Raw genomic sequence first — 72,089 nt, 5'->3', positions numbered from 1 at the left:
GTTCCCTTTGTCATCGGTATGTTACTTGCCCGAGATTCGATCATCGGTATCCAATACCTAGTTCAATCTCGTTACCGGCAAGTCTCTTTACTCGTTACGTAATGCATCATCCCATAACCAACTTATTGGTCACATTGCTTGCAAGGCTTATTGTGATGTGCATTACCGAGAGGGCCCAGAGATACCTCTCCGACAATCGGAGTGACAAAACCTAATCTCGAAATACGCCAACTCAACATGTACCTTTGGAGACACCTGTAGTACTCCTTTATAATCACCCAGTTACGTTGTGACGTTTGGTAGCACCCAAAGTGTTCCTCCGGTAAACGGGAGTTGCATAATCTCATAGTTACAGGAACATGTATAAGTCATGAAGAAAGCAATAGCAATATACTAAACGATCAAGTGCTAGGCTAACGGAATGGGTCATGTCAATCACATCATTCTCCCAATGATGTGATCCCATTAATCAAATGACAACACATGCCTATGGTTAGGAAACATAACCATCTTTGATTAATGAGCTAGTCAAGTAGAGGCATACTAGTGACGTTATCTTTGTCTATGTATTCACACATGTATCATGTTTCCGGTTAATACAATTCTAGCATGAATAATAAACATTTATCATGATATGAGGAAATAAATAATAACTTTATTATTGCCTCTAGGGCATATTTCCTTCAGTCTCCCACTTGCACTAGAGTCAGTAATCTAGATTACATAGTAATGATTCTAACACCCATGGAGTCTTGGTGCTGATCATGTTTTGCTCGTGAGATAGGCTTAGTCAATGGGTCTGCAACATTCAGATCCGTATGTATCTTGCAAATTTCTATGTATCCCACTTGGACTTGGTCCCGGATGGAATTGAAGCGTCTCTTGATGTGCTTGGTCCTCTTGTGAAATCTGGATTCCTTTGCCAAGGCAATTGCACCAGTATTGTCACAGAAGATCTTCATTGGTCCCGATGCACTAGGTATGACACCTAGATCGGAAATGAACTCCTTCATCCAGAATTCTTCATTTCCTGCTTCCGAAGCAGCTATGTACTCCGCTTCACATGTAGATCCCACCACGACGCTTTGTTTAGAACTGCACCAACTTACAACTCCACTGTTTAATAAAAATACGTATCCGGTTTGCGATTTAGAATCGTCCGGATCAGTGTCAAAGCTTGCATCAACTTAACCATTTACGACTAGCTCTTTGTCACCTCCATATACGAGAAACATATCCTTAGTCATTTTCAGGTATTTCAGGATGTTCTTGACCGCTGTCCAGTGATCCACTCCTGGATTACTTTGGTACCTTCCTGCCAAGCCTATTGCTAAGCATACGTCAGGTCTGATACACAGCATTGCATACATGATAGAGCCTATGGCTGAAGCATAGGGAACATCTTTCATTTTCTCTCTATCTTCTGTTGTGGTCGGGCATTGAGTTTGACTCAACTTCACACCTTGAAGCACGGGCAAGAACCCTTTCTTTTCCTGATCCATTTTGAACTTTTTCAAAATTTTATCAAGGTGTGCTTTGTGAAAGTCCTATTAAGTGTCTCGATCTATCTCTATAAATCTTGATGCCCAATATGTAAGCAGCTTCACCGAGGTCTTTCATTGAAAAACTTTTATTCAAGTATCCCTTTATGCTATCCAGAAATTCTATATCATTTCCAATTAATAATATGTCATCTACATATAATATTAGAAATGCTATAGAGCTCCCACTCACTTTCTTGTAAATACAGGCTTCTCCAAAAGTCTGTATAAAACTATATGCTTTGATCACACTATCAAAGCATTCATTCCAACTCCGAGATGCTTGCACCAGTCCATAAATGGATCGCTGGAGCTTGCACACTTTGTTAGCACCTTTTGGATCAACAAAACCTTCTTGCTGCATCATATACAACTCTTCTTCTAGAAATCCATTCAAGAATGCAGTTTTGACGTCCATTTGCCAAATTTCATAATCATAAAATGTAGCAATAGCTAACATGATTCGGACAGACTTAAGCATCGCTACGGGTGAGAAAGTCTCATCATAGTCAACCCCTTGAACTTGTCGAAAACCTTTCGCAACAAGTCGAGCTTTATAGACAGTTACATTACCATCAACGCCAGTCTTCTTCTTAAAGATCCATTTATTCTCAATGGCTTGCCGATCATCGGGCAAGTCAACCAAAGTCCATACTTTGTTCTCATACATGGATCCCATCTCAGATTTCATGGCCTCTAGCCATTTTGCGGAATCTGGGCTCATCATCGCTTCCTCATAGTTCGTAGGTTCATCATGGTCAAGTAACATGACTTCCAGAATAGGATTATCATACCACTCTAGTGCGGATCTTACTCTGGTAGACCTACGAGGTTCAGTAGAAACTTGATCTGAAGTTTCATGATCAATATCATTAGCTTCCTCACTAATTGGTGTAGTTGTCACAGGAACCGGTTCTTGTGATGAACTACTTTCCAATAAGGGAGCAGGTACAGTTACCTCATCAAGTTCTACTTTCCTCCCACTCACTTCTTTCGAGAGAAACTCCTTCTCTAGAAAGGATCTGATTTTAGCAACAAAAATCTTGCCCTCAGATCTGTGATAGAAGGTGTACCCAATAGTCTCTTTTGGGTATCCTATGAAGACACATTTCTCCGATTTGGGTTCGAGCTTATCTGGTTGAAGTTTCTTCACATAAGCATCGCAGCCCCAAACTTTAAGAAACGACAACTTTGGTTTCTTGCCAAACCACAGTTCATAAGGCGTCGTATCAACGGATTTTGATGGTGCCCTATTAACGTGAATGCCGCCGTCTCTAAAGCATAACCCCAAAACGATAGCGGTAAATCAGTAAGAGATATCATAGATCGCACCATATCTAGTAAAGTACGATTACGACGTTCGGACACACCATTTCGTTGTGGTGTTCCGGGTGGCGTGAGTTGCGAAACTATTCCGCATTGTTTCAAGTGTAGACCAAACTCGTAACTCAAATATTCTCCTCCACGATCAGATTGTAGAAATTTAATTTTCTTGTTACGATGATTTTCCACTTCACTCTGAAATTCTTTGAACTTTTCAAATGTTTCAGACTTGTGTTTCATTAAGTAGATATACCCATATCTGCTCAAATCATCTGTGAAGGTGAGAAAATAACGATACCCGTCGCGAGCCTCAACATTCATTGGACCACAAACATCAGTATGTATGATTTCCAACAAATCAGTTGCTCGCTCCATAGTTCCAGAGAACGGTGTTTCAGTCATCTTGCCCATGAGGCACGGTTCGCAAGTACCAAGTGATTCATAATCAAGTGATTCCAAAAGCCCATCAGTATGGAGTTTCTTCATGCGCTTTACACCGATATGCCCTAAACGGCAGTGCCACAAATAAGTTGCACTATCATTATCAACTCTGCATCTTTTGGTTACAACACTATGAATATGTGTATCACTACTATCGAGATTCAATAAAAATAGACCACTCTTCAAGGGTGCATGACCATAAAAGATATTACTCGTATAAATAGAACAACCATTATTCTCTGATTTAAATGAATAACTGTCTCGCATCAAACAAGATCCAGATATAATGTTCATGCTCAACGCTGGCACCAAATAACAATTTTTAGGTCTAAAACTAATCCCGATGGTAGATGTAGAGGTAGCGTGCCGACCGCGATCACATCGACTTTGGAACCATTTCCCACGCGCATCGTCACCTCGTCCTTAGCCAATCTTCGCTTAATCTGTAGTCCCTGTTTAGAGTTGCAAATATTAGCAACAGAACCAGTATCAAATACCCAGGTACTACTGCGAGCATTAGTAAGGTACACATCAATAACATGTATATCACATATACCTTTGTTCACTTTGCCATCCTTCTTATCCGCCAAATACTTGGGGCAGTTCCGCTTCCAGTGTCCAGTCTGCTTGCAGTAGAAGCACTCAGTTTCAGGCTTAGGTCCAGACTTGGGTTTCTTCTCTTGAGCAGCAACTTGTTTGCTGTTCTTCTTGAAGTTCCCCTTCTTCTTCCCTTTGCCCTTTTTCTTGAAACTGGTGGTCTTGTTAACCATCAACACTTGATGCTCCTTCTTGATTTCTACCTCCGCGGCTTTTAGCATTGCGAAGAGCTCGGGAATAGTCTTGTCCATCCCTTGCATATTATAGTTCATCACGAAGCTCTTGTAGCTTGGTGGCAGTGATTGAAGAATTCTGTCAATGACACTATCATCAGGAAGATTAACTCCCAGTTGAATCAAGTGATTATTATACCCAGACATTTTGAGTATGTGTTCACTGACAGAACTATTCTCCTCCATCTTGCAGCTATAGAACTTATTGGAGACTTCATATCTCTCAATCCGGGCATTTGCTTGAAATATTAACTTCAACTCCTGGAACATCTCATATGCTCCATGACGTTCAAAACGTCGTTGAAGACCCGGTTCTAAGCCGTAAAGCATGGCACACTGAACTATCGAGTAGTCATCAGCTTTGCTCTGCCAGACGTTCTTAACATCGTCAGTTGCATCAGCAGCAGGCCTGGCGCCCAGCGGTGCTTCTAGGACGTAATTCTTCTGTGCAGCAATGAGGATAATCCTCAGGTTACGGACCCAGTCCGTGTAATTGCTACCATCATCTTTCAACTTTGCTTTCTCAAGGAACGCATTAAAATTCAACGGAACAACAGCACGAGCCATCTATCTACAACAAACATAGACAAGCAAAATACTATCAGGTACTAAGTTCATGATAAATTTAAGTTCAATTAATCATATTACTTAAGAACTCCCACTTAGACAGACATCTCTCTAGTCATCTAAGTGATCACGTGATCCAAATCAACTAAACCATGTCCGATCATCACGTGAGATGGAGTAGTTTCAATGGTGAACATCACTATGTTGATCATATCTACTATATGATTCACGTTCGACCTTTCGGTCTCCGTGTTCCGAGGCCATATCTGTATATGCTAGGCTCGTCAAGTTTAACCCGAGTATTCCGCGTGTGCAACTGTTTTGCACCCGTTGTATTTGAACGTAGAGCCTATCACACCCGATCATCACGTGGTGTCTCAGCACGAAGAACTTTCGCAACGGTGCATACTCAGGGAGAACACTTCTTGATAATTAGTGAGAGATCATCTTAAAATGCTACCGTCAATCAAAGCAAGATAAGATGCATAAAGGATAAACATCACATGCAATCAATATAAGTGATATGATATGGCCATCATCATCTTGTGCTTGTGATCTCCATCTTCGAAGCACCGTCGTGATCACCATCGTCACCGGCGCGACACCTTGATCTCCATCGTAGCATCGTTGTCGTTACGCCATCTATTGCTTCTACGACTATCGCTACCGCTTAGTGATAAAGTAAAGCAATTATAGGGCGTTTGCATTTCATACAATAAAGCGACAACCATATGGCTCCTGCCAGTTGCCGATAACTTCGGTTACAAAACATGATCATCTCATACAATAAAATATAGCATCACGTCTTGACCATATCACATCACAACATGCCCTGCAAAAACAAGTTAGACGTCCTCTACTTTGTTGTTGCAAATTTTACGTGGCTGCTACGGGCTTAGCAAGAACCGTTCTTACCTACGCATCAAAACCACAACGATAGTTCGTCAAGTTAGTGCTATTTTAACCTTCGCAAGGACCGGGCGTAGCCACACTTGATTCAGCTAAAGTGAGAGAGACAGACACCCGCCAGCCACCTTTCAGCACGAGTGCTCGTAACGGTGAAACCAGTCTCGCGTAAGCGTACGCGTAATGTCGGTCCGGGCCGCTTCATCTCACAATACCGCCAAACCAAAGTATGACATGCTGGTAAGCAGTATGACTTGTATCGCCCACAACTCGCTTGTGTTCTACTCGTGCATATGACATCTACGCATAAAACCAGGCTCAGATGCCACTGTTGGGGAACGTAGTAATTTCAAAAAATTTCCTACGCACACGCAAGATCATGGTGATGGCATAGCAACGAGAGGGGAGAGTATTGTCCACGTACCCTCATAGACCGTAAGCGGAAGCGTTATGACAATGCGGTTGATGTAGTCGTACGTCTTCACGATCCGACCGATCCAAGTACCAAACGTACGGCACCTCCGAGTTCAGCACATGTTCAACTCGGTGACGATCCCCGGGCTCCGATCCAGCAAAGCGTTGGGGATGAGTTCTGTCAGCACGACGGCGTGGTGACGATGATGATGTTCTACCGGTGCAGGGCTTCGCCTAAACTCCGCGACGATATGACCGAGGTGGAATATGGTGGAGGGGGGCACCGCACACGGCTAAGGAACGATCCATAGATCAACTTGTGTGTTCTAGGGTGCCCCCCCGCCCCCGTATATAAAGGAGCAAGGGGGGAGGCCGGCCGGCCCTAGAGGGCGCGCCAGGAGGAGGAGTCCTCCTCCTAGTAGGAGTAGGACTCCCCCTTTCCTACTCCTACTAGGAGGGGGAAAGGAAGGGGGAGAGGGAGAAGGAAAGGGGGCGCCCCCCCTCCTAGTCCAATTCGGACCAGAGGGGGAGGGGGCGCGCGACCCACCCTGGCCGCCCCTCTCTCTCTCCACTAAGGCCCATGAGGCCCATTACTTCTCCCGGGGGGGTTCCGATAACCCTCCGGCACTCCGGTTTTCTCCGAAATCACCTGGAACACTTCCGGTGTCCGAATATAGCCGTCCAATATATCGATCTTTATGTCTCGACCATTTCGAGACTCCTCTTCATGTCCGTGATCACATCCGGGACTCCGAACAAACTTCGGTACATCAAAACTTACAAACTCATAATAAAACTGTCATCGTAACGTTAAGCGTGCGGACCCTACGGGTTCAAGAACTATGTAGACATGACCTAGAACTATTCTCGGTCAATAACCAATAGCGGAACCTGGATGCCCATATTGGTTCCTACATATTCTATGAAGATCTTTATCGATCAAACCGCATAACAACATACGTTGTTCCCTTTGTCATCGGTATGTTACTTGCCCGAGATTCGATCGTCGGTATCCAATACCTAGTTCAATCTCGTTACCGGCAAGTCTCTTTACTCGTTACGTAATGCATCATCCCGTAACCAACTTATTGGTCACATTGCTTGCAAGGCTTATAGTGATGTGTATTACCGAGAGGGCCCAGAGATACCTCTCCGACAATCGGAGTGACAAAACCTAATCTCGAAATACGCCAACTCAACATGTACCTTTGGAGACACCTGTAGTACTCCTTTATAATCACCCAGTTACGTTGTGACATTTGGTAGCACCCAAAGTGTTCCTCCGGTAAATGGGAGTTGCATAATCTCATAGTTACAGGAACATGTATAAGTCATGAAGAAAGCAATAGCAATATACTAAACGATCAAGTGCTAGGCTAACGGAATGGGTCATGTCAATCACATCATTCTCCCAATGATGTGATCCCATTAATCAAATGACAACACATGCCTATTGTTAGGAAACATAACCATCTTTGATTAATGAGCTAGTCAATTAGAGGCATACTAGTGACGTTATGTTTGTCTATGTATTCACACATGTATCATGTTTCCGGTTAATACAATTCTAGCATGAATAATAAACATTTATCATGATACGAGGAAATAAATAATAACTTTATTATTGCCTCTAGGGCATATTTCCTTCACAATCTTATCATAGGGGAGCCATTGTTGAGCACGATCTCTAAGCGGAAAAGGAAATAGCTTCAATTTAACGACATCATTATCGACATCCTTTTTCTTTTGCATATCACATAAATCAACGAAGCTATTCAGATGAGTAGCGGCATCTTCACTAGGAAGGCCCGCGAATTGATCTTTCATAACAAGATTCAACAAAGCAGTATTGATCTCACAAGATTCAGTATTGGCAAGAGGAGCAATCAGAGTGCTAAGGAATTCATTATTGTTGGTATTGGTGAAGTCACACAATTTAGTAGTATCTTGAGCCATCGTGACAAACAAGCAATCCAACACACGAGAAAACAAAAGGCAAGCGAGAAAAAGGCAAACGGAGAAAGAGAAGGAGAAGGAGATTGGGAAAGAGAGGGCGAATAAAACGGCAAGGGTGAAGTGGGGGAGAGGAAAACGAGAGGCAAATGGCAACTAATGTAATGCGAGAGATAGGGATTGTGATGGGTACTTGGTATGTTGACTTTTTGCGTAGACTCCCCGGCAACGGTGCCAGAAATTCTTCTTGCTACCTCTTGAGCTTGCGTTGGATTTCCCCGAAGAGGAAAGGATGATGCAGCAGGGTAGCGTAAGTATTTCCCTCAGTTTTTGAGAACCAAGGTATCAATCCAGTAGGAGGCCATGCGCAAGTCCCTCGTACCTACACAAAAACAATAGCTCAACGCAACCAACGCGAATAGGGGTTGTCAATCCCTTCACGGTCACTTACGAGAGCGAGATCTGATAGAGATGATAGATAATATTTTTGGTATTTTTGATATAGAGATGCAAAGTAAAAAGTAAAAGGCAAAGTAAAAAAGCAAAGCAAGATTAAAGTGATGGAGGTTGATATGATGAGAATAGACCCAGGGGCCATAGGTTTCACTAGTGGCTTCTCTCAAGAGCATAAGTATTCTACGGTGGGTGAACAAATTACTGTTGAGCAATTGACAGAATTGAGCATAGTTATGAGAATATCTAGGTATGATCATGTATATAGGCATCACGTCCGAGACAAGTAGACCGACTCCTGCTTGCATCTATTACTATTACTCCACTCATCGACCGCTATCCAGCATGCATCTAGAGTATTAAGTTAAAAACAGAGTAATACCTTAAGCAAGATGACATGATGTAGAGAGATAAATTCTTGCAATATGAAAATAAACCCCATCTTGTTATCCTCGATGGCAACGATACAATACGTGCCTTGCTGCCCCTTCTGTCACTGGGAAAGGACACCGCAAGATCGAACCCAAAGCTAAGCACTTCTCCCATGGCAAGAAAAACCAATCTAGTAGGCCAAACCAAACTGATAATACAAAGAGACTTGCAAAGATAACCAATCATACATACAAGAATTCAGAGAAGATTCAAATATTATTCATAGATAGACTTGATCATAAACCCACAATTCATCGGTCTCAACAAACACACCGCAAAAAGAAGATTGCATCGAATAGATCTCCATGAGAGAGGGGGAGAACATTGTATTGAGATCCAAAAAGAGAGAAGAAGCCATCTAGCTACTAACTATGGACCCGAAGGTCTGAGGTAAACTACTCACACTTCATCGGAGGGGCTATGATGATGTAGAAGCCCTCCGTGATGACGGCCCTCTGCGGCGGAGCTCCAAAACAGGCCCCAAGATGGGATCTCGTGGATACAGAAAGTTGCGGCGGTGGAATTAGGTTTTTGGCTCCGTATCTGATTGTTTGGGGGTACGTAGGTATATATAGGAGGAAGAAGTACGTCGATGGAGCTTTGTGGGCCCCACAAGGGTGGGGGCGCGCCTGGGGGGGGGGGTAGGGTGCGCCCCCCTACCTCATGCCCACCTCGAAGCTTCCTTGGCGTAGGGTCCAAGTCTCCTGGGTCATATTCGGTGAGAAAATCACGTTCCTGAAGGTTTCATTCCGTTTGGACTCCATTTGATATTCTGTTTCTTCGAAACACTGAAATAGGCAAAAAACAGCAATTCTGGGCTGGGCCTCCGGTTAATAGGTTAGTCCCAAAAATAATATAAAAGTGGAAAATAAAGCCCAATATAGTCCAAAACAGTAGATAATATAGCATGGAGCAATAAAAAATTATAGATATGTTGGAGATGTATCAAAGCCGACGACTGGAAAACTTTCAGATTATATTAAAACGGCCGCACATGAGGAATTCAAGCTTTCGAGCAAAACATAAAAATAGATCAATTATAAAATTGTCTTTTACAATTCCCATACATCTCACTCGAACATTATGTCCTTCGAGCACTGACCCTCTATCAAGCGGGCAGCCTCTAGGACGTCTTCAAAATAATGCTTCGGTTCAGGATGGTCCTTGCCCTTGGGTGGACTCTTAGCCGTGATGTCGATGGCCTTCAACTTTCCCCAGAATGTCTTGACTCAGGCAAAGGCCATCCGTGCACCTTCAATGCACGCCGATCGCTTAACAACATCGATTCGCGGCACCGCATCAACAAGTCTTTGTACCAGACCGAAGTAGCTATCCGGAATAGGCTCAGTTGGCCACAACCGGATTACGACATCCTTCATGGCATCACCAGATATCCTATGAAGTTCGGCCCATTGGGACATCTATTCATTAAGCAACAGAGAGCGTTTTGATGCGCCAAACTGCGACCAAAAAAGCTTCTCCGTTGCATACCCATCTTGCGCTTGGTAATACTGCGCCGCATCGAAAGAACTCTTTGGCAAGTCCAAGAACTCGTCCGGAGAACTCCACACTTGGTTAAGCTGAGCATAATTCGGGTCACCGAACTTAGTTTGCAGCAGAAATGGCTTTCCAGCCGCAATCTCCCTAGCCTGCCGAACCTCCTCACGGACCGCTCTGGATTCCGATCGTGCATCCCTCGCCTCTTGTAAGGCCTTGTCCAGTTTAGTCGTTTTGGCTTCATTCTCCTTCTCTAGAAATTCACAGCGGCCAGTAGCATTTTTCAGTTCAAGCGCCATCGTGGATATTCTCTCCTCGTCTTGGCGCCGTGTAGCTTGTTCGGCTTTTAACTCAGCCGATGCCTTTTCGGCAGCCGCATCACTACGCCGGGCCTTCTCCTTGGCCCGGGCCAGCTTCGCTCGGAGAACTTCCACAGCGGCAGCACCATCTACAGTCATGCATGTCAACATATAAATTTTAGCATCATGCTTATACCAAGAAACAAATATGTATAGGGATTGCCCCGAATACATACCTTGTGACTCGTCAAGACGCGTATTGATTAACGCAAGGTCATCCCTTGCTACATCAAGCTTCCGCTGCAGCTAGGCAATGTCCATAGTCCGGGAAGTAGCTAAGGGGGAAACAGCCTGTGTTTAAATTCATCAGATCAGTCCTTGAGTGATTCTTTTCGATCCTCCGTTCGCTTCCCATTGGAAGCCAACCTGAGTCTCAGGGGCTACTACCTATACATAGGTGCATCTTGGCAAATAAAACATAGTTGAAAAAATTACATCACAAATCTCGAAGCCTTTTAGCAGGCTCATGAAGGCTTCATTTAATCCGCTTTTCGCGGACAAAATCTTCTCAACCACCGTACCCATGAAGGTACGTTGTTCCCCCGAGACAAATGCTTTTTGCAACATGTCCTGCAATATACCCGGAGCCCCCTGGTCTCCAGAAGCCGCTCTAGGAGCGCCACCATCCTCTAAAGGAATCTGTTCACCCATCTCTAGAATCACTGTCGGCTGCGATCCAGATAGTCCGGGGCCCTTGTTATCATCAGCCCCGGATTCCCGGACGGTCGGAGATCCACCTTCGGGCCCTACCTCTTATGTCCCATGTATAACTTGTTGATTAAGAGGGACCATCCGCGATGACACTTCAGAGTCGTCCGCCTTATTCGGCGAGGAGGTCGGGGGCGGTGTTTCACTCTCCATCATCTCTGGGAGGAGACCTCCTGAAGAGGAGGACTGCCCGGAAAAACTCGGTGCCGACCTGTAAAAATGCACAGACACGTTACATATATTTTCGGTAACGACAAAGGAGCGGGACGCTATCAAAGTACTCTGGATTCACTTACGGTTTGGCCAAGGGCTTGTCCCCTTGTTGGAGCTGTTCAATGGCATCGCTTCCCAAACCCAAGCCGCTCAACGGTGGCATCTTGCCCCTCTTAGGAGACCGCCCCTCCCAATCTTCGGAGGCGACCCTTTTCCTCCTCCTAGGAGAAGGGATACTGGATCCTTTTCCGCCTCTGTCCTCAGGCGAGGAAAGGTCAATTTCTCCGGACTCAGTGTCACGCCCAATATGCGACCCTATCCAAAAGGAACTCGAAGGTCCCACCAAGGATAGACCCGCATATTGGAACGCGTTTGCAAGGTGGATATCATTACATCAACATTACATAATAGATGGGGATACATACATAAGGCATACAATGCCACACGAATACAACATCACAATACATCAGAGCAACATCCGACTACGGATGAATCATAAGCAGAAACTCAAACAATATCCACCCTGCTAGCCCAGGCTGCCGACCTGGAACCTATCCCCTGATCGAAGAAGCAGAAGAAGAACTCAACGCAAGCAAGCATCGCTCTCGCATCATGATCATCGCATAACCTGTACCTGCAACTGTTGTTGTAGTAATCTGTGAGCCACGAGGACTCAGCAATCCCATTACCATAGGTATCAAGACTAGCAAAGCTTAAAGGGAAAGGAAGGGGTAAAGTGGTGAGGCTGCAGCAGCGACTAAGCAAGTATGGTGGCTAACATACGCAAATGAGAGCGAGAAGAGAAACAAGCGGAACGGTCGTGAAGCTAGCAATGATCAAGAGGTGATCCTGAACACCTACTTACGTCAAACATAACCCAGAAACCGTGTTCACTTCACGGACTCCGCCGAGAAGAGACCATCACGGCTACACACACGGTTGATGCGTTTTAATTCGGATCTGGTGTCAAGTTATCTACAACCGGACATTAACAAATTCCCATCTGCCAATAACCGCAGGCACGACTTTCGAAAGATTATACCCTACAGGGGTGTCCCAACTTAGCCCATGACAAGCTCTCGCGATCAACGAAGGAATAGACCTTCTCCCAGGAAGACCCGATCAGACTCGGAATCCCGGTTTACAAGACATTTCGACAATGGTAAAACAAGACCAGCAAGACCGCCCGATGCGCCGACAATCCCGGTAGGAGCTGCACATATCTCGTTCTCAGGGCAACACCGGATGAACACTACGTACAACTAAAACCAACCCTCAAGTTGCCCCGAGGTGGCGCTGCAAGTGGCTCTGGTTCGGACCAACACTTAGACAAGCACTGGCCCGGGGGGGGGCTATAATAAAGATGACCCTCGAGAGAGCGACTCCCAAGGGAAAAGTAGGTGGTGGTGAGGCAAATGGTAAAAGTCAATGTTGGGCCTTGCTGGAGGAGTTTTATTCAAAGCGAACTGTCAAGGGGGTCCCATAAATCACCCAACCGCGTAAGGAACGCAAAATCCGGGAACATAACACCGGTACGATGGAAACTAGGGCGGCAAGAGTGGAACAAAACACCAGGCAAAAGGCCAAGCCTTCCACCCTTTACCAAATATATAGATGCATTAATAATATAAGAGATATTGTGATATCCCAACCAAAATCCTGTCCACCATGGAGAAATCTTCAACTTCACCTACAACTAGCAACGCTATAAGAGGGGCTGAGCGAAGCGGTAACATAGCCAAACAATGGTTTGCATAGGAAAGGTGTCAAAGGTTAGGGGTTCATGGCAATATGGGATGGCTTGATGAACAATTGATAGGTATCGCAGCATAGCAATAGAACGAAGCAACTAGCATAGCAATGATAGTAGTGAGATCTAGGGTAGCGGTCATCTTGCCTGAAATCCCGCAAGGAAGAAGAACGAGTCCATGAAGAATAAGAAGCCACAAAGACGAACCACACGTAGACGAACGAGTCCTCACGATCGCAACGAAACAGGAACTAACAAGAAGAAGCACACAACATGGTAAACACACCACACATGAACAAGGCATGATGCACAACAAGCATGATGCATGACAATTCTAGATGAGGCTACTCATGGCAAGAGATGATGCAAACAAGAGCAACACATCAAGGCAAGTTTAAATGAGGCCGGAAACAACATATAACAATTCCGGTAAGTCCTCATATGCAAATTTCGAAATTGGTCCAGATCTGAATAAATGTTATGTTCAAGTAGTTAAACATCAAGTTAAGATGCACAAAGATGATCTACACGAGATTCTAGTCAAGTTACATATAAAGTTCATTAGATTCGGAGCTACGGCCTAGAAGATATGAGCAAAACAAGTTAAACATGGCATTGATGCAAAATGCACCCAAACATCAAGCAAACACCTCAAAGCATGAATGCAACATGGTAATATGAAACTAAATGCAAAAACAAGCAAGTTTCATATAGAGCACACTCAAAACGGAGCAACGGTGCAACACATGCACTATACAAGTCATAGCAACAATCTGTCCAAAACAGCAAGTAGGCATATTGCAAGCATCAAAATAACAAGCTACGGGACCTCAACATAATAACAAAAGGCATGGGCATGATGTACAGGTAAAGCATAACAAAACATGAACACTGAGCTATCTCCAGAAATCAATAGAACATGCTCAAACAGACACGGTAAGATTGCAAATAATAACAGTTTCAGACTTTAGCAGAAATAACATCAGGTTGCAATGTTCAGAGCTATCAAACAACATGTTACAGGAACTTAACATGGCAAACAAAGGCATGGCATGAATCTACTAAATGCATAGAACAAAAGTCCCTTACTGACCATAAGCCAAAAAGGATCAGAAGATATGATGGCATCCATGTAAACATGGCAAGTTATATTACAGATTCAAACATGGCAGGAACAGAATTATGAAGGCATGTAGATGAGCTTGTGCAACTCACTACAGAGCAATACATGGCATGGCAAGGCAACCAACAGTAAGAAGACATATTTGAGAAGCTAGGCATGGCAATAGCATGGTCATAGGGTGCATGGATCACTAACAAAACACATGGGAACAAGTGAACTTAATGTTAACAGGCTGACAGCAACATTACGAAGCAACTTTAGAGCAAGATATGAACAAGCTACAGCAAGCTATACATGCAACCAGGGACATGAATGAATAGAGCATGACATGTAGATCAAAACATGTTTATAGGACATCTCCATATTATGCATAGAATGATTAGTAGAAGCAGGTTTACATAGCATCACGGAATAACAGATTCAGCCTAGCAAAACAGCAACATCAAGTACTCTACTTAACAAGCTCGATTCACTCACCACAAGTCATTGCATGACAAGATAAGCATAGCATCATCAAGAAGACATGTTTATGAAACAAACCAAGTCAAGAACAAGTCCATAGCATGCAAGGATCAACTATAGCAACCTTGGCTAAATTGAATAACAAGTAAACAATCTGCCAGGAAACATTTTGAAGCAAAAGTAGAGCACTCAAATGACATGCTAGACTACCCCATAATTGCAAACAAGGGCATGAATGGATATACAATAACCATATGTTCAAAACATCCTTACTGAAGTATCTCAAAATATGCATGGATATCTCTGTAGCAACAAATTTACATGGCATGAAAATAACAGCAGACAGGGACTGAAATCAGCAACAGCAAGATGCCTAGTTTGCATGCTTGTGCTAGTCACCACATTGATCACAAAAATACATGGATAGCACCTCTGGAAAGATGGCATGGCATAGATCAAAACACATATAGACATCAACCTCATAGGATGCACACATCAATCATGGCAAAAATGACAAAAGAGCAAGTTATAACAGTTTCAGCAGATTAACATCACTTAGCACTCTTCCAACAGCATTTAGGGCATCAAGATGAGCTCAAATGAAAATGATGCAATGAGATGAAATGATGTACTCGACGAGGCGAACAATTTGACATATTACACGCATGAAACGAAGCTACGGATGCAGAGATATAGCAGGTCAAACATGGCATGAAAATGTTGAAATCTGGGACTTAGTGGATAAACAACCTTTGAGATCCAGATCTGGCGCGGGACCCGAGGGCAGCCGGAGACGAGGCGGCGGCTCGCCGGAGCTGGAGGCCGCGGTGGCGCCGGAGATGGCCGGGTGGCGGCGAGGAGGTACCCGGAGGGGAGGGGATCGGCGCCGGTCGCCGGAGATGCGCGCGGCGGCGGCGCTCCGCGGCGGCGCGGGAGGCCGTGAGGCCGGGCGAGGGGCGGCGCGACGGTGCCGGACGGGCGGCGGGGCGGAGGTGCCGGGCGCGCGGCGACGGGGCTCGGGCGCCGGAGGGCGGCGCCGGCAGGCGGAGCTTGGGAGGCGCTCCGGCGGGCGGGCAGGCGAGGCGGCGGCGCGGGGCGGAGCTTCGGGCGCGGCAGGCGCGAGCGCCGGCGGGGCGGAGCTTCGGGCGGCGGCGGGCGCGGCGGGCCCCGATGGGCTCGGGCGGGCCCCGCTCGGGCCTGGGCGGGCAGGCGGCGCGGGGCGGCGGCGGCTGCCACGTGGCGGCGCGGGAGTGGGCGTGGGCGGCGGCGCGGACATGTCCGTCGGCGGGCGGACGTGTCCGTCGGCTGGAGGAGGAAGAAGCTAGGGTTTGGACTGCGGGAATTCGGGGGAGGCCACATATTCATAGGTAGAGGGAGCTAGGAGAGTCCAAATGAGGTGCGGTTTTTGCCCACACGATCGTGATCGAACGACCAAGAGCATGGAGGGGAGTTAGATGGGTTTTGGGCTACTTTGGGAGGGGTGTTGGGCTGCAACTCAAAGAGGGCTTTGTGGTTACCCGGTTAACCGTTGGAGTACCAAACGACCTCCAAATGGCACAGAACTTGACAGGCGGTCTACCGGTGCTATACCAAGGCCGCTTGGCAAACCTCGGGCCATTCCAAGAAAGTTTAACACCCGCACACGAAAAGAGGGAAGAGGGAGACGCCGGGTGACATAGGAGCGCCGGATTGCAAAACGGACAACGGGGAAAATGCTCAGATGCATGAGATGAACTTGTATGCAAAATGAGATGCACATGATGACATGATAAAATGCAACAACCAAGCAAATGACATGGCAACAACGACGAATAACTGGCGGACACCTGGCGCATCGGATTCGGGGCGTTACAACACTCCTCCACTAACAAGAGATCTCGTCCCGAGATCTTAGGACCGAGACGGGAGGGAAAAAGGAATGAGATGAAACAAGAACTGAAGAGAAGAAGCAAAGAATTGAGAGCACTCGAGAAGGAAAAGGGGAACGACGAGAATGGCGAGAATCGAAAGCTCATGAAATCAGATAGACTATGAAAGCACTCGTTCTAACCGGAGTGGTTAGAATGAGAAAAGAAACGAATAAGACTGAATAGGATTTAGTCAGCACTCTGACTGAAACATCAAAAGAATAGAACAAGAACTAGAGAGGATGGAATGATACTTGATGAACTCTTCAAGAATGAATTAAATCATGAAGAACCACCATGAAGAACTCCGTAGACAAAGGATGATGAGATAAAATGAAGGATGAAAGAATAGATGAGCGTTACGATGATTTAGATGGAGGTTCCGACGAGAAGGCCGAGGAAATTGAACTCCGGAAAGAAAAGATGAAAACACTTGGAACTAGAATTTATTCCTCAAGAACAAACTCCGAAGGAAGGGATTAATCACTCTGATGAAATAAGAATTAGATTTATTGTATGCTTATCCTTCATCAAATTAAATCGATGACAAGCAATGGATTTTGCATATTACTTATTCTTCTTGAAAAAAAGAATTGAGAGATGACATATCGCAAACTTGCGAAGGTCTTCATGAACCACCGGTAGGATTGAAAAGAACGAATGGATTAAAATGATAATGAAGGAAAAGAATCTTGAACGAACCACCGTAAGAATTAGAAAATGACTGACGAAAGGGACTGAATCACCGGGAAGAATTAGAAGACCAAATATGCTAGAGGGGATTTAGATGCAAAGGAACGGGAAGAACTCGAACGGATTGAAGAGCACTTGAACGAAACACCGGGATAAATAGAGAACGATAACTGGAATGATAGCCTCCGGTTAAAGTAATGGAAAAACAACTCCTGACATACTCCGGATGGGTGAAAAGGATAACTGACAAATGGAATAATTCGAGACTGATAACATGCAGCTAGAACCGCGAATCTTCAAGAGAACGGGCAAGATTTAGAGGGAAAACTCTTCTTCGATCTTCAAATGACGACGGGAAACACCATCAAAATTACTGCAATACTCCGGGAGAATGAAAACCGAAAAGGTTGAGCTAACAATGAAAAGAATATGAATGAGATCTTGGAGAAGGATGTGACTGATGGAATCCATTCTTAAGTCACGCTTGAAAAGAATTGAGAATAACTCCGGGGAATCAGAAGAGTCAGGTAAGATCCTGGAAAAAGACCTGTGGGTTAGAGCCCACTAAAGAGATAACACCATTGGAAAGGATTGTTGAACAGATAGATGAAGCACCGGAACAATTGAAATATTTGAAAGAGGTGACAACCTCGAATTAATAGGAACACAGACGAATCTCTTGAGATATCTTGAACACTCCGGAAGGATAAACTGGCGAGAGACGAACGAGCAGGGAAAACACTTCGAGGAAAAAAGATATGATCTACCGAAAACTTGAATTGAGTCCACCGGAAGAGATGAAGAATGTCCACCAAGATGAGAATTCGCCGGTTGAAATAATTGTTGGAAGACTGAAGAACCTCCGTACGAATGGGGTAGATGGTCAAGAGAGAGTCAGACTCCGGGAATAAGAGGGTAGGAGGGCGGGAAAACAAAGGCAACTTGGAAGGGGAAATCGATGAATAACTTCAAGAGGAAACACCGGTTGAAATCCTTGGGAAGAGAGAGCAAAAACTTCACACGAGTAGGATGGATACTCGATTACGGACTCCGGTTCCAAGGAGAAAAAGGGTGGGCGCGTGGGAAAAGAAAACAAATGAGGATTGAACTCAAGGATGAAGAGGCTCGAGTCGACTTGACGAGAAGTGCACCGGATGAAAAGAGCTGAGGAACAACAATCGAAAACCAACTGCGTGATCTTAAAGAAAAATTTGAAAGGGAAGAGAAGTAATTTCAAACACCTACGTCAAGATTTCTCACCAGAGCGACGAAGGGGCTGAGGAGTAAAAAGAATTCTTACTCTCCGATATAACTAGACTCCGAAAATAGTTTTCTTCTAGACTCAACAACGGCCAAACTACACGATCAATCAAGGGGGGCTCCTAGGGTCGGTCGAGGCTCTGATACCAACTTGTCACGCTCAATATGCGACCCTATCCAAAAGGAACTCGAAGGTCCCACCATGGATAGACTCGCATATTGGAACGCTTTTGCAAGGTGGATATCATTACATCAACATTACATAATAGATGGGGATACATACATAAGGCATACGATGCCACACGAATACAACATCACAATACATCAGAGCAACATCCGACTACGGATGAATCATAAGCAGAAACTCAAACAATATCCACCCTGCTAGCCCAGGCTGCCGACCTGGAACCTATCCCCTGATCGAAGAAGCAGAAGAAGAACTCAACGCAAGCAAGCATCGCTCTCGCGTCATGATCATCGCATAACCTGTACCTGCAACTGTTGTTGTAGTAATCTGTGAGCCACGAGGACTCAGCAATCCCATTACCATGGGTATCAAGACTAGCAAAGCTTAAAGGGAAAGGAAGGGGTAAAGTGGTGAGGCTGCAGCAGCGACTAAGCAAGTATGGTGGCTAACATACGCAAATGAGAGCGAGAAGAGAAACAAGCGGAACGGTCGTCAACTAGCAATGATCAAGAGGTGATCCTGAACACCTACTTACGTCAAACATAACCCAGAAACCGTGTTCACTTCCCGGACTCCGCCGAGAAGAGACCATCACGGCTACACACACGGTTGATGCGTTTTAATTCGGATCTGGTGTCAAGTTATCTACAACCGGACATTAACAAATTCCCATCTGCTAATAACCGCAGACACGGCTTTCGAAAGATTATACCCTGCAGGGGTGTCCCAACTTAGCCCATGACAAGCTCTCGCGATCAACGAAGGAATAGACCTTCTCCCAGGAAGACCCGATCAGACTCGGAATCCCGGTTTACAAGACATTTCGACAATGGTAAAACAAGACCAGCAAGACCGCCCGATGCGCCGACAATCCCGATAGGAGCTGCACATATCTCGTTCTCAGGGCAACACCGGATGAACACTACGTACAACTAAACCAACCTCAAGTTGCCCGAGGTGGCGCTGCAAGTGGCTCTGGTTCGGACCAACACTTAGACAAGCACTGGCCCGGGGGGCTATAATAAAGATGACCCTCGAGAGAGCGACTCCCAAGGAAAAAGTAGGTGGTGGTGAGGCAAATGGTAAAAGTCAATGTTGGGCCTTGCTGGAGGAGTTTTATTCAAAGCGAACTATCAATGGGGTCCCATAAATCACCCGACCGCGTAAGGAACGCAAAATCCGGGAACATAACACCGGTATGACGAAAACTAGGGCGGCAAGAGTGGAACAAAACACCAGGCAAAAGGCTGAGCCTTCCACCCTTTACCAAATATATAGATGCATTAATAATATAAGAGATATTGTGATATCCCAACCAAAATCCTGTCCACCATGTTGAAATCTTCAACTTCACCTGCAACTAGCAACGCTATAAGAGGGGCTGAGCGAAGCGGTAACATAGCCAAACAACGGTTTGCATAGGAAAGGTGTCAAAGGTTAGGGGTTCATGGCAATATGGGATGGCTTGATGAACAATTGATAGGTATCGCAGCATAGCAATAGAACGAAGCAACTAGCATAGCAATGATAGTAGTGAGATTCAGGGTAGCGGTCATCTTGCCTGAAATCCCGCAAGGAAGAAGAACGAGTCCATGAAGAAGAAGAACAGATGAAGCCGAACCAACCGTAGACGAACGAATCCTCACGATCGCAACGAAACAGGAACTAATCAAGAAGAAGCACACAACATGGTAAACACACCACACATGAACAAGGCATGATGCACAACAAGCATGATGCATGACAATTCTAGATGAGGCTACTCATGGCAAGAGATGATGCAAACAAGAGCAACACATCAAGGCAAGTTTAAATGAGGCCGGGAACAACATATAACAATTCCGATAAGTCCTCATATGCAAATTCCGAAATTGGTCCAGATCTGAATAAACGTTATGTTCAAGTTGTTAAACAGCAAGTTAAGATGCACCAAGATGATCTACACGAGATTCTAGTCAAGTTACATATAAAGTTCAATAGATTCGGAACTACGGTCTAGAAGATATGAGCAAAACAAGTTAAACATGGCATTGATGCAAAAAGCACCCAAACATCAAGCAAACACACCAAAACAAGGATGCAACATGATAATATGAAGCTACATGCAAAAACAAGCAAGTTTCATATAGAGCACACTCAAAACGGAGCAACGGTGCAACACACACACTATACAAGTCATAGCAACAATCTGTCCAAACAGCAAGTAGGCATATTGCAAGCATCAAAACAACAAGCTACAGGACCTCAACATAATAACAAAAGGTATGGGCATGATGTACAGGTAAAGCATAACAAAACATGAACACTAAGCTATCTCCAGAAATCACTAGATCATGCTCAAAAAGACATGGTAAGATTGCAAATAATAACAGTTTCAGACTTTAGCAGAAATAACATCAGGTTGCAATGTTCAGAGCTATCAAACAACATGTTACAGGACCTTAACATGGCAAAAAAAGGCATGGCATGAATCTACTAAATGCATAGAACAAAAGTCTCTTACTGACCATAAGCCAAAAAGGATCAGAAGATATGATGGCATCCATGTAAACATGGCAAGTTATATTACAGATTCAAACATGGCAGGAACAGAATTATGAAGGCATGTAGATGAGCTTATGCAACTCACTACAGAGCAATATATGGTATGGCAAGGCAACCAACAGTAAGAAGACATATTTGAGAAGCTAGGCATGGCAATAGCAAGGTCATAGGGTGCATGGATCACTAACAAAACACATGGGAACAAGTGAACTTAATGTTAACAGGCTGACAGCAACATTATGAAGCAACTTTAGAGCAAGATATGAACAAGCTACAGCAAGCTATAAATGCAACCAGGGGCATTTATGGATAGAGCATGACATGTAGATCAAAACATGTTTATAGGACATCTCCATATTATGCATAGAATGATTAGTAGAAGCAGGTTTACATAGCATCACGGAATAACAGATTCAGCCTAGCAAAACAGCAACATCAAGTACTCTACTTAACAAGCTCGGTTCACTCACCACAAGTCATTGCATGACAAGATAAGCATAGCATCATCAAGAAGACATGTTTATGAAACAAACCAAGTCAAGAACAAGTCCATAGCATGCAAGGATCAACTATAGCAACCTTGGCTAAATTGAATAACAAGTAAACAATCTGCCAGGAAACATTTTGAAGCAAAAGTAGAGCACTCAAATGACATGCTAGACTACCCCATAATTGCAAAGAAGGGCATGAATGGATAGACAATAACCATATGTTCAAAACATCCTTACTGAAGTATCTCAAAATATGCATGGATATCTCTGTAGCAACAAATTTACATGGCATGAAAATAACAGCACACAGAGACTGAAATCAGCAACAGCAAGATGCCTAGTTTGCATGCTTGTGCTAGTCACCACATTGATCACAAAAATACATGGATAGCGCCTCTGGAAAGATGGCATGGCATAAATCAAAACACATGTAGACATCAACCTCATAGGATGCACACATCAATCATGGCAAAAATGACAAAAGAGCAAGTTATAACAGTTTCAGCAGATTAACATCACTTAGCACTCTTCCAACAGCATTTAGGGCATCAAGATGAGCTCAAATGAAAATGATGCAATGAGATGAAATGATGTACTCGACGAGACGAACAATTTGAGATATTACACGCACGAAACGGAGCTACGGATGCAGAGATATAGCAGGTCAAACATGGCATGAAAATGTTGAAATCTGGGACTTAGTGGATAAACAACCTCCGAGATCCAGATCTGGCGCGGGACCCGAGGGCAGCCGGAGACGAGGCGGCGGCTCGCCGGAGCTGGAGGCCGCGGAGGTGCCGGAGATGGCCGGGCGGCGGCGAGGAGGTGCCCGGAGGGGAGGGGATCGGCGCCGGTCGCCGGAGATGCGCGCGCGGCGGCGGCGCTCCGCGGCGGCGCGGGAGGCCGTGAGGCCGGGCGAGGGCGGCGCGACGGTGCCGGACGGGCGGCGGGGCGGAGGAGCCGGGGCGCGCGGCGACGGGGCTCGGGCCGCCGGAGGGCGCCGGTAGGCGGAGCTCGGGAGGTGCTCCGGCGGTGGGGCAGGCGAGGCGGCGGCGCGGGGCGGAGCTTCGGCGGCGGCGGGCGCGGCGGGCCCCGATGGGCTCGGGCGGGCCCCGCTCGGGCCTGGGCGGCAGGCGGCGCGAGGCGGCGGCGGCTGCCACGTGGCGGCACGGGAGTGGGCGTGGGCGGCGGCGGCGGACATGTCCGTCGGCGGGCGGACGTGTCCGTCGGCTGGAGGAGGAAGAAGCTAGGGTTTGGACTGCGGGAATTCGGGGGAGGCCACATATTCATAGGTAGAGGGAGCTAGGAGAGTCCAAATGAGGTGCGGTTTTCGCCCACACGATCGTGATCGAACGACCAAGAGCATGGAGGGGAGTTAGATGGGTTTTGGGCTACTTTGGAAGGGGTGTTGGGCTGCAACTCAAAGAGGGCTTTGCGGTTACCCGGTTAACCGTTGGAGTACCAAACGACCTCCAAATGGCACGAAACTTGACAGGCGGTCTACCGGTGCTATACCAAGGCCGCTTGGCAAACCTCGGGCCATTCCGAGAAAGTTTAACACCCGCACACGAAAAGAGGGAAGAGGGAGACGTCGGGTGACATAGGAGCGCCGGATTGCAAAACGGACAACGGGGAAAATGCTCAGATGCATGAGATGAACATGTATGCAAAATGAGATGCACATGATGACATGATAAAATGCAACAACCAAGCAAATGACATGGCAACAACGACGAATAACTGGCGGACACCTGGCGCATCGGATCCGGGGCGTTACACTCAGTGTCCGACTTACCTCCGGAACCAAGGTCCTTTTGGACCTTCTCACTCTCCTCTTTACTCTCCCCTGCTGGCGCCTGGTATGGCGCCGAGGCCAGCATCCTTGTTAACACAGGAGTAGCTGAGTCTTCGAGAAGGGGAGCTGGACACCTAATCCGTTCCACCTTCTTTATCCAGCCCTGAAAAAAGATGATACTGTCGATATCTAGCCACTGGGTATTTAATTATAAGGTATTCGGCAAACAGGTACTTACCGGGGTATCCAGATGGTTACAGTCTAGGCCGACATCTTCGGTGGTGTCCGGCCATTGCCTTTGTTTCCCGAAGAATAATCTCCATATTCCTTCGTGCGTTGTGCCGAAGAAGTGCTGAAGAGTTTGCGGCCTTTCTGGATTGAACTCCCATAGGCGAAGAGGCCGTCGCTGGCACGACAGGGTCCTACGAACTAGCATGACTTGAACGACGTTGGCTATGTCGATGTCCCTCTCAGTGAGTCTTCGGATGCGACTTTGCAGAGTTCGCAGTTCATTCGTTGATCCCCAATCCAGCCCCTTGTTAATCCATGATGCAAGTTGAACCGGGGGCTGGATCGAAATGCGGGCGCAATTGCCCACTTGGAGCCGCGGGGCTCGGTGATATAGAACCACCCTTGCTGCCACGGATCGAAAGATTTGGCGAAAGATCCTTTCAGCCAAACGACGCTAGCAAGCTTTTTTACTGAAGTGCCACCGCACTCGGCCTGCTCCCCCTCTACCACTTGCGACCTCACATCAAAGGTCTTGAGCCACAAGACGAAGTGCGGAGGGGTTCGGAGGAAGGCTTTGCACGTGACGATAAATGCCGAAATAAGAAGAATAGAGTCCGGGGCCAGATCGTGAAAATCTAGCCCGTAATAGAACATGAGCCCTCGGATGAAGGGGTTAAGTGCAAACCCTAACCTGTGGAGGAAGTGGGATACGAACACGACCATCTCGCCAGATTTGGGGGTGGGAATAACCTGCCCCTCGGCAGGGAGCCGATGAAGGATTTCTGCGGTTAGGCACCTCGCCGCCCGAAGCTTGGCAATATCTCCCTCCGTGACAGAAGAAGCTACCCACCGACCTTGACGGCTGGATTCGGACATGATTGGGGCAACCGAAACCCGGGTGTTGGAACTCGGGGAAGCAGGGGTTGAGGAAGAAGCAAGCGTGAAAGAAAAAGACGGGTCTGTACCCCTATATAAAGGCTGCGAATATCAAACTTCTCCTCCTGGGCCTTGGAACTTACCTACTCCCAAGGAGTTGTACCCAAGCGACGGTTGGGTCACCCACGTCTGGGTTGGCAAGGATCCCCTAAAGAAGGGGAGACACGATCTCCGCTTGGATAAGGCATGCCAGTAAAACCACGTCTTGGGACGTGGGAAGATGGGCCAGCTAACGGTTCGAAAATAATGACCGAGCAGGCGTGATGTCATATTATCCAAAAATTATCAGCGGATTGAACTCGTGAAAATTATGTCCTCTGCCGTTGTGTATACAGGTCCGGATACAATCATTACATCTGAAGACTATCTCGGAGTTCGGAAAGGGGAACCCGCCTTGCAATGCCGAAGACAATCTGCGCGCCGAACTCATCGTCATTGAAGCCAGGTTCAGGGGCTACTGAGAGAGTCCTGGACCAAGGGGTCCTCGGGCGTCTGGCCTATTATTCGTGGGCCGGACTGATGGGCTGTGAAGGCATGAAGACCGAAGACTACACCCATGTCCGGATTGGACTCTCCTTGGCGTGGAAGGCAAGCTTGGCGACCAACTATGAAGATTCCTTCTTATGTAACCGACTCTATGTAAACCCTAGATCCCCCCGGTGTCTATATAAACCGGAGGGGGTAGTCTGAAAAGGACAGACATTACCATAGTCATACAGGCTAGACTTTTAGGGTTTAGCCATTACGATCTCGTGGTAGATCAACTCTTGTAATACTCATATTCATCAAGATCAATCAAGCAGGAAGTAGGGTATTACCTCCATAGAGAGGACCCGAACCTGGGTAAACATCGTGTCTCTCGTCTCCTGTTACCATCGATCCTAGACGCACAGTTCAGGACCCCCTACCCGAGATCCGCCGGTTTTGACACCGATAATGACATCAATGGAGGTGGTGCGTAGTGAAGATCATGACGACGGGTGAAAAGCGACCAACATGATGATGGATGTGGTCGTCGCTTTGCATGAAGTCATTTTGCGTTTGTCATACAAAACTATGCTTTTATTTTGCGAACTATGTTTTATTCTTCGAATCGAATTTAAACTTAATTATCGGAATCACTGTTTAATTCGCTTATGGGGGTTTTCGATTTGCGGACCGAAGATATGCTCTTTTACGGGTTGACTACGCGGGGTCTGCTCGGCAGCAGCCCGCGTCGGCCCGTAAATCCATTTTTTCACAAACTGTAAATGCATTTTGCGGGTCGGCATTATAAGGAGTCTACTAGAGATGCTCTTAGCACCACCCGCACCTACCACCCGCACCTCCTCATCCTGCCCACCGACCACGTCCTCGTGTGCCCCACTCGAGGCGAGGATATCTTCCACTCGACTAGAAAATGTCCCGCTCGTCTCTTCCCTAGTTGCCGAAATTCGAAAACGTCCCGCTCGTCTCTTTCCTCTCTCTCTCTCTCTCTCTCTCTCTCTCTCTCTCTCTCTCTCTCTCTCTCTCTCTCTCTCTCTCTCTCTCTCTCTCTCTCTCTCGCTTCGCCGTCGCCCCCCAGCAAAAACCCTACCTCTCGCCTCGCCGCCGCCTCCACGCCGCCGCCCTCGCTCCTCTCGGCTAGCGGGTGAGATCCCCACCCTCGCCTCTGCCCTCTTCGCCCCCCGCGCTTACCGGGCTCCGGAATTTCTACCTTTTTGCCAGGGATTCCAAGCGCGATATATCTCGAGGTGCCGGGCGCAGAGGCGATGGTGGCCAAGCTGCGGCGCGACGACATGTCGGAGGAGGCGAACCCCATCTGCGACTCCGTCGCGTTCGGCATCGTTGGCCAGGTGCTCCAGTCCGTGCGGATGGTGCGTCGTAGCTTCAGCCCCTCCCCTTTTGCTGCCTATTTGCAGTTGTTTTTTACTGGCGATTCTGGGAGGCCGTCGTTAGTTTTTGTTCGGTGCCTTGATTCAGAGAATTTGAGGAGGCATGCTGAATTTTAGTGCAGCTTTTAGGGCGTCTAGCCGTCTACAACTCCGCTCGCTAGACCTGAGCTCCCGCAGCCATGCATGTAGCGATCGGTTTAGGTTTCTTATTTCATTGTTTGTTTTTCTTCATAAGCGTCTACGCAGGTCTTAAGAATACACGGTCTCCTATCTTACTGAAAAGCCCCTTAAATTGGTAATCCTATTGGGAAACCCCTCAGCCAGCGAATGGTTTAACACTTCAGGTATGGTACTATACTTAAGAATGTCTTGTGAAACAGAGGTAGGACATGATTTACAAACTTCGGAGACGTGGCAATTAGCTAGTAATAATATAAACTTTACATAATAAACAAATGTGAGAATCTATTGAATATAACCAGCGGTCAAGTCATTGGAATGCTTAATGTCCAATTTAATGGTGTCATGATCCTGACTTAAAAAAAACTTAGTTGAAATTCCTGTTGTACCTTGTTCACTTCTGTTGCGTGTATTGAAGTCAACTTGGGAACTAGGTGCTTGCGTCCACCCCTTACACATTCAGGCCATCCATTGTGTACTATTGAGATCAAAGATAATAAATGCATTCGTTTATCATTTTATAAATAGTGCATTTCTTCAGAATAATATCGAGGCATCTAGTAATGGATTCAAGTTTGATATTCAAGGCTGTTAGAAGATGTGAGAGACTATGCCAGATGGATGTGCAGTGTGAGAGTTAGGATAAGTGTAAGGTGATTATTTTCCTATGGATGCAATTTTTGAATGCCAATTTGTGGGTTAGGCAGGAGGGCGCATGCTATTTCTTCTATTGATATTGAGCTTCCAGATGTTGCATGTTTCTGCCAGAGAACAAATAGATTTATTCAGCCTCAGGCATTACCCTTTCTAGAGAGTAATTATTATTGCTGTAGACATGCATTTTATGGAGGACAGCCATAAGTCCATAACCGACCCGCTAGATAGAATTATACTTATGTTGTTTATGGGCATTATTTGAATTATTTTCTGTTCTGACTGCTTATCGTGTAATTTCTTCAATCCATTCTTCTTGCTGCATATATGCACTCTACCGAGAGTGACTGTCCCATTCTATCGAGAGATTCTGTCCCATTCTATCGTGAGTGACTGTCATACCATACTCACTGGAGATACAACATACAATACTGTTGTTTATGGGCGGTTTATGTTGTGTGAAAATCTGTTCCTGTTCTGGCTCCACGTATCGAGTAAATCACTCGTCAGGTTGATCCCATACTAGAGGAGTCCATTCCAGCCATTGTTTTTGTTGTGTGACATCAATCTATATTCAAGAGCCGCGTCTAGCTGATCAGTCGACACCCTTGTCTTTGATTTAGGAGCCGCATCTAGCTGACTCGCATGCTCTGGAGCAATATCATAGAATTGTAGGCATTCTAGACACCAGCAAGAGAAGGAATCCTGATAAGGAGAACCCTGACAAGAAGGCTCTGTATGTGGTAAGACCTTAATCCTGTTAATCTATCCTACAATTTGTTCTACGTGACATCACTTCTGATAAAATGCTCATATTGCTTATTTTTCCAGACGTGTTTGAAGGCATTAGCATCAGAAATATCCAAAATAGACATCAATTACCATCATTCTCTTCTGAAAAATGTAATCTCATAATGACTACTTACTATTACATCTCCATTTGGTTTGTCGAGTTACTTGAATCTCACTAAAAACATGCATTTCAGATATTCACTGTCTCCATCTGGTATTTGCCAAATGATACCATTCCTGAGTTCTTGGAGCTAATAACCAGATTGGTATTCTTCTAATCGCACCTGCATTGTTTCCTGCATGATCTGCTTTTGAGTGTCTTACTTAATGATTATTGCTCCATCCAGGCTGCAGTGGCAGATGATTATCTCACAGAATGCCTGCATCTGCTAGTGAACAACTTCGTCCCACCTCTTGTTGATCGCACAAAGATGGTTAAATGGGCAGTTTCAAGGAAGACATATATTTTTTCTCAACTGTGCATGTGTTTGATAAGAATCTCCAATATTATACCCTTAGCACCAAAGGTCTTAAGGGGTATAATTGATAAGTGTATGCCGAACTTATTCGATAGCAAAGATGTAAGTGTGAACCCTAAGATGTTTTCTGTTTTCATAGTCTGTTGAGTTCTATGAGTTGCATTTCCTAATTAGCTTGAATTAATGCTAGGCAAACAAGACACAAATGCTGAAAAGTGATCTTGGTCTCCCCAGTTCACCTTCCAGTTAACCTTAAATCCTTAGAGATCCTACACGCCTACATCCTTTTGACAACACCGCAGATTTTCTTGAATATCAATGCCAACTTGCCATCATTTTAGCTTCTGTATGTTTGTGTGATGGGCCTTACCTGTGTTGAAAGCTTCTTCCATATCAAGTGATAGTTGGCATTGTGCTCCCTTGCCTATCAGCTTTGTGTCGACAATTTATGATTCTTAGTTTTGCCGCTTATATGCTGAAAATTCAGCTGAGAACTTTGTTCATTATTTCATAGAGCATCATTTCTTACTTTCTGGTAATGCCTTTCGCAGAAGACAATTTCATTTGTCGAGTGCATGTTGGGGCTAGATACTGGAAGGATGGGGGATCTTATCAGAGCTGTTTTGCTGGATAAAATTGTTCATCTTCTAACAGAATTAGATGTATGCTCAATTTTCCACTTCTTGTCTACCCTGCAAGGTCGCAACTGATTCTTGACCTCATTAGTTGATTGGTGAACTTTTCAGGTTAATATAACCTGGGAAGGTATTCTTCAAGAGCAACATAACAAAGGTATATTTGACATGGAGCTTCAAGATTTGGATGGCAATGAGGAGGAGGATGGCCTTGGACACGGAGGAGTAAAGGTCTGTGCGTTATGTTTAAAATTTCTGCCTAATTAATCGAGTAGTTTTACACCAAAGTTGCCAACTCACTCCCATTTTGTTGGTTAGGTTTTATTGGGAGCAAATGCACATGCTGAAAAGCTTGATGATTTAATGGTTGTTATATTTGAGCACTTCAAGTCATTAGATGCTCAGTGCCTGCATAAGGTGAGTACTTGCTAATTGCTACGCAGTTTATCAAGGCCTTTGCCAAAAAAAAACCCTTTTAAATTTAGCATCACTAACTTAATTCTTTCAGTTGAGTGACATTTTGGACATCTCTTCAGTTAAACTTTTAAAGATTCGACTGCCAGGATTGTTATAAATACATTATAAACATGAAAACCATATGTATATATTTGTCTTAAAAAGTAGCTCTAAAATATTATAGTTTATATCTTATGGATATACCCTAGTAGATATTAGTTGTCATCCGCTCAAAAAAGAAATAGTTGTCATAGTTAAATCTTGAAGACCGTGCAATGTCCAAAATGCCATCCTTTTTGTGAACTTGAGGGAGTAGTAAATAAGGAAATGTAACTGTTAAAGTTGAATGTTAGTTTTTCAGTTTGTCACTCTCATGTTCTCCTTTGAACTGGACAGGAATTCACAATTTTGAAGACTATATTTCGAGCATCTGTGCTGACAGTGGACACACCAAAATTTGTCCAGGTCAGAATCCACTGTTATTTCGTGTGTGTGTGTGTAAACTAGATTCACTGGGCTTTCGTGATTGTATTGAGTTTTATTCACCTTCATGTTTTCTCAGTCACCTTTTCACTTCACTTTCTTTTTTATTTGACTGCCGTTCTAACTTTGCAGTTTATCATGTTCTATATCTGCGCACGGGATCCTGAAATATGTGCTCTCGAATTTGCTCTTTTTCTTACTGACATTTTTAAGAATAAGGAAGAGGATCCAATTTCAAGGTATGTCGTAGCATGTGAGGCATACACCGTATGCACAACACTTCTATTTATGTCATGTGTTATTGGCTACGATCACTACTTGCTTTACATGTTGTGATGATTTGTAGAATCTTTGGTTTGTTGCCACATTTTGTTTTACTCATGTTTGTCAAGTGTGTGGCTGGTGTTTGCATTGTGACGACTGACGGCAGTTGCAGCGAGCCACACTTAGATCTTTCAACCACCTGTCAACATGTCTTTTTGCCAAGTTGCCACAATTTTGGCAAAAAGTGTTTACATAGACCATTCATGCATGCACCCCTCATATTTTCTGTGGCTACAGTCAGTAGTATATCCTGTTATGATTCCCATTTATAGCTAAGGCTTTTATACAGGTTGAAGAAACACTAATTACCACTTATGATTTGAAGTGCAGAATGTCCGCAGTTTCATATATTGGAAGTTATTTGTCTCGGGCAAGGTTTATTTCTGACGATACAGTTGTTGCTATCATTGGGAAGTGGGTACCCTCTAGAAATTCATCTATTTACGACTTGCCTGGTGTTTGTTCTGAGATCTGAAAGTATCTTCATTCGCTTTACACAGGTTAGTAGATTGGTTGGTTGACTACTGTGACCATGAGAGCACAAGAGAGTCCACACCAATTCCAAACCATCAGTTATTTTATGCGACCTGCCAGGTTAGTTATGCCATCGTGTTCCTTTTCTGACATCGGGGGGGGGGGGGGGGGGGGGTGATCACTGGACCAAATTTGTGTGGTACATGCATTTAGTGGTATTAGTAGTGCTTTCCTGTTTTTTTAATCATACTCTCTCTGAGCATTTATTTTCATATTTCTTAATCTACAGGCTGTGATGTATTTCCTTTGCTTTCGCTTGAGATATATTATGGATTGTCCAAATCTTAAATCAGATCTGTTCCGTATGCCTTTTGGAACTCTGTTTCACCACCAATTGGAACCTCTAAAGGTTTGTATGACATGCACTCTCTGCCTGCTTTGATAGTATATCCTATTTACGGATCTCCATGAGTAGCTGCATCTTGATGTGTGGAGCCATTAACTGGCAACACTATGCTATTTTAGCAATTCACACCGTCTTTTGATAATCCTAGGTATGCTTGCCTTCGATAGTAAGTGAGTTCCTGAGACAGGCGAAGGGTGCCAAATTGGTCGCTAAATTTGTGGATCCAGCAGCTAAAGATACAGTTGAATCTGATTGCTCAAGGACTTCTGGAGGAATCAATAGATTTGACATGTTCTTCCCGTTTGATCCCTACCTACTCAAAGAATCTGACAGGTTTACACCACTGACATTTTCTATTACTGAAGCCTACTACAGCGGCAATGAACTACTGCTCTTTGCATTGTTTGTGCTATGTCTAGCAAGCCTTGTTGTTCGACTTCCGGACTTCCCTTAAGTTTCAGTATTATACTTTGACAAGCTGTTTGGGTTTCGATTTGTGTTATCTGTATCTGGAGAACAGTTGCTAGTTGTCCTCGTCACACTCACAGTTTTGCTCCATTTGTACCTGCAGATACATCAGTTCACATTTCGAGGTCTGGTCCATGGTCATGACAGAGAGCGACGACAGTGATGATGTCCTTGACACCCCTGAGATGAACGCGGATGGTGGCGGCAGCTTCAGCATGCCCGCGAGGATCAAGCCTTCGGCGAGCCCTCCCATGTCAGGAGACCCACCATAGATAGAAGAAGATAAACAATCACTGTAGGTCCATTATTGTGCCGCCGCTGCCTCCGGCCGGCAAGCAAGACCCGATCCCAACTTGCTAGTTCTGCTGCCAAGCGCAGTGCCCTTGCTGCTAGTTACTACCAAGCTAGTGGTAGATGCTGCTAGTGCACCACTGCAAGCAAATAGTTAATTGAAGTGAGCTTGAATGATTGATTGCACCAATAGAAATACATCCAATTAAGAGAAAAAAAATTAAACTGGTATGCATATTAGTGTTGAATTCCAACCAGCACGGCTAGATTGCTGGGGACCTGACCACGGACAGAGCCGGTGGCGTTCTTGGCGAGGACTGACGCCAGGCGTCCTTGCCCCTGGTCGTGCAGCACTTGCTAGTTCAATTGAAGTTGACGACAGCGGCGACAGCCAGCACGGTGCAGGTGCCGGCGAGTAGGAGAGCCCGCGCTGGCGTTCTTGGTGCCACCGCAGACGGACCTGCTGCTCTCCGGGTTCTACCTCTGGGCCGGCGAAGCCAATGCATTGGACGGCGATGGCCACATCGAGCTGGTCTGCTCGCCCAACAACCCCGACGGTGCCATCCGCGAGGCCGTCCTGAGCTCCGAGTCCGGCAAGGCGATCAACGACCTTGTGTACTATTCACCTCAGTGCACGCCCATCACCGGCGCTGCTGCCCACGACATCAAACTCTTCACCATGTCCAAGATCACCGGCCACGCCGGCGCCAGACTCGAGTGGCCGCTGGTCAAGGACCGCGACGTGGCTAGGAAGATGGTGTACTTCATGGACCGGAGCGCTGGCGGGCCCTGCGCGCCGCCGTGGCCGCCACCGTCTATTGCAGCTTCACCAAGCAAACCGTGGGATCGATGCCAGATGCCCAACGCCCCAACCCAAGCACACAAATTCCGTCATTATTGCAACTTGCTTTGAATTCTCACTGGGTTTGCAATCAGAAGCAGCGTTCGCGTGGCTGCGCTGCGAGAAGGATGGCGTGGAGGACTGCGCCGAGTTCCTGCGCGGCCAAAGCATCGTGGGGCGGGGCGGGGAGCAGTTCGGGGGAGGCGCCAGGTGCGTCAGGGTCAACATGCTGGATGTAACGATCTGATAAAATTCGCTGGCGATTTTCACCTGATGGCATGCACACAGCTAAGTCGGCCTATGAGCTGCAGTTCATCGGATCAACCAAAATGGAAGTGTCACATATCATTTGGTCCGGCTGGGCCCCCGGCAAGTGCAGGTTCTTCCTTTGGACCGCGGCTCTTGGGAAAACACCATCGGCAGATCATCTACAACGAAGAGGCTGGGCCAACAACTACTTCTGTGCTCTCTGTTTTAGAAATCTGAAGACCCCAACGCACTTACTGGTTGAGTGCCCATGGGCTTGGTGCATTTGGGATCAGATTGCTGCTCAGGCAGGCATGCAACATCTACAGCCGGCAAACTGGCCGGCGATTGGCAACCTGAAGGGATGGATGTCCATTTGCTGGCACAATGCACCAAAAGAAAAGAAAAAAGGCACTATATCGATGATCCATCTGGTCGCCTGGGAGATATGGAAAGAACGCAATAGACGTGTATTTCAGCAGCGAGAAATGACGACCACCCAACTGATTAGGATTGTTAGAGAGGAGATTAATTTGTGGAATTTGGCAGGTGCCAAAATCCCATTTGATCCGGGCTGATTGTTTTTCTCTTCTTTCTTTTTAGCGCCAGGCCTTTTCTAGTGCTTTCTCTCCTGGGTTTTTTGCTTGTATTATTCCCTTGCTAATCAACGAATTTGGGAGATCTCCTACCAACATTCAATTTTGTGTTGCATGTATATTGAAATTGTGGTCCACCTCCTAATCTTGTATAATTGAGGTAGAGGCCTTCCCTTGTAATTATATATACGTGCACTAGCACCCCATCAATACAAGGTCTATTGTATTGCAAACTATCTCTTCTACATGGTATCATCTTGGTCGGTACGACCCTAGGGTTTTGCCGCCGCCGCCGCACCCTCCTCATGCGTGCCGCCGCCGCGCCGCACCCCACCACCGTCGCACCACGCCGCCGCCGCCACGCCGCACCACACCGCCGCCGCCGCCACGCCTCACCCCACCACCGCCGCACCACGCCACCGCCACGCCCCCCTCTCTCCCGTCGCGTCGCCGACGCCTATGCCGCCTCGCTTTCGCCTCCCGAGCCGCGACCGATCGCCGCCGCCGCGCCCTCCCGCTTGCGCCGCCTCTGCCCGTCGCGCCGCCTCCGCCCCGCTGCCTCCCTCCCGCAGCGCCGCACCCCCGCAGCCGCCGCTCTCCACGCCGCCGCTGCCTCTCCCATCCCTCCCAACCCTAACCCCGACCTACAACCGCCGCCCCTCCATCGCGCCGCTGCCCCCTCACCCTACCCGCGCATCGCCATGTCTTCACCCGGCTCCTCCACCACCCGCTCGTCGAACCCGTTCGCCGGCCCCGAGCCCTCGACCACCGCCATCCGTGACCTCAACATTGAGGCCCGAGTCCCTATCTGTCTCGACAGCTCCAGCACGTCGTACTACGCGTGAAAGACCTACTTCAACCTCATCTTCTGCGGGTACTATCTCACCGAGCACATCGACGGTTCTGTGGACAGCGCGTACATGCGCGGCGATCCGGAGTGGTCCGCCATCGAGGCCACGATCATCCGTTGGTTCTACCAGACGGTCTTGAAGGACATCTTCCACATGGTCATCGCTGAGGACGACGGCGCCTGCAATGTGTGGGCCAAGACAACGCTCTCTTCACCGACAACAAACTTCAGCGCCTTGTTTTCTTGCAGCAGGAGTTCTTCGGCTGTCACCAGGACAACTCCACCATCGATGAGTACTGCATGAGGCTCAAGATGCTCGTCGACGAGCTTCGCGACATCATCGCCAAGGTCTCTGATGACCTCATGCTGAGCACCCTCACCACCGGTCTTAACAAGGACTTCGGCAACGCGGCGTCCAACCTCACCCTCCTTCCGCAACCCACTTTTCAGCGCGTCGTCTCGTACCTCAAACTTGAGGAGCGTCGGGATGACGAAGCTAAAGCAGCGGGTCCAGCACACCGCCCTCGCCGCCGGCACCACCCGCGGTGGTCCTGCTCCTCCGGCCGCGCCTCGTCAGCCCGCGCCGCCCGCACCGGTCGGCTACTACCCGCTGTCGCCCGCACCGCCCGCACCCCCACGCCTCCCCCGCAGCCGCAAGGTGGCGGGGGCCGGCGCAACCGGCGGGGCGGCGGGGCCGCCGCCAGCAGCAGTCGCAGCAGTAGCAGGCGCCGGGCGCAGGGGGGTGCCCCGCTACCAGCAGCCGCCCCCGCCGTGGGCCGCCGGGCAGAACCAATGGACGGGCGTTGTCCATGCCTATCACATGCCCGTCCCGCGGGCCCCGCACAGGGTCTTCTTGGTCCCCGCCCCGCGGGCCACCAGGCGTTCCTCGGCGCCCCCTACCAGCCCTACGGTGCTCCGCTCCCTCCGCCACCCCTTGGTGTCTACGGCGCGCTTGCTCAGGTGCCACCCTATGGAGGCTAACCGCCGCCGCCGGTACCTGCACCGTGGGACCCCGCCCTGCTGGCCGCCCTACACTCGATGCCGTCGCCGAGTAACTACAGCGGTGGAGGCGACTTGTACATGGACTCGGGTGCTACTGCGCACATGGCAGCTCATCCCGGTAACCTATCCTCTTCCACTCCAGTTAACATACCCACTCGTATCACCGTTGGCAATGGTTCTTCTTTACCTATCGCCCATGTCGGTAGCACTAGTTTTCCTTCTAGTTTCACACCTATCACTATGTCTAATGTCCTTGTCTCCCCTCACTTAGTCACTAGTTTAGTTTCCGTTTGTCGTCTTACTCGTGAGAATCCTCTTACTGTTGAATTTGATGGTATTGGTTTTTCTGTGAAGGACGCCCGTACCCGGATGGTGCTTCACCGATGTGATAGCCCTGATGAGCTTTATCCCATGCACGCCGGCGCCTCCACCTCCACACCCGTCACTCTCGCCGTCGGCGTATATCTTTGGCATGCTCGGTTGGGCCACCCCACCCCCGTCATTTTGCGTCAGATTCTTAGGAGTTTTTCTTTCTCATGTAATAAGCTCGACGAGCATACTTGTGAGGCTTGTCGTTTGGGCAAGCACGTTCCTCTTCCCTTTAGTGCGTCTACTTCAGTTTCCATTTTTCCGTTTCAATTACTTCATAGTGATGTTTGGACGTCTCCCGTTGCGAGTAACACGGGCTATCTATACTACTTGGTGATTTTAGATGATTATTCTCATTATGTGTGGACTTTTCCTCTTCGTCGTAAATCCGATGCTTTAGCCACACTCACCGCTTTTTATTTCTATGTCACCAGCCAGTTCGGTCGCCCCATGCTCGCACTCCAGACTGATAACAGAAAAGAGTTTGACAATGTCACTCTTCGCACACTTCTCGCCTCTCACGGTACCACCTTTCGTCTGACTTGCCCTTACACTTCACAGCAGAACGGCCGCGCTAAGCGCATTCTCCGCAATCTTAACGACTACGTTCGCACGTTACTCTTTCACTCTAATGTGCCCGCTCGGTTTTGGCCCGATGCTTTCGCCACTGCCACTCTCTTAGTTAACATTCGTCCGTGTCGTCCTCGGTGGAACTACGCCCCTCATGAAGGAAATATGCCCTAGAGGCAATAATAAAGTTATTATTTATTTCCTTATATCATGATAAAATATTTATTATTCATGCTAGAATTGTATTAACCGGAAACATGATACATTTGTGAATACATAGACAAACAGAGTGTCACTAGTATGCCTCTACTTGACTAGCTCGTTAACCGAAGATGGTTATGTTTCCTAGCCATAGACAAAGAGTTGTCATTTGATTAACGAGATCACATCATTAGGAGAATGATGTGATTGACTTGACCCATTCCGTTAGCTTAGCACATGATCGTTTAGTATGTTGCTATTGCTTTCTTCATGACTTATACATGTTCCTATGACTATGAGATTATGCAACTCCCGTTTACCGGAGGAACACTTTGTGTGCTACCAAACATCACAACGTAACTGGGTGATTATAAAGGTGCTCTATAGGTGTCTCCGAAGGTACTTGTTGGGTTGGCGTATTTCGAGATTAGGATTTGTCACTCCGATTGTCGGAGAGGTATCTCTGGGCCCTCTCGGTAATGCACATCACTTAAGCCTTGCAAGCATTGCAACTAATGAGTTAGTTGCCGGATGATGTATTATGGAACGAGTAAAGAGACTTGCCGGTAACGAGATTGAACTAGGTATTGAGATACCGACGATTGAATCTCGGGCAAGTAACATATCGATGACAAAGGGAACAACGTATGTTGTTATGCGGTCTGACCGATAAAGATCTTCGTAGAATATGTGGGAGCCAATATGAGCATCCAGTTTCCGCTATTGGTTATTGACCGGAGACATGTCTCGGTCATGTCTACATAGTTCTCGAACCCGTAGGGTCCGCACGCTTAAAGTTTCGATAACAGTTATATTATGAGTTTATGAGTTTTGATGTACCGAAGGAGTTCGGAGTGCCGGATGATATTGGAGACATGACGAGGAGTCTCAAAATGGTCGAGACGTAAAGATCAATATATTGGACGACTATATTCGGACATCGGAATGGTTCTGAGTGATTCGGGTACTTTTTGGAGTACCGGAGAGTTACGGGAATTCGTATTGGGCCTTAATGGGCCATACGGGAAAGGAGAGAAAGGCCCCAAAGGGCGGCCGCATCCCTCCCCATGGACTAGTCCGAATTGGACTAGGGAGGGGGGGCCCTTCCTTCTTTCTCCTTCTCCCTTCCCTTCTCCTACTCTCACAAGGAAAGGAGGAGTCCTACTCCCGGTGGGAGTAGGACTCCCCCCTTGGCGCGCCCTCCTCCTAGGCCGGCCGCCTCCCCCTTGCTCCTTTATATACGGGGGCAGGGGCACCCCATAGACACAACAATTGATCAAGTTGATCTTTTAGCCGTGTGCGGTGCCCCCCTCCACCATAGTCCACCTCGATAATACTGTAGCGGTGCTTACGCGAAGCCCTACGTCGGTAGAACATCAACATCGTCACCACGCCGTCGTGCTGACGAAACTCTCCCTCAACACTCAGCTGGATCGGAGTTCGAGGGACGTCATCGGGCTGAACGTGTGCAGAACTCGGAGGTGCCGTGCGTTCGGTACTTGATCGGTCAGATCGTGAAGACATACGACTACATCAACCGCGTTGTGATAACGCTTCCGCTTTCGGTCTACGAGGGTACGTGGACAACACTATTCCCTCTCATTGCTATGCATCACCACGATCTTGCGTGTGCGTAGGAAAGTTTTTGAAATTACTACGTTACCCAACAGTGGCATCCGAGCCTGGTTTTATGCGTTGATGTTATATGCACGAGTAGAACACAAGTGAGTTGTGGGCGATATAAGTCATACTGCTTACCAGCATGTCATACTTTGGTTCGGCGGTATTGTTGGATGAAGCAGCCCGGACCGACATTACGCGTACGCTTACGCGAGACTGGTTCTACCGACGTGCTTTGCACACAGGTGGCTGGCGGGTGTCAGTTTCTCCAACTTTAGTTGAACCGAGTGTGGCTACGCCCGGTCCTTACGAAGGTTAAAACAACACCAACTTGACAAACTATCATTGTGGTTTTTGATGCGTAGGTAAGAATGGTTCTTGCTCAGCCCGTAGCAGCCACATAAAACTTGCAACAACAAAGTAGAGGACGTCTAACTTATTTTTGCAGGGCATATTGTGATGTGATATGGTCAAGACGTGATAAGGTATAAGTTATTGTATAAGATGATCATGTTTTGTTGAAGTTATCGGCAACTGGAGAAGCCTTATGGTTGTCTCTTTATTGCATAAGATGTAAGTGCCAAATAATTGCTTTACTTTATCGCTATGCGATAGGAATAGTTGCAAGAGCAATAGTTGGCGAGACGACCATGTGATGACACATTGATATAGATCAAGATGATGGAGATCATGGTGTCATGCCGGTGACGATAGAGATCATGACGGTACTTTGGATATGATGATCAAAGGCGCAAGATGATCATGGCCATATCATGTCACATATATTGATTGCATGTGATGTTTATCTTTTATGCATCTTATCCTGCTTTGATTGACGGTAGCATTATAAGATGATCTCTCACTAAATTATCAAGGTACAAGTGTTCTCCCTGAGTATGCACCGTTGCGAAAGTTCTTCATGCTGAGACACCACGTGATGATCGGGTGTGATAGGCTCTAAGTTCAAATACAACGGGTGCAAAACAGTTGCACACGCGGAATACTCAGGTTAAACTTGACGAGCCTAGCATATAACAGATATGGCCTCGGAACACGGAGACCGAAAGGTTGAGCATGAATCATATAGTAGATATGATCAACATAGTGATGTTCATCATTGAAACTACTCCATCTCACGTGATGATCGGACATGGTTTAGTTGATATGGATCATGTGATCACTTAGAGGATTAGAGGGATGTCTATCTAAGTGGGAGTTCTTAAGTAATATGATTAATTGAACTTTAATTTATCATGAACTTAGTCTTGGTAGTATTAGCATATCTATGTTGTAGATCAATAGCTCGCGTTGTTGCTTCCCTATGTTTTATATATGTTCCTAGAGAAAAGTAAGTTGAAAGATGTTAGTAGCAATGATGCGGATTGGATCCGTGATCTGAGGTTTATCCTCATTGCTGCACAGAAGAATTATGTCCTTGATGCACCGCTAGGTGACAGACCTATTGCAGGAGCAAATGCAGACGTTATGAACGTTTGGCTAGCTCAACATGATGACTACTTGATAGTTCAGTGCACCATGCTTAATGGCTTAGAATTGGGACTTCAAAGACATTTTGAACGTCATGGACCATATGAGATGTTCCAGGAGTTGAAGTTAATATTTCAAGCAAATACCCAAGTTGAGAGATATGAAGTCTCTAACAAGTTCTATAGCTAAAAGATGGAGGAGAATAGCTCAAGCAGTGAGCATGTGCTCAGATTGTCTGGGTACTACAATCGCTTGAATCAAGTGGGAGTTAATCTCCCAGATAAGATAGTGATTGACAAAATTCTCTAGTCACCATCACCAAGTTAGTAGAACTTCGTGATGAACTATAATATGCAAGGGATAACGGATACAATTCCCAAGCTCTTCGTGATGCTAAAATTGACGAAGGTAGAAATCAAGAAAAACATCAAGTGTTGATGGTTGACGAGACCACTAGTTTCAAGAAAACGGCAAAGGGAAGAAGGGGAGCTTCAAGAAGAACGGCAAGCAAGTTGCTGCTCAAGTGAAGAAGCCTGAGTCTGGTCCTAAGCCTGAGACTAGGTGCTTCTACTGCAAAGGGATTGGTCACTGGAAGCGGAACTGCCCCAAGTATTTGGTGGATAAGAAGGATGGCAAAGTGAACAAAGGTATATTGGATATAGATGTTATTGATGTGTACTTTACTAGTGTTTATAGCAAACCCTCGACATTTGATACTGGTTCAGTTGCTAAGAGTAGTAACTCGAAACGGGAGTTGCAGAATAAACAGAAACTAGTAAAAGTCGAGGTGCCGATGTGTGTTGGAAGTAGTTCCAAGATTGATATGATCATCATCGCACTCTCCCTATACTTTCGGGATTAGTGTTGAAACTAAATAAGTGTTATTTGGTGTTTGCGTTGAGAATGAATATGATTTGATCATGATTATTGCAATACGGTTATTCATTTAAGTTAGAGAACAATTGTTGTTCTGTTTACATGAATAAAACCTTCTATGGTCATACACACCAACGAAAATGGTTTGTTGGATCTCGATCGTAGTGATACACATATTCATAATATTGAAGCCAAAAGATGCAAAGTTAATAATGATAGTGCAACTTATTTGTGGCACTGCCGTTTAAGTCATATTGGTGTAAAGCGCATGAAGAAACTCCATGCTGATGGGATTTTGGAATCACTTGATTATGAATCACTTGATGCTTGCGAACCATGCCTCTTGGGCAAGATGACTAAAACGCCATTCTCCGGAACAATGAAGCAAGCAACAGATTTGTTGGAAATCATACATACTGATGTATGTGGTCTGATGAATATTAAGGCTTGCAGCGGGTATCATTATTTTCTGACCTTCACAGATGATTTGAGCAGATATGGGTATATCTACTTAATGAAATAGAAGTTTGAAACATTTGCAAAGTTCATATAATTTCAGAGTGAAGTGGAAAATCATCGTAACAAGAAAATAAAGTTTCTACGATCTGATCGTGGAGAAGAGTATTTGAGTTACGAGTTTGGTCTTCAGTTAAAACAATGTGAAATAGTTTCACTACTCACGCCACCTGGAACACCACAGCATAATGGTGTGTCCGAACGTCATAACCGTACTTTATTGGATATAGTGCAATCTATGATGTTTCTTACCGGTTTACCACTATCGTTTTGGGGTTATGCATTAAAGACAACTGCATTCACGTTAAAAAGGGAACCATCTAAGTCCATTGAGATGACACAATCTGAACTGTGGATTGGCAAGAAACCAAAGTTGTCGTTTCTTAAAGTTTGGGGTTGTGATGCTTATATGAAAAAGTTTCATCCTGATAAGCTCAAACCCAAATCGAAGAAATATGTCTTCATAGGATACCCAAAGGAGACTGTTGGGTACACCTTCTATCACAGATCCTAAGGCAAGACATTCGTTGCTTATAATGGATCCTTTCTAGAGAAGGAGTTTCTCTCGAAAGAAGTGAGTGGGAGGAAAGTAGAACTTGATGAGGTAACTGTACCTGCTCCCTTATTGGAAAAAAGTTCATCACAGAAATCTGTTCCTGTGACTCCTACACCAATTAGTGAGGAAGATAATGATGATGATCATGTAACTTCAGATCAAGTTACTACCAAACCTCGTAGGTCAACCAGAGTGAGATCCGCACCAGAGTGGTATGGTAATCCTATTATGGAGGTCATGTTACTTGACCATGACGAACCTACAAACTATGAGGAAGCAATGATGAGCCCAGATTCCGCAAAATGGTTTGAGGCCATGAAATCTGAGATGGGATCCATGTATGAGAACAAAGTATGGACTTTGATTGACTTGCCCAGTGATCGGCGAGCCATTGAGATTAAATGTATCTTCAAGAGGAAGACTGACACTGATAGTAGTGTTACTATCTACAAAGCTAGAATTGTCGCAAAAGGTTTTCGACAAGTTCAAGGTGTTGACTACGATGAGAGTTTCTCACTCGTATCTATGCTTAAGTCTGTCCAAATCATGTTAGCAATTGCCGCATTTTATGAAATCTGGCAAATGGATAACAAAACTGCAATCCTTAATGGATTTATTAAAGAAGAGTTGTATATGATGCAACCAAAAAGTTTTGTCAATCCTAAAGGTGCTAACAAAATGTGCAAGCTCCAGCGATCCATCCATGGATCGGTGCAAGCATCTCGGAGTTGGAATATACGCTTTGATGAGTTGATCAAAGCATATAGTTTTATATAGACTTGCGGTGAAGCCTGTATTTACAAGAAAGTGAGTGGGATCACTATAGCATTTCTGATAAGTATATGTGAATGACATATTGTTGATCGGAAATAATGTAGAATTTTCTGCAAAGCATAAAGGAGTGTTTGAAAGGAGTTTTTCAAAGAAAGACCTCGGTGAAGCTGCTTACATATTGAGCATCAAGATTTATAGAGATAAATCAAGACGCTTGATAAGTTTTTTTCAATGAGTACATACCTTGACAAGATTTTGAAGTAGTTCAAAATGGAACAATCAAAGAAAGAGTTCTTGGCTGTGTTACAAGGTGTGAAATTGAGTAAGACTCAAAGCCCGACCACGGCAGAAGAGAGAAAGAGAATGAAAGTCATTCCCTATGCCTCAGCCATAGGTTCTATAAAGTATGCCATGCTGTGTACCAGATCTATTGTATACCCTACACTGCGTTAAGCAAGGGAGTACAATAGTGATTTAAGAGTAGATCACTGGACATCAGTCAAAATTATCCTTAGTGGAATAAGAAAATATTTCTCGGTTATGGAGGTGACAAAAGGTTCGTCGTAAAGAGTTACGTCGATGCAAGTTTTGACACAGATCTGGATGACTCTAGGTCTCGATCTAGATACATACTAAAAGTGGGAGCAATTAGCTAAAGTAGCTCGGTGCAGAGCATTGTAGACATAGAAATTTGCAAAATACATACGGATCTGAATGTGGCAGACCCATTGACTAAACTTCCCTCACAAGCAAAACATGATCACACCTTAGTACTCTTTGGGTGTTAATCACATAGCGATGTGAACTAGATTATTGACTCTAGTAAACCCTTTGGGTGTTGGTCACAAGACGATGAGAACTATGGGTGTTAATCACATGGTGATGTGAACTATTGGTCTTAAATCACATGGCGATGTGAACTAGATTATTGACTCTAGTGCAAGTGGGAGACTGAAGGAAATATGCCCTAGAGGCAATAATAAAGTTATTATTTATTTCCTTATATCATGATAAAATATTTATTATTCATGCTAGAATTGTATTAACCGGAAACATGATACATGTGTGAATACATAGACAAACAGAGTGTCACTAGTATGCCTCTACTTGACTAGCTCGTTAATCGAAGATGGTTATGTCTCCTAGCCATAGACAAAGAGTTGTCATTTGATTAACGGGATCACATCATTAGGAGAAAGATGTGATTGACTTGACCCATTCCGTTAGCTTAGCACACGATCGTTTAGTATGTTGCTATTGCTTTCTTCATGACTTATACATGTTCCTATGACTATGAGATTATGCAACTCCCGTTTACCGGAGGAACACTTTGTGTGCTACCAAACGTCACAACGTAACTGGGTGATTATAAAGGTGCTCTACAGGTGTCTCCGAAGGTACTTGTTGGGTTGGCGTATTTTGAGATTAGGATTTGTCACTCCGATTGTCCGAGAGAAATCTCTGGGCCCTCTCAGTAATGCACATCACTTAAGCCTTGCAAGCATTACAACTAATGAGTTAGTTGCGGGATGATGTATTACGGAACGAGTAAAGAGACTTGCCGGTAACGAGATTGAACTAGGTATTGAGATATCGACGATCAAATCTCGGGCAAGTAACCTATCGATGACAAAGGGAACAACATATGTTGTTATGCAGTCTGACCGATAAAGATCTTCGTAGAATATGTGGGAGCCAATATGAGCATCCAGGTTCCGCTATTGGTTATTGACCGGAGACATGTCTCGGTCATGTCTACATAGTTCTCGAACCCGTAGGGTCCGCACGCTTAAAGTTTTGATGACAGTTATATTATGAGTTTATGAGTTTTGATGTACCGAAGGAGTTCGGAGTCCCGGATGAGATTGGGGACATGACGAGGAGTCTCGAAATGGTCGAGACGTAAAGATTGATATATTGGACGACTATATTCAGACATCGGAAAGGTTCCGAGTGATTCGGGTATTTTTCGGAGTACCGGAGAGTTACGGGAATTCGTATTGGGCCTTAATGGGCCATACGGGAAGGAGAGAAAGGCCTCAAAGGGTGGCCGCACCCCTCCCCATGGACTAGTCCGAATTGGACTAGGGAGGTGGGCGCCCCCTTCCTTCTTTCTCCTTCTCCCTTCCCTTCTCCTACTCTCACAAGGAAAGGAGGAGTCCTACTCCCAGTGGGAGTAGGACTCCCCCCTTGGCGCACCCTCCTCCTAGGCCGGCTGCCTCCCCCTTGCTCCTTTATATACGGGGGCAGGGGGCACCCCATAGACACAACAATTGATCAAGTTGATCTTTTAGCCGTGTGCGGTGCCCCCCTCCACCATAGTCCACCTCGATAATACTGTAGCGGTGCTTAGGCGAAGCCCTGCGTCGGTAGAACATCAACATCGTCACCACGCCGTCGTGCTAATGAAACTCTCCCTCAACACTCGGCTGGATTGGAGTTCGAGGGACGCCATCGGGCTGAATGTGTGCAGAACTCGGAGGTGCCGTGCGTTCGGTACTTGATCGGTCGGATCGTGAAGATGTACGACTACATCAACCGCGTTGTGATAACGCTTCCGCTTTCGGTCTATGAGGGTACATGGACAACACTCTTCCCTCTCGTTGCTATGCATCACCATGATCTTGTGTGTGCGTGGGATTTTTTTGAAATTACTACGTTACCCAACACCTCACCACCTTCTCTTCTGTAAACCACCATCCTATGATGGTCTCCGCATCTTTGGGTGTCTCTGTTATCCTAGCACCGCGTCCACGCCACACAAACTCGCACCACGTGCAAGTCCCATGCGTCTTCCTTGGCTACCGTCCTAACACCAAAGGTTACCGGTGCTATGATCCTGTCACTCATCGTGTGTACACCTCGAGGCACGTGTACTTTGTCAAGACGGTGTTTCCTTTTTTTCAGGTCTCTCCAGCTTCGGCCCCTTCGGCGCTGGGTCCCGTGCTCCCTTCCCGGAGTGATGCGCGGCGGCGCCCACCGGAGCCACCCCGGAACGACGCCTACTGCTGCCGCCACCCGGTTTTTCGACTCCCTCCCCAAAGGTCGAGTGTGACCGGGCCCTCGGGTCCCCGACTCCCTCCTACGAGGTTGAGCCAGTGGGTAGCCCACCCGCCACCCAGGCTGGCGCCACCACCCCGGCGACGGGCTCGAAGTCCTCCTCGCCCGCCGCCCTCGACGCCGCCGTAGGTGCCTCCGCCGCTGCCGGCGCCCCCGTATTCGCTGCGGCCCCTACCGCCGCCGCGGCCCCCACTGCCCCCGCTGGCCAGGCTGCTCAGCCTCTCGGTGTGATGACCCGTGCCCGAGCAGGAGTGCTTTGGCCGAGCATGCGCTACTCCTCCGACGAATATGTGTGCGCCGCCTCGACGTCGACGCCATCACCCATCCCCACCTCCGCTCGCACTGCCCTTCGGGATCCCCATTGGCTAGCTGCGATGCAGGAGGAGTTTGATGCCTTACAGCACAACCGCACGTGGCAGCTTGTTCCGCGACCCCCTCGTGCCAACATCATCACTGGCAAGTGGGTATTTCGCCACAAGACTCGCCCCGACGGTTCTCTCGAGCGCTACAAGGCTCGGTGGGTGGTTCGTGGATTTCGGCAGTGAGCGGGCATGGAGTTCACCAACAACTTCGCCCGGTTGTTAAACCGGGCATGATCCACGCCGTTCTCCAGTTGGCGGTCTCGCGCGCCTGGCCTGTGCACCAGTTAAATGTTTCCAATGCCTTCTTGCATGGCCACCTTGCTGAGTAGGTGTACTGTGAGCAGCCCACTGGCTTCGTCAATGTCGAGCACCCAGACTTTGTGTGCTTGCTCTCCCGTTCTCTTTACGGGTTGAAGCAGGCGCCTCGGGCCTGGTACCAGCGTATCGCAGCCTTCCTGCAGTCTCTGGGATTTCGGTCCATTCGCTTCGATGCCTCACTCTTTGTGTATCATCAGGGAGCCGGCACTGCATATCTGCTGCTCTACGTCGACGACATCATCCTCACGGCATCCTCCCCTGATCTCCTTCAGCGGCTGACTGCTCGTCTTCGCGATGAGTTCGCCCTCAAGGACTTGGGGCCTCTGCACTACTTCCTCAACATCGAGGTGGTCTGACGGACTGACAGTTTCTTTCTGCATTAGCAGAAGTACGCCCACGAGCTTCTGGAGCGTGTCGGTATGCTTAACTGCAAGCCGGCGCCCACCCCCATCGATACGAAGGCGAAGGTCTCTGCTTTGGAGGGGTCTCTCGCGTCCGATGCAGCGTTCTATCGCTCCATCGTCGGTGCTTTATAGTGCCTGACGCTGGCTCGACCCGACCTACAGTACGCTGTCCAGCAGGTGTGCCTCCACATGCACCCTTCACGTGACTCTCACTGGACTTTGGTGAAGCGTATTCTCCGTTATATACGCGACACCATGTCTTTGGGACTCACCCTGACGGCCTCCGCCTCCATCGACCTCGTGGCCTACTCCGATGCCGACTGGGCTGGCTGCCCTGACACTCGACGCTCCACATCAGGCTACTGCATCTACCTTGGGCCCTCATTGATCTAATGGTCATCGAAGCGGCAGCCCACGGTCTCCCGCTCCAGCGCCGAAGCAGAGTATCACGCCGTGGCTAATGCCGTGGCCGAGTGCTCTTGGCTCCGTCAACTACTCCAGGAGTTGCTTTGTGATGTTCATAAGGCCACTCTTGTCCACCGCGATAACGTCATCGCGATCTACCTTTCCGCCAACCCGGTGCACCATCGACGTATGAAGCATATTGAGCTCGATATTCACTTCGTGCGCGAGCAGGTTGCCCATTGGCCGTGTTCGGGTTCTTCATGAAGGAAATATGCCCTAGAGGCAATAATAAAGTTGTTATTTATATTTCCTTATTTATGATAAATGTTTATTATTCATGCTAGAATTGTATTAACCGGAAAGTTAGTACATGTGTGAATACATAGACAAAATAGAGTGTCCCTAGTGTGCCTCTACTAGACTAGCTCGTTGATCAAAGATGGTTATGTTTCCTGAGCATAGACATGTGTTGTCATTTGATGAATGGGATCACATCATTAGAGAATGATTTGATGGACAAGACCCATCCATTAGGTTAGCATAATGATCGTTTAGTTTCACTGCTATTGCTTTCTTCATGACTTATACATGTTCCTCTGACTATGAGATTATGCAACTCCCGAATACCGGAGGAACACCTTGTGTTCTATCAAACGTCATAACGTAATTGGGTGATTATAAATATGCTCTACAGGTGTCTCCGAAGGTGTTTGTTGGGTTGGCATAGATCAAGATTAGGATTTGTCACTCCGTGTATCGCATAGGTATCTCTAGGCCCTCTAGGTAATGCACATCACTATAAGCCTTGCAAGCAATGTGGCTAATGATTTAGTTGCGGGGTGATGCATTACGGAACGAGTAAAGAGACTTGCCGGTGACGAGATTGAACTAGGTATGATGATATCGACGATCGAATCTTGGGTAAGTAACATACCGATGACAAAGGGAACAACGTATTTTGTTATGCGGTTTGACCGATAAAGATCTTCGTATAATATGTAGGAGCCAATATGAGCTTCCAGGTTTTGCTATTGGTTATTGACCGGAGATGTGTCTCGGTCATGTCTACATAGTTCTCGAACCCGTAGGGTCCGCACGCTTAACGTTCGATGACGATTTATATTATGAGTTATGTGTTTTGGTGACCGAAGTTTGTTCGGAGCCTCGGATGAGATCACGGACATGACGAGGAGTCTCCAAATGGTCGAGAGGTAAAGATTGATATATTGGAAGGTTATATACGGACACCAGAATGGTTCCGATAAGGTTCGGGGATTTTTGGAGTACCGGGAGGTTACCGGAACCCCCCGGGAAAGTTAATGGGCCTAATGGGCCATAGTGGAGGAGAGGAGGCAGGCCACGGGAGGTAGCGCGCGCCCCCCTTGCTCAATCCTAATTGGACAAGGGGAGGGGGCGTGGCCCCCCTCTTTCCTTCTCCCTCTCCCTCCTTTCCCCTTTCCCTCTCTTCGTTGGAAGGAAATGGGGGGGGGGGTCGAATCCTACTAGGAATGGAGTCCTAGTAGGACTCCCCCTCTTGTCGCGCCCCCTTGGGCTAGCCTCCTCCTCCCCCTCCTTTATATACAGGGGCGGGGGGCACTGTCGTGGTAACGATTCCGACAATAAGAGAGGGGTAGGATAAAGGAGCATGATCTATCGAGATGCATATGGGTGACACGGTGGTTTTAGCGAGTTCGGGCCTTTCACGGTGGAGATAACAACCCTACGTCTCGTGCTCCGGAGAGGCTTGTTTTATCTTATTATGTATCCGGAGATTACAATGGGAGGAGAACGGATCCCCGTAGTCCTGAGACTAATGGTGAAAAAGAGAGAGAGAGATGGAAGAAAAGAGCCCCAAGTATAGTGGTGGGGGGTGGCTTATATAGAGTGCGCCACCCCCTCACCTCCTATGTTACAAAGTGGGGCATGAATGCCATAATGCCAGCCCACTACCAAGCCCTCACCATGAGAATGATGCCGACTGCTTTGCTGCCTGCTGGTCTTCGTATATCCGAGTGAGTCACACGGTCGAGTGGTGAACTGTCATCCGAGTGGATGATATACTGCTTGGTCGAGTGGATAGTATGCTGCTTGTCCGTGTGGATAGTATGTCTGTATGAAATTTATCTGGACCCACATGTTGTGTGGACCCCATGCTTTATGATATTTCGACCCTTCATGGGCCTACCTATTATGTGTATCCCCAACATTAGCCCCCAAATCGATTGCGATTTTGTAGAACGAGTTTGTGAAAGACACAACTTGGCCCGAGTGATTACGGAAATACTCGGTACCTGTCATCGTACTTTCAAACAAACAAGGTTTGAACAAAATCTCAATGGATTCCGGCACTGCGCTTCCCGACTGATCTGGGGTAAGTGCTCGAGAGGAGCAACTTGGTGACATTCGATCATCTCTCGAAAGAGGTTAACTCATGATCAGAGTATGGATGTGTCATTAAATCTAGGCAACAACATTGACGCATGGACTGCTCTCTCGGTGAGATGCCATTCTTATCCCGGAGGAACGTCAATACGAGTCGACTCTAGATCCAAACTTATGAGTTTCACACTTTGAGTCCTAGAAGAAGGCTCAAAACAGGTCTACGGAGGAGCGTTAAACTCACCTTATAGCAATTTTTTTGGAGTGATTTGGAGTTGGTCCTGCATCGAGTAACTGATTACTCGGAATTTCTTCACGCCTGGAACGTGTCTTTTTTTGTTGTTTCGCCGTCACTCGGACCGGGAGGACCGTTCCGAGTGGATACCATTCCAGTGGGGGCACGCTGAGTGCACCCACTGGGTGTAGTCACCCAGCCGGTGCTTGCTGCCCCAATCAGCAAAGAGCCTTTGCTGCTCTACATTGCAGCCACGGGACAAGTTTTCAGTATAGTACTTACAGTCGAGCGGGAAGAAGAAGGAAAAGCCTTTAAAGTTCAGCACCCAGTATATTATGTTTCTGAAGTTTTGACTCCATCAAAGCAAAGATATCCTCATTATCAGAAGCTTGTATATGGGATTTATATGACCACGAAGAAGGTTGCACATTTCTTCTCTGACCATTCCATTACAGTCGTCAGCGATGCTCCATTGTCAGAGATTCTGCACAACAGAGATGCAACTGATCGAGTGGCAAAATGGGTGATTGAACTCCTTCCCCTAGATATCAAGTTTGAGGCAAAGAAAGCCATCAAGTCCCAAGCAATAGCAGATTTCGTTGCCAAGTGGATTGAACAACAACAACCGACTCAAGTTCACTCGGAGCACTGGACCATGTTCTTTGATGGTTCTAAGATGCTAAATGGCTCCGGTGCTGGGGTAGTGTTGGTTTCCCCCCGAGGAGATAAGCTCAGATATGTTCTCCAAATTCACTTTGATTCCTCCAATAACGAAGCAGAATATGAAGCACTCTTATATGGGTTGCATATGGCCATTTCACTCGGCGTCCGTCGCCTCATGATCTATGGTGACTCAGATTTGGTGGTTAATCAAGTGATGAAGGAGTGGGACGTCAGAAGTCCAGCCATGACTGGTTACTGCAATGCAGTGAGAAAGCTAGAGAAGAAATTCGAGGGGTTAGAGCTTCATCATATACCCCGACTGAAAAATCAAGCAGCTGATGATTTGGCAAAAATAGGTTCCAAAAGAGAAGCCATTCCCAGCAACGTGTTTTTGGAACACATCCACACACCATCAGTTCAAGAGGATCCTTTCACCAAAGAAGCCCCGCAGCCAAAAAGTGCCACAGTTCCGACTAAAGTTGAGGTTCCAGCAGTGGTCAACCTGATCATGGAATTTTTGGTCATCACTCCCGACTTGACGGTGCCGTACATCGCGTACATCCTAAGGAAAGAACTCCCAGAGAATGAAGAAGAGGCTCGACAGATCGTCCGTCGATCCAAGGCCTTTACTGTGATAAAGGGACAGTTGTACAGGGAAAGCGCGACTGGAGTCAGTCAGAAGTGTATAACACTAGAAGAAGGTCGAATAATTCTTGACGATGTCCACTCGGGGACCTGTGGTCATCATGCGTCCTCTCGGACCATTGTGGCTAAAGCATACCGAGTGGGATTTTACTGGCCAAGAGCGAATGAAATGGTGAAAGAAATACTCGGCAAATGTGAAGGATGTCAGTTCTATTCCAATATGTCACACAAACCCGCCTCAGCCTTGAAGACCATTCCCCTCGTCTGGCCCTTTGCTGTTTGGGGATTGGATATGGTTGGACCACTGAGAACTGGCAGGAGCGGCTTCACTCATGTGCTGGTAGCAGTCGACAAGTTCACTAAATGGATTGAAGCTAAGCCTATCAAGAATCTCGATGCCTGCACTGCTATCAGTTTCATCAGAGAGTTGATGTTCAGATATGGAGTTCCGCACAGCATCATCACTGATAATGGGTCAAACTTCGATTCCGACAAGTTCAGAGCCGTTTGCGCTTCTCAAGGCACACGAGTCGACTACGCTTCAGTCGCTCACCCGCAGTCGAATGGACAAGCAGAAAGGGCAAATGGCCGAATTCTCAAAGGACTGAAACCCCGACTGATGCGTGATCTCAAGCACGCAGCAAGCGCATGGGTCGACGAGCTTCCATCAGTTCTTTGGGGATTGAGGACCACTCCTAATCGGTCAACTGGACGAACTCCATTCTTTCTGGTCTATGGAGCTGAAGCAGTTCTGCCGAATGACCTGCTTCACAATGCACCCCGAGTCGAGCTCTACTCTGAAGATGAAGCAGAACAAGCTCGGCAGGACGTAGCCGACCTCCTAGAAGAGGAAAGATAGATGGCCATGATTCGATCGACTGTCTACCAGCAAGACTTGTGTCGATTCCATGCCAGAAATGTGAAGAGTCGAGCCTTCCAAGAAGGAGACTTGGTCCTCCGAGTGGATTAATAGAAACCGCACAAGCTCGCTCCTACTTGGGAAGGCCCCTTCATCGTCACCAGAGTTCTCCACAACAGAGCATATCACCTTTACAATATCGAGCATAAGAAAGACGAGCCACGGGCTTGGAATGCGGAGCTTCTCTGCCCCTTTTATACTTAAGTACTCACTCGGATGAGATGTAATAAGAAATACTTCTGTAGTTTATTTATCAAAGACAAGAGTGTTATAATTTTCCCAGTGATTGTTGTCGCTTTTGTTTACGTAAGAAATCCCCCAGTGGGTAGCTTAGCTGCGAATCCTTTTCACCTAAGTTTGTAAAAGAAAATTCCTACCGAGTGACGAGCAAGCCTCTCACTCGGAGGCTTAGCTACGAATCCGTTTCGCCTAAGTTTGAGAAAATCCTACCGAGTGGTGAGCCAGCCTCCCACTCAGGGGCTTAGCTGCAGTCCATTACTCACCTAAGTTTGAGAAATCCTACCGAGTGGTGAGCCAGCCTCCCACTCGGGGGCTTAGCTGCAATCCAAGTACTCACCTAAGTTTGAGAAATCCTACCGAGTGGTGAGCCAGCCTCCCACTCGGGGGCTTAGCTGCAGTCCAAGTACTCGCCTAAGTTTGAGAAATCCTACCGAGTGGTGAGCCAGCCTCCCACTCGGGGGCTTAGCTGCAGTCCAAGTACTCGCCTAAGTTTGAGAAATCCTACCGAGTGGTGAGCAACCCTCCCACTCGGGGGCTTAGCTGCAGTCCAGTACTCGCCTAAGTAAATCCTACCGAGTGGAGAGCGATCCTCCGACTCGGGGGCTTAGCTGCAGTCCAGTACTCGCCTAAGTATTTAAAAATCCTACCGAGTGGAGAGCGATCCTCCCACTCGGAGGCTTAGCTGCAGTCCAATACTCGCCTAAGCATTTAAAAATCCTACCGAGTGGAGAGCGATCCTCCCACTCGGGGGCTTAGCTGCAGTCCAGTACTTGCCTAAGTATTTAAAAATCCTACCAAGTGGAGAGCGATCCTCCCACTCGGGGGCTTAGCTGCAGTCCAGTACTCGCCTAAGTATTTAAAAATCCTACCTAGTGGAGAGCGATCCTCCCACTCGGGGGCTTAGCTACAGTCCGGTACTCGCCTAAGTTAAAAAAAATCCTACCGAGTGGAGAGCAACCCTCCCACTCGGAGGCTTAGCTGCAGTCCCATTACTCGCCTAAGTTTGAAAACATCCCGATCCGCAAGGACGACGAGGTGCAGGTCGACTACTACCTTCTCCTTCGGAGCTACGCCACAAATACAACATGTGCTCCATCCCGATCCGCAAGGACGACGAGGTGCATGTCGACTGCTATCTTCTCCTTCGGAGCTACGCCACAAATACAACGTGCGCTTTACCCCGATCCGCAAAGACGACGATATGCAGGTCGACTGCAATACGTGCTCCATCCCTTCCTGCAAGGACGATGAAGTGCAGGTCGGCTGGATTTTCCACCTCAGAGCTACATCTCAAGCACAAAGACTATTCCGAGTGAAGAGCAAAGTCCACTCGAAGGCAAATGCAAGCATATTCAGAAACAAAACAAGTTCAGATAAATCTTAAAGGTTCCAAACCGCAAATCAAAGTACTCGGGCTCTCAGCCCGAAGGAGTTTAACGGCTACAAAATCCACTTGGCATTCCGAGGCAAATTTAAGGTGGGGCATAAAAGTTTGTTCACTCAGCGGGAGGAGGACTGGCAGGCTCGACATACTCGTCCAGGTCGACACCATCGGCGATCCGAGTGGCGGTAGCAATGAAAGTCTCCATAAAGGATCAGAAATCATGCTTCTTGGTGTTGGCGACCTTGATCGCTGCCAGCTTATCTTCTCGCGCCTCTTTACAGTGGACACGAACCAAAGACAGAGCCACATCAGCGCCACACCGGGCAGAAGACTTCTTCCATTCCTGCACTCGACCAGGGGTCTCGTTAAGTCGAGTCATCAGAGACTCGAGGTCATTCTGAAGCGTTGCCCTTGGCCAAAGTGCCGTGTCGATCCGTGACGTGGCGACCTTCAGTCGAGCCAAGTAGTCAACAATGCTGTCGATGCGGGATTCCAGTCGGAGCAGGTTCATAGCAGTTTCATCCTTCATGGGAGAGTTGATGGGGTCCAAGTTTGGTTCAATCCGCCTAGTCTCCTCCTCGAAGTCTCGGCAAAACTCTGCATGCACAATCCGAGGATGAGTCAATATTCATACAACGAATCGACGGGGATAAACCAGTCGGAACAGGGTATATACCTTCAAGCTTGATGAACAACTTCTTGGCGAGGCTCCTCAGATAGCTTTCCAGATCGTCCCTCCTGCGAGAAATGCCTTCCATCTTCTCGTTCAGGTTGAACTTGTCCTTCTTTAAGCGGGTTACCTCCTTGTTGGCTTCGTCCAGGGCAGATTTTATCTTGGCGTTCTCTTCCTCCAATTGGCCGACTGAAGCCAGCTTCTGTTCAGCCAGAGCCGTTTGGCCATCAGCCTTCTTCCGTGCAGCAGCCAGATCTTGATCCTTCTTTACCAGAGCCTGGTTCAGTTTTTCTGAAAAGAAATGATGCTTGGTTCAGGAAGAGCAGAATGAAATCCGGGTCTAAGGCAAACCAGTCGACAAAACTTCCTTACCATTGGTATCATCCTTGGCCTTCTGCAGCTCTGACTTGGCCAGCTCTAGGTCAAGGTTGAGTTGAATTTGCTGCTTTTTCAAGTCGGCAAAGTGAGCTCCAAGGTCACAAGATTTCTGCAATCAGAGAGGATGGGTTATTTCACGGAGGTAAAAGGACAAAGATTACAGTCGACTGCCCGCAGTCCACCATAGTCTCGGAAACTACACCCAGTGGGTGCACTTAGCATTCCCCCACTGGTTCAGTTCACACTCGACGAGACCTTTTCAGCACGAGTGCCAAAAAAAAGAAAGACAGCAACAAACGAGCTCTTCAGACCATAGTCGACTGCCAGCAGTCGACCACGGTCTCGGGGACTACACCCAGTGGGTGCACTTAGCGTGCCCCCACTGGTTCAGTTTACACTCGACATGGCCAGACCAGACCGAGTGAAGAAATTAAAAATTCAAGACTACAGTCGACTGCCCGCAGTCCACCATAGTCTCGGGGACTACACCTAGTGGGTGCACTCAGTGTGCCCCCACTAATCCAAAAATTCAACTCAAAGTATGGATTTGCTCAGTAGCAAGTCGAAACACCCAGTGGGTGTACAGATGCAAAGATCCTTGGAAAGAGAGTTTTAAGGTACCATATCCTAACAGAACAAGCCAAGAGAGTAAGTCGACGTGCTGCTAACCTGAACATTGCTTTGGAGAGCCGAGCTGGCATCATAGGCGGCCTGACTGGCATCTCGCACCATCTTCATCTTTTCCATCATGATACCTGCTTGGCGTATGGCTTCTTTGGCAGCATTCACTTCGTCCTCTGGGACGTGATGAGTGGCAAAAACTGAAGGTGGATCGGCAGGAGCTTGAGCAGTCGACGAAGAAGGCAGGGCACTCGACAGTGGCACGGTGAAGGTAACAGAAGCCTGATTGGCATCACCAGCATCCTGAACGACTGGTTCCGCTATCGGCGTTGAATTTGGCACCTTGTCCGCAGGAGTTTTCCTACTTTTCCTCATCAAAGGCCTCTCTGGCTCTTCATCGTCATCATCGGGGAGGTCAATGATGTTGGGTGCTGTTCAAAGATCAGTTGCCAAAATTTACATCACCCAAGGATATATATTACAGTTGAAAGCGACCAAGTAAAGACAGAACGATGGAGACCGTACCCAGATTGGAGGTAACCGCATCCTCCATTGCCTCATCCTCATCCCTGTAAGCTGAAGTCCCGGAAGTAGCAGCGCTGCTAGTTCCAAGGTTCATCTAGTCAAATCAAGGGGAAAATAAACAACAAAGAGCATCGAGTGAATACAAAGGAAGACACTCACGCAGAAGCGACGGGGATGTCAATCTTAATCTTCGGCAACGCCTTCCGAGGCTTTTGCACTACCTTGGGCTGCTTTGACGCCTTTTCAGTTGGGGCCGGTGAAGACGTCCGAGGGCGCTTTGAGGACTGGCCAGTCTGAGCAATTGCCTTTTCATGGGCGCTCGGACGGTCTTGGTTGACCTCGGATCGCCTCTCCCTGCGAGGAGGCGACTCGACTTCTTCTTCGCCACTTGAGTCGTCGCTCTCCTCGTTTTCCTCTCCGTCAGAATGCCAGTCGCTGCCGCTTGCCTCTCCCTCTGGATCTTGCTCTTGCTCTCCGTTGGGCATTGAGTACATTTCGATAAGGGCATGGAAGAAAACAAGTAGAACAAAAGTCAGTCGACAAAGCATAAGCAAGTGCACGATTAAATTTAAAATTACAGTCGGAAGCTCAGAATTGGACCTTGTCTGGTACGTGGGACTGGTCGAGTGGAGGAATTCTCCTGGCTCCCCTGGGGTTATCTTTGTTTCCCGTGATGCCCGTCAGCCACCCCTCCAACGTGTCATCCTCGACCTCCTCTGGGTGGATCCGAGCGGTGTCCCCCGTGCCCGAATACATCCACATTGGATGGTCTCGAGCTTGAAGTGGTTGGATACGTCGCCGGAGGAAGACCTCCAACAGATCCGTACCAGTCACCCCATCGCTGATAAGCTGAACTACCCGTTCGACCAGCACCTTAACCTGCGCCTTCTCCTCCGGGATCACCTTCAAAGAGGAGGGCTTCCTCACTCAGTCCATGGAAAAAGGAGGAAGTCCAGTCGACTGCCCTGGCGTCGGCTGGTCTTTACAATAGAACCAGGTCGACTGCCATCCACGGACCGAGTCGAGAAGAACCATGGACGGAAAAGAACTTTTACCTCTCATCTGAATCCCGAGGCCCCCGCACATCTGGATCACTTGAGTTCTCTCGTCACTCGATTGGCCTTTTTCACCATCTGGGAGCGACAGGTGAAAATGTGCTTGAAAAGACCCCAATGAGGTCGACAACCCAAGAAATTCTCGCACAAAGACACGAAAGCGGCAAGATACACGATTGTGTTGGGAGTGAAGTGGTGGAGTTGCGCCCCAAAGAAATTCAAAAATCCCTGAAAGAAAGGGTGGGGAGGCAAGGGAAACCACGGTCGACGTGGGTGGCGAGGAGAACGCGCTCACCCTCCCGAGGTCGTGGCTCGGTCTCCTCCCCCGGAAGCCGCGCCGATCCGTGAGGAATCAGCCCTCCATCAGGCAAGTCGTTGATGTCCTCCTGACGAATCGCCGAGCGGATCCAGTCGCCCTGGATCCAGCCCCGCGGCAGGCCAACCCTCGAGGAAGATCCGCCCCGACTGGACTTCTTCGCCTTCACCGTCGCCTTCTTTGCCCGCTCCAGAGCTACCGTCTTCTCTTTCCCCATCGTCACCGGCGAGACGCGCACGGAGCGGCAGCACTGGGGCGAGAGCGAGCGCGGCGGAGAAGTCTGAGGAGGAGAGGAGGAAATGAGAACGCACTGTTCAAAAACCCCGGCCTGGTGCCTTATATGAGGTTACTTCCGAGTGACTGACTTGTAGGCCCGGGCGATCCTGTCAAATCCCGCAACAGTCGCGCGCGTGATACGTGGCGAAAAAGGTGGCGCGGAGATCGAGGCGGCTCTGCCCTATCCCATCCGATTACTGCGGCCTCCTCCGTCCCACGCACTTCCCAAAATTCGAATCCCGCGAAATCCGCGAGCAGCAGAACAACTTGTCAGACGGAAGATCTCCTCCACACCGTCACTCGAAGCTCTTCAAGTAAAGAAACTCACTCGACAAAAACTAAGAATGGATCAAGGCGACTGAAAAAGAAGTTGGTGTGGTCACCTAAGATCATTGATCCAGAACAAGATATATTCATAGCACAAAAAATGGGTCGGAAGTGTTCTCAACTCCTTCCCCACTCAAACCTCGATCCATTCAGGGGCTAATGATGGAGCTATGTACCTAGGATAGGGTCATGGACCTGTCATAGATACCCTTCCCAAGGGCATCCCTAAAAGAACCAGAAACATCTGAAGAAGAATCATCATCCACTCGACCACGAAGCAATGTTCCACTCGACGGACTCGAAGACACTCGACCATGAAGCCAACCACTCGACCGCCAGGAGATCTAAAGTCACTCTGCACGCTAACGTTCGGTCATTAAGTAGCTTTTATGGTCATCATAGCACTTTATTTGTGGCGTTACCAGTAACGCCTGACCTTAATGTACCTTAAACCCTGCATAACTGAGGGCCGGAGGGGTCCGGCGAACTCTATATAAGCCACCCCCTCCTCAGTGTAAAGGGTTCGCAGCTCTGTAACTCATACACGCATAACCAGTCGACCGCCTCCGGGCTCCGAGACGTAGGGCTATTACTTCCTCCGAGAAGGGCCTGAACTCGTAAAACTCGTGCGTATACAACTACTCCATAGCTAGGATGTTGCCTCTCCATTCCTACCCCCCTACACTACTGTCAGACTTAGAACCACGACAGGCACCCCAAAGACACACCAAGATTCTCTTACCGTGTTCGGTGCCCCCTCCATAGTTTACGCATCCGGTCATAGCATCATAGTGCTTAGGCGAACCCCTGCGTGGATCACATCACCAACAGCGTCGCCACGCCGTCGTGTTGACGGAAATCTCCCTCAACCCTCTACTATATCAAGAGTTCGAGGGACGTCATCGAGCTGAACGTGTGTTGAACACGGAGGTGCCGTACGTTTGGTACTTGGATCGGTTGGATCGTGAAGACGTTCGACTACATCAACCGCGTTAACATAACGCTTCCGCTTTTGGTCTACGAGGGTACGTGGACACACTCTCCCCTTCTTGTTGCTATGAATTTCCTAGATAGATATTGCGTGATCGTAGGAATTTTTTTGAAATTGCATGCTACGTCCCCAACAGTGGCATCCGAGCCAGGTCTATGCGTAGATGATATGCACGAGTAGAACACCAAGAGTTGTGGGCGATAATAGTCATACTGCTTACCACCAACGTCTTACTTTGATTCGGCGGTATTGTTGGATGAAGCATCCTGGACCGACATTACATGACAACGTTCATGAGACTGGTTCTACCGACATGCTTCGCACACAGGTGGCTGGCGTGTGTCTATTTCTCCAACTTTAGTTGAATCGAGTTTGACTACAGCCGGTCCTTGTTGAAGGTTAAAAAAGCACACTTGACGAAAAATCGTTGTGGTTTTGATGCATAGGTAAGAACGATTCTTGCTAGAAGCCCGTAGCAGCCACGTAAAACTTGCAACAACAAAGTAGAGGACATCTAACTAGCTGTACCACCCCCTCCAGCAACTGCAGACGTTGTGAATGCCTGGCAGTCGCGTGATGATGACTACTCGAAATTCAGTGTGCCATGCTTTACGGCTGTCGGTGTCAAAACCGGAGGATCTCGGGTAGGGGGTCCTGAACTGTGCATCTAGGATCGATGGTAACATGAGACGGGGGACACAATGTTTACCCAGGTTCGGGCCCTCTCTATGGAGGTAATACCCTACTTCCTGCTTGGTTGATCTTGATGAATATGAGTGTTACAAGAGTTGATCTACCACGAGATCGTAATGGCTAAACCCTAGAAGTCTAGCCTATGAGTATATGGTAATGAATCTGTCCTATCTGGACTATGCTCTCCGGTTTATATAGACAACGGAGAGATCTAGGGTTACACGGAGTCGGTTACATAAGAGGGAATCTTCATAGTCGGCCGCCTAGCTTGCCTTCCACGCTAAGGAGAGTCCAATCCAGACACAGGTGTAGTCTTTGGTCTTCGTGTCTTCACAGCCCATCAGTCCGGCGCATTGATAACAGGCCGGACGCCCGAGGACCCCTTAGTCCGGGACTCCCTCAGTAGCCCCTGAACCTGGCTTCAATGACGAGGAGTCCGGTGCACAGATTGTCTTCGACATTGCAAGGCGGGTTCCCCTTCTTCCGAACTCCTAGATAGTCTTCGGATGTAATAAGTATATCCAGACCTGTGTATGTAATTGCAGAAAATGCAATACTCCACGAGTCCAATCTGCTGACAACTGTTTATAACATTGTATCATGCCTGCCCGATTATTACTTGCAACCGCTGGCTACCCCGTCGCCCCACGTCTCGGGGAGCGATTTTATTGGCATGTCTTGTCAAAGCAGAGATCGTGTCCCCTTATTCACGGGATTTTCAATAGTGCAGGTGTGGGTAACCCAACCGTCCCCAGGGCATAACTCTTTGAGGGTACGTAAGTTTTGACACCCAGGAGGGGACGCTCGATATTCTGGGCCTTTATATAGGGACCCAAACTTGTATTTTTCTTCCGCGCTTGCTTCTTCCCCAACCCAAGCCACCTCGAGTTCTATCCCTCGAGTTTCAATCACCACCAGCCCCAATCATGTCCGGGCCCAGCTGTTCGGGCTGGTGGGTGGCCTCTTCTGTCATAGAGGAGGATATTGCAAAGCTCCGCGTGGCGAGGTATCTGACCCCAAAAATCCTTCATCGGCTTCCTGCTAAGGGGCAGGTTATTCCCACCCCCAAATACGGCGAGAGGGTAGTATTTGTGCCCCACTTTCTTCATGGGTTAGGGTTCGCGCTTAACCCCTTCTTCCGGGGGCTCATGTTCTACTATGGGCTAGATTTTCACGATCTGGCCCCGAACTCCGTTCTCCTCATCTCGACATTTATCGTCACGTGTGAGGCCTTCCTCAGGAGTCCTCTGCACTTTGGTTTGTGGCTCAAGACCTTCGACGTGAGGCCGCGGGTATCGGAGGAGGAGCAGGCAGAGTGCGGCAGCGTTATAATAAACAAGCTTGCCAGCGCGGTTTGGTTTGAAGGATCTTTCGCCGAGTCTTCCGACTTATGGTAGCAAGGGTGGTTTTATGTCAACGAGCCGCGGGGCTCCAAGTGGGCAGCTACGCCCGCGTTCCAACCCGACCCTCCAACTCAGCTCGCTTCATGGATCAATAAGGGATTAGACTGGGGGGTCCGCCAATGAGGTGCAGACTCTGCAAAGTCGCATTCGAAGCCTTACGAAGAAGGGCATCGAACTCGTGAACGTCGTTCAAGTAATGCTAGTCCGCCGGGCCCTGCCATGTCAGCGGCGGCCTCTCCGTATGTGGGAGTTTAATCCAGAAGGGCGGCGGACTCTTCAGCACTTCTTCGGTGCTACGCACGAAGGGATGTGGAGATTATATTTCGGGGAGCGAGAGCAATGGCCGGACACCATTGAAGACGTTGGCCTTGACTGCAATCGTCCGGACACTCCGGTAAGTATTCAATTTCTGAACACCTTTCATTAAAGCATCTCTGGACAAGATACTGAACGACCTTTCCTTATACAGGACTGGATAAAGATATCGGTGTCCGGCGCCCCTTCCCGAAGACCCCGCATCTGCCCTGCTGATGTGGATGTTAACTCCGACACCGTACCAGGTGTCTGCAGAGGGGGTGAGAGCGGGGAGCCCAAAGGAGATGCACATCCTATGGGCGATTTAGGCGATGTGTTCAGGGAAACTGAAACCCTTTTGCCCAGGGGCAAAGGCGTGGAGGGGGCACTTTATGGCAAGAAAAGGGCCGCCTCTGGAGGTCAGGAGGGGAAGCCTTCCAAGAAAGGGAAAATGCCATCGTCGGGCGGATTGGGCTGAGCAAGCGATGTCGTCATTGAGCTTGATGATGAGGACGAACCTCCGGCCAGACCGTAAGTGGAGCAGGGCGTTTTAACCGTACCTCCTTCTTATCACCAAAGTAACCCTCCGACATACGTGCATCCTCGCAGGTTAACGCTTGGTGTTTCTCAATCGTCTTCCTCCTCGGGAGACCTTCTTCCAGAGATGATGGAGAGTGACACGCCCTCTCCAGCCTCCTCGCCTAACAGTGTGGATGATATCGAGGTGTCATCCCGGAGGGCTCCTCCCGATCGGCAAGTAGCGCAGGAAACGAGGAAGGAGCTACCCAAAGGTGGTTCCTCTGTTGCTCAAGGTTTGGGGACCAAGAATGACGGCCCCGAACTGTCCGGTTTACAGCCGGAGACAATGTTGGAGGCGGGTAAGCAGATTCCTTCAAAGGAATGTCGTGCTCTGGCAGCGATGTCCGAAGACCCAGGGGTGCGGGAGACGCTGACGGACATGCTGCGACGAGCGTCCATTTCAGAGGAGCACCGTGCCTTGATGGTTACGGTGGTCGAAAAAGTCGTATCCGCGAAGAGCGGGTTAAACGAGGCCTTTACGAGCCGTCTGAGAGGTTTTGGGGTTTGTGATGTAATGTTGCCAATTGAATAATATTGATAGAATGCACCTGTTGTGTATGCAGTAGCCCCTGAGACTCGGATCGCCTTCCAAAGGAAGTGATCGGAGGATTGAAAAGATATCTTCAGGTACTAACCTTGGGTTAATTTGGAATGCAGGTTGTCTCCCCTCCTGCCAGTACCCGAAATTCGGAGGTAACCAAACTGCAGCGAAAGCTGGATATTGCGGAGGATGACATTGTTTTGATCAACAGGCGTCTTGACGACTCGCAAGGTATATATTTCGAGCATTTCTTACACCAATATGCTTGTAATGTAAGCCTGACTCTAAAGAGAGTTTGATTTGAAATGTGCATCAATGCACATGGTGCTGCCGCCATGGAAGCCCTTCGGGCGGAGCTGGCCCGGGCCAAGGAGGAGGCCCGGTTCGCAAGTATCAAATGATTCATAATCAAGTGATTCCAAAAGTCCATCTGTATGGAGTTTCTTCATGCTCTTTACAACAATATGACCTAAACGGCAGTGCCACAAGTATGTTACACTATCATTATCAACTTTGCATCGTTTGGCATCAATATAATGAATATGTGTATCACTACAATCGAGATTCAACAAGAATAGACCACTCTTCAAGGGTGCATGACCATAAAAGATATTATTCATATAAATAGAACAACCATTATTCTCTGACTTAAATTAATAACCATCTTGCAATAAACAAGATCCAGATATAATGTTCATGCTCAACGCGGGCACCAAATAACAATTATTTAGGTCTAAAACTAATACCAAAAGTAGATGTAGGGGTAGCGTTTCGACGGCGATCAGATTGACCTTGGAACCATTTCCGACGCGCATCGTCACCTTGTCCTTAGCCAATCTTCGTTTATTCCGTAGCTCCTATTTCAAGTTACAAATATGAGCAACTGAACCAGTATCAAATACCCAGGTGCTGCTACGAGCATTAGTAAGGAACACATCAGTAATATGCATATCAAATATACCTTTGTTCACTTTGACATCCTTCTTATTCGTCAAATACTTGGGGCAGTCCCGCTTCCAGTAACCACTCCCTTTGCAGTAGAAGCACTTAGTTTCATGCTTAGGTCCAGCTTTGGGTTTCTTTGTAGGAGCGGCAACTTGCTTGCCATTCTTCTTGAAGTTCCCTTTCTTTCCTTTGCCCTTTATCTTGAAACTAGTGGTCTTGTTAACCATCAACACTTGATGCTCCTTCTTGATTTCTGCCTCCGCGGCTTTAAGCATTGCGAAGAGCTCGGGAATTATCTTATCCATCCCTTGCATATTATTGTTCATCAAGAAGCCTTTGTGGCTTGGTGGCAGTGACTGAAGAACTCTGTCAATAACACAATCAACCGGAAGATCAACTCCCAGCTAAGTTAAGTGATTATAATACCCAGACATTTTGAGTAAGTCTTCATTGATAGAACTGTTCTCCTCCTTTCAGCTATAGAACTTCTTGGAGACTTCATATCTCTCAACCGGGGCATTTGCTTGAAATATTAACTTCAACTCTTGGAACATCTCATATGCTCCATGACGTTCAAAACGTCTTTGAAGTATCGGTTCTAAGCCGTAAAGCATGGAACACTGAACTATAGAGTATTCATCAGATCGAGCTTGCCAGACGTTCATAACATCTGCATATGCTCCTGTAGCACGCCTGTCACCTAGCGGTGCATCAAGGGCATAATTCTTCTGTGCAGCGATCAGGATAATCCTCAAGTCCGTGTAATGCTACCATCATCTTTCAACTTAGGTTTCTCTAGAAACGCATTAAAATTCAAGGGAACGGTAGCACGGGCCATATTGATCTACAACATAGATATGCAAATACTATCAGGACTAAGTTCATGATAAATTAAGTTCAATTAATCAAATTACTAATGAACTCCCGCTTAAATAAACATCCCTCAAGTTATCTAAGTGATACGTGATCCAAATCAACTAACCCATGTCCGATCATCACGTGATATGGGGTAGTCATCATTGGTGAACATCTCTATGTTAATCATATCTACTATATGGATCACGTTCGACCTTTTGGTTTCCAGTGTTCCGAGACCATGTCTGTACATGCTAGGCTCGTCAAGTATAACCCAAGTATTCTGCATGTGCAAAACTGTCTTCCACCCGTTGTATGTGAACGTAGAGTCTATCACAACCGATCATCACGTGGTGCTTCGAAACGACGAACTTTTGCACCGGTGCATACTTGGGAAGAACACTTTTATCTTGAAATTTGGTGAAGGGATCATCTTATAATTCTACTGTCGTTCTAAGAAAAATAAGATGCATAAAAGATAAACATCACATGCAATCAAAATATTGACATGATATGGCCATCATCATCTTGTGCTTTTTATCTCCATCTCCAAAGCATCGTCATGATCTCAATCGTCACCGGCTCGACACCTTGATCTCCATCATTGTGTCGTGGTCGTCTCGCCAACTATTGCTTCTACAACTATTGCTAACGCATAGCGATAATGTAAAGCAATTACATGGCGATTGCATTTCAAATAATAAAAAGACAACCATAAGGCTCCTGTCGGTTGCTGATAAATTACAAAACATGATCATCTCATACAATAACATATGTCACATCATGTCTTGACCATATCATCAACATGCCCTGCAAAAACAAGTTAGACGTCCTCTACTTTGTTGTTGCAAGTTTTACGTGGTTGCTATGGGCTTCTAGCAAGAACCGTTCTTACCTACGGCAAAAACCACAACGGTGAATTATCAAGTTTATTGTTTTAACCTTCTTCAAGGACTGGCCGCAGTCAAATTCGATTCAACTAAAATAGGAGAAACAGACACCCGCCAGCCACCTTTATGCAAAACTAGTTGCATGTCAGTCGGTGGAACCGGTCTCATGTACATGGACATGTAAGGTTTTTCCAGGCCGCTTCATCCCACAATGCCACCGAATCAAAATAAGACGTTGGTGGTAAGTAGTATGAACATCACCGCTCACCATTTCTTTGTGTTCTACTCGTGCATATCATCTATGCATAGACCTGGCTCGGATGCCACTATTGGGAAACGTTGCATGGAAAACAAAAAAATTCTACGCACACGCAAGATCTGTCTATGGAGATGCATAGCAACAAGAGGGGGAGAGTGTGTCTGTTGGGGAACGTTGCAGAAAACAAAAATTTTCCTACTCGTTTCACCAAGATCATCTAGGAGTTCATCTAGCAACGAGTGATTAGATGCATCTACATACCTTTGTAGATCACGAGCGGAAGCGTTCAAAAGAACGGTGATGATGTAGTCGTACTCGACGTGATCCAAATCACCGATGACCAGCGCCGAACGGACGACACCTCCGCGTTCAACACACGTACGGAACAGCCACGTCTCCTCCTTCTTGATCCAGCAAGGGAGGGAGGAGAGGTTGAGGGAGATGGCACCAGTAGCAGCACGATGGCGTGGTGTTGATGGAGCTGCAGTACTCCGGCAGAGCTTCGCTAAGCACTATGGAGGTGGAGGAGGTGTTGGGGAGGGAGAAGGAGGCAACCAAAGGCCAAGGCGTTCAGGTATGAAGTCCCTCCTCTCCCCACTATATATAGGAGGGCCAAGGGGGGGTGGCCGGCCCTAGGAGATCCAATCTCCTAGGCGGTGCGGCGGCCAAGGGGGGTTTCCCTCCCCCCCAAGGCACCTAGGAGGTGCCTTCCCCTCCTAGGACTCTTCCCCTTTCAAACCCTAGGCGCATGGGCCTATGTGGGGCTGGTGCCCTTGGCCCATTAGGCCAAGGCGCACCCCCTACAGCCCATGTGGCCCCCCGGGACAGGTGGACCCACCCGGTGGACCCCCGGGACCCTTCCGGTGGTCCCGGTACAATACCGATAACCCCGAAACTTGTCCCGATGCCCGAAACAGGACTTCCCATATATAAATCTTTACCTCCGGACCATTCCGGAACTCCTCGTGACATCCGGGATCTCATCCGGGACTCCGAACAATATTCGGGTTACTGCATATACATATCCCTACAACCCTAGCGTAACGGAACCTTAAGTGTGTATACCCTACGGGTTCGGGAGACAAGCAGACATGACCGAGACGACTCTCTGGTCAATAACCAACAGCGGGATCTGGATACCCATGTTGGCTCCCACATGCTCCACGATGATCTCATCGGATGAACCACGATGTCGAGGATTCTATCAACCCCGTACGCTATTCCCTTTGTCTATCGATATGTTACTTGCCCGAGATTCGATCGTCGGTATCCCAATACCTCGTTCAATCTCGTTACCGGCAAGTCACTTTACTCGTACCGTAATGCATGATCCCGTGACCAGACACTTGGTCACTCTGAGCTCATTATGATGATGCATTACCGAGTGGGCCCAGTGATACCTCTCCGTCATACGGAGTGACAAATCCCACTTGATCCATGTCACCCAACAGACACTTTCGGAGATACCCGTAGTCTACCTTTATAGTCACCCAGTTACGTTGTGACGTTTGGCATACCCAAAGCACTCTTACGGTATCCGGGAGTTACACGATCTCATGGTCTAAGGAAAAGATACTTGACATTGGAAAACTCTAGCAAATGAACTATACGATCTTGTGCTATGTTTAGGATTGGGTCTTGTCCATCACATCATTCTCCTAATGATGTGATCTTGTTATCAATGACATCTAGTGTCCATAGTCAGGAAACTATGACTATCTGTTGATCAACGAGCTAGTCAACTAGAGGCTCACTAGGGACATGTTGATGTCTGTTATTCACACATGTATTACGATTTCCGGATAACACAATTATAGCATGAATAAAGACAATTATCATGAACAAGGAAATATAATAATAATGCTTTTATTATTGCCTCTAGGGCATATTTCCAACAGTCTCCCACTTGCACTAGAGTCAATAATCTAGTTACATTGTGATGAATCGAACACCCATGGAATTCTGGTGTTGATCATGTTTTGCTCTTGGGAGAGGTTTAGTCAACGGATCTGCTACATTCAGGTCCGTATGTACTTTACAAATCTCTATGTCTCCATCTTGAACATTTTCACGAATGGAGTTGAAGCGACGCTTGATGTGCCTTGTCTTCTTGTGAAACCTGGGCTCCTTGGCAAGTGCAATAGCTCCAGTGTTGTCACAGAAGAGCTTGATCGGCCCCGACGCATTGGGTATGACTCCTAGGTTGGTGATGAACTCCTTCACCCATATTGCTTCATGTGCTGCCTCCGAGGCTGCCATGTACTCCGCTTCACATGTAGATCCCGCCACGACGCTTTGCTTGCAACTGCACCAGCTTACTGCCCCACCATTCAAAATATACACGTATCCGGTTTGTGACTTAGAGTCATCCAGATCTGTGTCGAAGCTAGCGTCGACGTAACCCTTTACGACGAGCTCTTCGTCACCTCCATAAACGAGAAACATTTCCTTAGTCCTTTTCAGGTACTTCAGGATATTCTTGACCGCTGTCCAGTGTTCCTTGCCGGGATTACTTTGGTACCTTCCTACCAAACTTACGGCAAGGTTTACATCAGGTCTGGTACACAGCATGGCATACATAATAGAACCTATGGCTGAGGCATAGGGGATGACGCTCATCTCTTCTATATCTTCTGCCGTGGTCGGACATTGAGCTGAGCTCAATTTCATACCTTGCAACACAGGCAAGAACCCCTTCTTGGATTGATCCATATTGAACTTCTTCAATATCTTATCAAGGTATGTGCTTTGTGAAAGACCTATGAGGCGTCTCGATCTATCTCTATAGATTTTGATGCCTAATATATAAGCAGCTTCTCCAAGGTCCTTCATTGAAAAACTTTTATTCAAGTAGGCCTTGATGCTGTCCAAGAGTTCTATATCATTTCCCATCAAAAGTATGTCATCTACATATAATATGAGAAATGCTACAGAGCTCCCACTCACTTTCTTGTAAACGCAGGCTTCTCCATAAGTCTGTGTAAACCCAAACGCTTTGATCATCTCATCAAAGCGAATGTTCCAACTCCGAGATGCTTGCACCAGCCCATAAATCGAGCGTTGGAGCTTGCACACTTTGTCAGCATTCTTAGGATCGACAAAACCTTCCGGCTGCATCATATACAATTCTTCCTTAAGGAAACCATTAAGGAATGCCGTTTTGACGTCCATTTGCCATATTTCGTAATCATAGAATGCGGCAATTGCTAACATGATTCGGACGGACTTCAGCTTCGCTACCGGTGAGAAAGTCTCATCGTAGTCAACCCCTTGAACTTGTCGATAACCCTTAGCGACAAGCCGAGCTTTATAGATGGTCACATTACCATCCGCGTCTGTCTTCTTCTTAAAGATCCATTTATTTTCTATGGCTCGCCGCTCAACGGGCAAGTCAGTCAAAGTCCATACTTTGTTTTCATACATGGATCCTATCTCGGATTTCATGGCTTCCAGCCATTTGTCGGAATCCGGGCCCGCCATCGCTTCTTCATAGTTCGAAGGTTCACCGTTGTCTAACAGCATGATTTCCAAGACAGGGTTGCCGTACCACTCTGGTGCGGAACGTGTCCTTGTGGACCTTCGAATTTCAGTAGGGGCTTGATCAGAAGTATCTTGATCATTTTCATTAACTTCCTCTCTAGTCGGTGCAGGCACCTCAGGAACATTTTCTTGAGTTGCGCCATTTTCCGGTTCAAGAGGTAATACTTCATCAAGCTCTACTTTCCTCCCACTTACTTCTTTCGAGAGAAACTCTTTCTCCAGAAAGGACCCATTCTTGGCAACAAAGATCTTGCCTTCGGATCTGAGGTAGAAGGTGTACCCAATAGTTTCTTTTGGGTATCCTATGAAGACGCATTTTTCCGACTTGGGTTCGAGCTTTTCAGGTTGAAGTTTCTTGACATAAGCATCGCATCCCCAAACTTTTAGAAACGACAGCTTAGGTTTCTTCCCAAACCATAATTCATACGGTGTCGTCTCAACGGATTTCGACGGAGCCCTATTTAAAGTGAATGCGGCAGTCTCTAAAGCATAGCCCCAAAAGAAAGCGGTAAATCGGTAAGAGACATCATAGATCGCACCATATCTAACAGAGTGCGATTACGACGTTCGGACACACCATTACGCTGAGGTGTTCCAGGCGGCGTGAGTTGTGAAACTATTCCACATTTTCTTAAGTGTGCCCCAAACTCGTGACTCAAGTATTCTCCTCCACGATCTGATCGTAGAAACTTGATTTTCCTGTCACGTTGATTTTCAACCTCACTCTGAAATTCCTTGAACTTTTCAAAGGTTTCAGACTTGTGTTTCATTAAGTAGATATACCCATACCTACTTAAATCATCAGTGAGGGTGAGAACATAACGATAGCCACCGCGAGCCTCAACACTCATCGGACCGCACACATCAGTATGTATGATTTCCAATAAGTCGGTTGCTCGCTCCATTGTTCCTGAGAACGGAGTCTTGGTCATTTTACCCATAAGGCATGGTTCGCACGTGTCAAATGATTCATAATCAAGAGACTCTAAAAGTCCATCAGCATGGAGCTTCTTCATGCGTTTGACACCTATGTGACCAAGGCGGCAGTGCCACAAGTATGTGGGACTATCATTATCAACCTTACTTCTTTTGGTACTCACATTATGAACATGTGTAGCATCACGTTCGAGATTCATAAAGAATAAACCATTCACCATAGGAGCATGACCATAAAACATATCTCTCATAAAAATGGAACAACCATTATTCTCAGATTTAAAAGAGTAGCCATCTCGAATTAAACGAGATCCCGATACAATGTTCATGCTCAAAGCTGGCACTAAATAACAATTATTAAGGTTTAAAACTAATCCCGAAGGGAGATGCAGAGGTAGCGTGCCGACGGCGATCACATTGACCTTGGAACCATTCCCGACGCGCATCGTCACCTCGTCCTTTGCCAGTTTCCGCTTATTCCGCAGCCCCTGCTTTGAGTTACAAATGTGAGCAACTGCACCGGTATCAAATACCCAGGAGCCACTACGGGCACTAGTAAGGTACACATCAATTACATGTATATCACATATACCTTTCGTTTTGCCGGCCTTCTTATCCGCTAAGTACTTAGGGCAGTTCCGCTTCCAGTGACCGCTTCCCTTGCAATAAAAGCACTCAGTCTCGGGCTTGGGTCCATTCTTTGGCTTCTTCCCGGCAGCTTGCTTGCCGGGCGCGGCAACCTCCTTGCCGTCCTTCTTGAAGTTCTTTTTACCCTTGCCTTTCTTGAACTTAGTGGTTTTATTGACCATCAACACTTGATGTTCCTTCCTGACTTCTACCTCTGCTGATTTCAGCATAGCAAATACTTCAGGAATGGTCTTTTCCATCCCCTGCATATTGAAGTTCATCACAAAGCTCTTGTAGCTTGGTGGAAGCGACTGGAGGATTCTGTCAATGACCGCATCATCCGGGAGATTAACTCCCAGCTGAGTCAAGCGGTTATGCAACCCAGACATAGTGAGTATGTGCTCACTGACAGAACTGTTTTCCTCCATCTTACAGCTGAAGAATTTGTCGGAGACTTCATATCTCTCGACCCGGGCATGAGCTTGGAAAACCATTTTCAGCTCTTCGAACATCTCATATGCTCCATGTCTCTCAAAACGCTTTTGGAGCCCCGGCTCTAGGCTGTAAAGCATGCCGCACTGAACGAGGGAGTAGTCATCGAAACGTGCCTGCCAAGCGTTCATAACATCTTGTTCTGCAGGGAGAACGGGTGCGTCACCAAGCGGTGCTTGTAGGACATAATCTTTCTTGGCAGCTATGAGGATGATCCTCAGGTTCCGGACCCAGTCCGTATAGTTGCTGCCATCGTCTTTCAGCTTAGTTTTCTCTAGGAACGCGTTGAAGTTGAGGACTACGTTGGCCATTTGATCTACAAGACATATTGCAAAGATTTTAGACTAAGTTCATGATAATTAAGTTCAACTAATCAAATTATTAGTGAACTCCCACTTAGATTAGACATCCCTCTAGTCATCTAAGTATTACATGATCCGAGTTAAACTAGACCGTGTCCGATCATCACGTGAGACGGACTAGTCAACATCGGTGAACATCTTCATGTTGATCGTATCTTCTATACGACTCATGCTCGACCTTTCGGTCTTCTGTGTTCCGAGGCCATGTCTGTACATGCTAGGCTCGTCAAGTCAACCTAAGTGTTTGCATGTGTAAATCTGTCTTACACCCGTTGTATGTGAACGTCTGAATAAAACACCCGATCATCACGTGGTGTTTTGAAACAGCGAACTGTCGCAACGGTGCACAGTTAGGGGGAACACTTCTTGAATTTATTGTGAGGGATCATCTTATTTACTACCGTCGTTCTAAGTAAACAAGATGCAAAACATGATAAACATCACATGCAATCAAATAATA

General features: G+C 47.2%; 1 protein-coding gene across 2 annotated transcripts; it reads left to right on the top strand.

Annotated features, from left to right (window-relative positions):
- The first annotated feature begins 26,555 nt into the window (after positions 1–26,555).
- On the top strand, positions 26,556–34,357 carry LOC123091408 (RNA polymerase I-specific transcription initiation factor RRN3). Of its 2 annotated transcripts, XM_044512911.1 has the most exons (16): positions 26,556–26,646; positions 26,724–26,872; positions 28,348–28,467; positions 28,556–28,627; positions 28,711–28,782; positions 28,864–29,097; positions 29,547–29,657; positions 29,742–29,861; positions 29,949–30,047; positions 30,483–30,551; positions 30,702–30,808; positions 31,224–31,307; positions 31,394–31,487; positions 31,657–31,776; positions 31,922–32,106; positions 32,345–34,354. In XM_044512911.1, the coding sequence occupies exons 2-16, from the start codon at positions 26,768–26,770 to the stop codon at positions 32,511–32,513; spliced, it is 1,761 nt and encodes a 586-aa protein (XP_044368846.1). In that variant the 5' UTR covers positions 26,556–26,646; positions 26,724–26,767; the 3' UTR covers positions 32,514–34,354. The 2 variants fall into 2 exon arrangements, with proteins under 2 accessions (XP_044368846.1, XP_044368847.1); XM_044512912.1 differs by lacking the exon at positions 29,547–29,657 and having other exon boundaries at positions 32,345–34,357.
- The last annotated feature ends 37,732 nt before the right edge of the window (positions 34,358–72,089 follow it).

The sequence above is a fragment of the Triticum aestivum genome, chromosome 4B (assembly GCF_018294505.1).
Source record: "Triticum aestivum cultivar Chinese Spring chromosome 4B, IWGSC CS RefSeq v2.1, whole genome shotgun sequence".
In the NCBI taxonomy this organism is placed as follows: Eukaryota; Viridiplantae; Streptophyta; class Magnoliopsida; order Poales; family Poaceae; genus Triticum; species Triticum aestivum.
Note: the sequence above shows the minus strand (reverse complement) of the source record. Positions and strands in the feature narration are given on the sequence as shown.

Coding starts and splice junctions, on each gene's coding strand:
- LOC123091408 (XM_044512911.1), top strand. CDS start 26,768: ATGGTGGCCAAGCTGCGGCGCGACGACATGTCGGAGGAGGCGAACCCC. Junction 30,552..30,701: donor ACACACCAAAATTTGTCCAG/GTCAGAATCCAC, acceptor CTAACTTTGCAG/TTTATCATGTTCTATATCTG. Junction 31,488..31,656: donor TATTTTATGCGACCTGCCAG/GTTAGTTATGCC, acceptor CTTAATCTACAG/GCTGTGATGTATTTCCTTTG.